Source organism: Psittacula echo (assembly GCF_963264785.1).
Source record: "Psittacula echo genome assembly, chromosome: Z".
Lineage (NCBI taxonomy): Eukaryota > Metazoa > Chordata > Aves > Psittaciformes > Psittacidae > Psittacula > Psittacula echo.
In genome coordinates, this window is record NC_137742.1 from 844,953 (window position 1) to 899,761 (window position 54,809).

General features: G+C 51.1%; 1 protein-coding gene across 13 annotated transcripts; it reads right to left on the reverse strand.

Annotated features, from left to right (window-relative positions):
• Positions 1–3,796: 3,796 nt before the first annotated feature.
• NEDD4L (NEDD4 like E3 ubiquitin protein ligase) lies at positions 3,797–46,654 on the reverse strand. 13 transcript variants are annotated; one of them, XM_080636892.1, is made up of 34 exons: positions 42,546–42,583; positions 41,430–41,509; positions 39,752–39,833; positions 38,623–38,661; positions 38,078–38,131; positions 35,080–37,566; positions 30,991–31,041; positions 30,336–30,397; positions 30,128–30,230; positions 29,765–29,931; positions 28,909–29,041; positions 28,103–28,279; positions 26,115–26,189; positions 24,999–25,058; positions 23,594–23,725; positions 23,343–23,462; positions 22,440–22,637; positions 21,770–21,847; positions 20,726–20,780; positions 20,580–20,636; positions 18,099–18,157; positions 16,125–16,190; positions 15,316–15,545; positions 14,520–14,641; positions 14,347–14,417; positions 13,745–13,840; positions 13,133–13,206; positions 7,231–7,291; positions 7,067–7,126; positions 6,531–6,638; positions 6,343–6,439; positions 5,971–6,043; positions 4,467–4,839; positions 3,797–4,347 (listed from the first exon to the last, which is right to left on the reverse strand). In XM_080636892.1, exons 6-33 carry the CDS (start codon positions 36,139–36,141, stop codon positions 4,737–4,739), a joined length of 3,750 nt encoding a protein of 1,249 aa, XP_080493018.1. In that variant the 5' UTR covers positions 36,142–37,566; positions 38,078–38,131; positions 38,623–38,661; positions 39,752–39,833; positions 41,430–41,509; positions 42,546–42,583; the 3' UTR covers positions 3,797–4,347; positions 4,467–4,736. The 13 variants fall into 13 exon arrangements, with proteins under 13 accessions (XP_080493018.1, XP_080493029.1, XP_080493028.1 ...); XM_080636903.1 differs by lacking the exon at positions 35,080–37,566 and having other exon boundaries at positions 41,435–41,509; positions 42,546–42,675; XM_080636902.1 differs by lacking the exon at positions 35,080–37,566.
• Positions 46,655–54,809: the final 8,155 nt, after the last annotated feature.

Below are 54,809 nucleotides of genomic sequence, written 5' to 3' on the forward strand. Positions count from 1 at the left end.
ACCAAGTCTGAGATTAGGACTAGATCCAGCCTCACCTGGGCTCCACCAGGAGTTGAGAGCAGGATGGGGTCTAGTCTGAAACTTTGACTCAAAGGGAGGGTCTCCCTTTCCCCTTTGCTTCTTCAGCCTTGTTCTGAATCAGTTCTAACTCTATTTTCCTTGGTGTGCTTCACCGATGCACTCAGTACCAGAGTGAACCATTGAACTTTAAAGTCACACTTTTATACATTCATATTAAAACTACTTTTGCTACTAATTTTGGTGAGCCCTTGATCCTAAACCACTCCTTTGACAGGTAACTTGCTGTGTATTTGTGCAAGTCACATCAATGCTGTGTGTAGGCTGTGCTTGGTTTGAAGCTTAGAAGCCAGGATATGATTTATTACGTATTGATCCTATGGTTAAGGCTAACAGATCATGTATTCCACCTGCAACTCTCTTAAGCCCTGATATTAGCTGAAGAGGAACCTACTGTATTCATGAAGTGAGCTGTTAAATCAGAAGTGACTTATGGTGTGTTTTGTCCGGTTTTGGTTAGGTTTGGGGACTTTTGTGGGGATTTGGTCACTGGTTTTTGGTTTGTGTGTGGTTTTAAGTTAGGCATTCACAGTGCATAACAGAAAAGCAATGTTAGTTCCATTGCTGTTACTAAGAAGTTGTTCATAATGTAGCAGCATCAGGATTGTACCACTGAGGATAAAACCAGCTTTACTATAATGCCTTGACTTGTACGGTTAAACTGAAACTTGGGTCTGTAGCAGCAAGAGGGGTATTTAGTTTGTGGTATGAATGTTATTGTGGGCTGCAGAGAACTCTGCTGTGACAGAAAATACACAAGAAAAAAGGATAGACAATTCACATGATTTCAGGAACGGCTTAAACAGGAGAAGGTGCTGCTGTGTGGTCACTGTGGGGTTGGAGAACTTGAGAGAGCTTTTCGTGGGAGCCTGATGGAGTACTGCACTGAAATGATGGTGGAACAGAGGTGATGCCAGTCGGAAGCTGGGAGAGATGTGGGATTTGTGTTCTACCTGCTCATAGCTTCTTTGAGAACACTACATAGCCACTAACCTCACTTTAGTGGTGCCAGTTCTGGCAGAGAAGAGCTACCTTGAATATGAAGGAGGCTGTGCACAATGGCCCTTGTGATCTGCAAGTTCTTACACGGCTGGTAAGGTCATAGGTGTTATTGTGCCATGAGGATCACAGGGAAGCATTTGGGAACCACTTGACAGAAGCTGAGCATGTGGAGGGGGTGTTTAATTATATAACAATGAATCTGGTGCATATGTGGTAGACCAGGGGCTCCCCAGCCACATCCAGCTGTGATCTTCAGGCAGCTGCTGTTTTAACAAAGCCAAAGAAATAGAGTTTAAGCATAAAATGCTGTGGCTTCCATAGTTCTTTATTAAGAATTTGATGAAGTTGCATCATTTCATTACAAGTTGGTTTTATTACATTGAGTTTTTGCTGTCAAGAACCCAAACTGCAGCTTCTTTCATTGCTCCTCAGAAAAAAAATGGAGGATTTTGTCCATAAATCTGTTCCCCAGAGTGTATCAAGTCCAAGCAGCGGGCTAAAGTCTGAAACTGCAGCAGGGATGCTGTTGTGTGTGGATGCAGGCTGCAGTTTACAGCTACACATGAAACAACACTGAGGAAACCAGAAAAGTCCCTGTGGAAATAGGCCAGGAAAGCCTAAGAGCCTGGCATGGAAATGTGGAGCAGTGTGGGCAGCCAAGGTGTTAGCAGTGAGTGCTGATGGACACGTGCCCAAGTGTGGTTTGCACTGATGGTCCCTGGTGGGCGTGCAGTGCACTGTGATAGTGACAGATATGTGACAGTCACATGCTTGGATTCCGGGTCTAGAAGCTTCCCATGTGTTCCACATATGTGTTATTCCTAGTGTAACATCACAACAGATGGGTGAAGGTTGGTTTCTTCTTGTTGTAATGCTACATAGAAAAGGGAAAGCTTTTATTGAGGTGAGGAAATGAATGTGCACCTTAAGATGTCCAATCTGGTATTGTACCTGTTTTCTACTACACAAATTGGTAACCAGCCCTTGCAGCCATATCGGTATGGGCACTTGTAAGAGTGTTATGTTAACACAGGCACAGGGGCTGAGATATGAATCCCACTGGAGTGTTTGCTGCTATGTGGTTTGGATGTTTTAAGTAAATGACATTTTGCTCCCAGAAAGATGCCTTCAAATGTAGATTTCAGGTGGAAAGGCTGGAATTCAGGTTAAATACATTAAACAAATAGCAAAGATCCTCTGAGCTGCCCCTTTGCACAGCCAGGCACTGTGTGTAGCCTCATATGGTTTAGTGCAAACTGAAAGGCACTTCCTAGGTTGTGTCACAGCACAGAGAACCCCAGCTCTGGCTGGTGAGAAGGAGTTTAGCCGTTGATGTAGCCACCAGGAATGGAATCTGAGTTGGGAGATACACTGTGCATCAGCAGGGGCTTGTGTCCCTGTAAGGGCAGTGGCAGGTGGGTTTCTCATAGCCACAAATCCAGCTTTACACAGGATTGGGGCTGGGCTGAGCAGTTCCCCTCAGCTTATCTCACAAGTGGTCTTGGGAACACCACATCTGGTTTACTGCTGGACACCATAGCAAAGGGAGCTGTAGCACATCTGTACAGGTGAGCCCAAAGCTGCCACTTCAGTGGCACACCTTGAGAAGTCAAGGGCTTCTTCACTTGATGTTAAGCTTGGTATCTTAGTATCAAGCTGCTTCCTAAGAATTAAACCCCTTCTCTCCAGTAAAACACAGCAGTCCAACAGCATGTTATCTACAGTTCATGGGGTGGACTTTGTCTCACCATTTTGGTACCTGGGAAACGCTTTTGGGGTGTCAGTTTGTGAGGGGAGTGGCTCATAAAGATGTTCTATTTTCTTTAAAATACAAACAGTAACAATTTCCCTTCCAGTCTGATGTCACTGTAATTCCAGACAGCTGGAAGGGCCCTGATGTATGTAAGCGTTAGTAAACCCGTTACGAAGGGTCACAGCCTTGAGCCATAAAAGAGATTACATTTCAGTTCATAACCAAGAGTTCATAAGGTTCCACCTGATGACACTGGACAGGAAGGGAACCTCCAATCACCCCAAAATCCCATGTACCTATTTGGATAGTCTAATTTTTCATGTAACAGCTCGGAAAGGAATGGCAGGAAATGTTTAATAGGAAATTAATGTTAACCTGTGTTCAAATAACATGATTTATCAGCTCTTTGAACATGTTGTGAGCACACACATGTGTGCTGTCACAGCATGAAGGTTTCTTTCCAGTTCTCAGCCATGGGTTGTACTGCAGCAGTGCAGGGGATGGTGAGGACAGGGTTCAGAGTTGGTGGCAGTGTGGTGACATTGTATCTGACATGTGTTGTCCTTCATAGGCAGTAATGGGTTCCTGGAGTAAACCCCTGTGTGCAGGTAAGTGAGGGCAAAGCTCAGGCCTGCCCCTGCAGCGCGGCAACCACTGAACTTGAGCGCATCAAGTAGGAATTGTCACTTTTAATCTGTCACAAAAGAGATGCAACTCAGACAGTATCGTTCAGGCATGCAACATGGCAGAGGTAACAAAATGGAGAGAGAGAGCAGAGTATAGGAAATAAATCTTTGTGATTAAGTAAAAAAGAAATCACAAAACCATGTCTGCAGGCTCAGCTCTACAGCTGGGGGTTTCCTTTATACAGCAGCAGCAGCCAAGTTCACAAGTGATAGATATTGCACCAGAGAGACATGTGCAGTGAGGAACAGAATCACATTAATGTGCTGATAAAGCCAGATATGACTTTCCATGGGTTACATAAAGTGCCTTTAGAGTCGGTGCAGTTCCAAACAAACCCAGCCCCGGTGATGTTTAGCTGTTGGGAGCAAACACGTACAGAGCTAAGCCAAACAGGTTGGTTCTCCATAGTGCCAAATCCCACGGTGCCAGGATCCATTCAATGCCTCCAAAGAGGGAAGGGAGATACAAAACCACTGTACAAAGGTAAGGCCAGGGTTCAGCATGTGAAACGTTCGATGCCAACTCTGCCTCACATAGTAGTTATAGTACATGTATTACCAGTGGTGCAGCAGTTTGGTTACTGGACATGAGATTTGGCATGCTATGGGGTGTGTGGTGCTCCCCTGCCTGGAACCAGCCCCATATTTATACACAATGCAACGTCCAGTCCGTGCTTCTGGAGCCAGGAAAACACTGCTGTGCTCAGTGAGGAGTTGCTCTCGCCACGCAGCCACGTCGAGGAGCTTCCCAGCCTCTTCCTACCTCCTTCATGGTTGGGGAACACGAGGCTCAAAGTGTGCTTTGAGAGAGTGCCACTGGCCTCCAGTCTGGTATGAAATTAAGAAAAATGCTCAGTTGTCCAAGTAGATGATATTTAATTGTAAGGAAATAAAATCTGAAACTGGCTAAATCAATGGAAAAGTAAACATGAGCTGGAATACTATACCTGGAAAAGGATTAATCCCATTCATTGCCATTAGAAATTATGTAAAATATTTATTAAGGGCTTTGCCTACAGAGGCACAACATAAATAGAGCAAGTCCTGCTGGACCGGCCTCAGTCCATGGCACGGGGCCAGCACCCCCAGGGCACAGTTCAACTCCTGGAGTGGGACCCCGTGGGGTTTGCTCCGTGAGGCAGTGCCGGGCATGGCTGTGCCAGAGTCACCACAGGCCCTTGGGCCAAGCAGAGTGTGTGCAGGGAGAGCTGGGATAGCTAATCCACTCCTTCAAAGCCTTGCGCATTCTCCACTGCCATCAGGAGCTTCTCCCGTAGGTCTTCGAAGGATTCATAGAGAGGTAAGTCGAGGCGATTAAAGCTGGAGGTGAGAAGGGAAAGAATCCCTCAGTAATCCATGGAAAACTACACATCGTGTTAAAGAACTAGGAAAGGTCACAGAGAACATCTCATTGTCCTAATGGTGGCATCTCCACTGTGTCCTTCACACACCTAACACTTGTGTTCTTGCAGGTACCCCCGAGACCAGACCTGCCTCGTGCCTGCTGCTTTCCAGAGCTGGACATGGCAATCCTTGAGGAAAGGAACCACCTGACGGGAAACATTCCCTCATCGCTGAAAGGTGGTTTCCTAAGACTCAGAAAGATGCTCTGAATTTGCAGGCCACATTCTCTAACCTCAAGAGAAAAGAACCATCCAAAAGGAGGTCTTGAAAAGGTCCTGTAAGATCTAAGAGGTAACTGAGGAGTGAATGATGAGTTGGCTTTGGAATGTTGTCGGGTTGTGTTTGCTTTTAAATAAAACATTATTCTCTAGCCTGATGATGCTCATGGCAGGACCACCATTCCATAACTCATGTGCTAAAAGCTGGTTTTCCTCCACAGCACTAGTTAAGTTACTCAGCTCTACATCAACAACATGGATTTAAGGTAAGACAAGGCTGGTATTGAATGCTTTAACCACTTACAAACTCTCTACATTAGGATCCAATGAGGACGGTTCATAACCTCTCATTTTTAGTGAGCTGTCCCAGGATTTAGGGCCTTTACAGCTTCCTTACAAAGCCCAGAACAGAGCTGATGTTTTCACATTCATCTTACACTAACTAAAACATAAAATGCAATTCCTTTTGCTGGTTTTGCCAATCCCAGGAACCATGCAACAGCTGTAAAATAAAGCCTGTTCTATCTAACACCTGTTTTAACACACAGAAGTCCTGAGGTGTGAGGACTTTCAGTTGTGACTTTTTAATAGCAGTAAAAAGTCCTCATCAGAAGGGCCTACACCTACTCTTACTCTGTTGACTTGGCCTTTCATGTGTCCATGTCTTTGCCTTTTAAATACAGCCATGGACACACACAGTCACACGTGTGTGTAGGTTTCGGAGTATCCCATTTGCTAAATGCTGTATGATCTAGAGGTAAACCTTTCCCCTTTCCTGGCAGCAAAACAGCACAGCAAAGGTATTTCATGTTCTGGTTTTATGACTTACCATGTGTGAGCTCTGGGCAGCTTATCAGGACTTCCCCATTGCTCTATTGTAAACAGCTGAGGACCATTTGAACCTGGGTGAAAATGAAACATCACATGGAGTATGAGTAGTTGGACACCACAGGGATCTCCTCACCACTGTTTGTAACATTGAAGGTTTATATTGCTACAAATTGTACCAGGTATTTTGCATCAGTTCTATCGAACTCTTAGTTACAATTCCATTAAAGCAAATAGGAGTGTGGTTGGTTCTTTCTAAGCTCAATTAGCCTGTGAAGATTATCTGCCTTTGTGTAGAGGATGTGTAATGCAGCAGTAGTAACTAGATACTGCCCTTGAACCATGAAAGCCCCCAGTTAACAGGTCTACTCACCATAGAGTTCAGCAAATCCATTCATAGGCACACGTGAGGTCCCCGTGACGAACTGGAGCAGCCGGATGCGTTTCTCAGCATCCATCAGCAGAACAGCCTGTTGGAAACACACGACACGCACAGCTCTACACCCTGGTGGTACTCAGCTTCACTTGGGGTGTGTAAGTGATGTGGCCTCCTAGCTTTACCTTCCAGAACCACTGGATGACGGGGTGGTTGGGGCAGTAGCCATTCTTGTAGATGGTGTGTTGTCTCCAGTCGTTGACATCCACGTCACCAAGGCCACACATCAGCAACTACAGGGGGAAGTAAATGGTTATGGTGTTACTTTGTGTAACCTGTGTTGTCTTTAAACAGCACAAATGCAAATGTAAATGTAAAGGGGAGTTTGAGCTTTTCCTTAGGAGAGTCTCAAGGGAGAATTTCAAGCTCCTGGAGCAATACTGTGCTGTGTGCCAGTGTTCTGCTCAAAACATACAGGTAAGGGCATAATGGCATCAATTATGCACATATTATGGCATAAATTATGCACATGTTCAACCCTCACTAATTCCACATTGCTGTGTTTTTATGTGTCAATACATTCATTAATAGGGAGACAAACCCCTCTGTAAGCAAAGGATCTTGTGTGCAAATTCCCTTACAAAGAGGAAGGGACAGATAAGGTGCTGGATCTAACCCAGCCCTTTGGGATGAGCATTCCTGCCCTGTTCCTTGAACTCACCTCTAGCTCGTTTTCATCAAAAATCTTAATCAGATCAATAGGCAGCAGCTCTGTGAATCCCTGGGAACAAGCAAAGGCCAGGTCAAATCCCGTGTAATTCCCGGGTGTAGCTAACAGGATCCTCGGCTTCAGGGGCGGAGAGGGGACACAGAAAGGGTGTTTACCTCCAGGAAAGCGTTCATCTGCTTCTGCACCCTGTTCACAAACCTCCACTGGATCACCAGGCTGCAGGAGAAAGGTACATGCACAGGCAGAGACACAGAGACGCGCACACACACAGATGCACACATAGACACATGCACACACAGCACACGCACACAGACATATGCACGCACAGACGCACACACAGCACACAGACACGCACACACAAAGACATGCACACACAGATGCACACACAGACACGCACGCACAGACGCATATACACAGGCGTACACATGCAGACAGATGCACACATAGACATATGCACATACAGACACATGCACACACAGCACACAGACATGCACACACAGATGCACACATACACACGTACAGACACACACAGCACATGCACACAGACACGCACGCAAAGACACACAGATGCAAGCACACACAGACATGCACACAGCACACACACAGACACACAGAGAACGCACACACAGATGCACACATGCAGACATGCACGCAGACACGCACACACAGATGCACACATAAGCACGCACAGACACGCACACACAGATGCACACATACGCACGTACAGATGCGCACACACAGACGCACATACACACAGCACATGCACGCAGACAGCACACGCACACACAGATGCACACATACGCACGTACAGACACACACACAGATGCACAGACACATGCACACACAGCACACGCATACAGACATATGCACACATACGCACGCAGACGCACACACAGCACACAGACACGCACAGCACACAAAGACATGCACACACAGATGCACACACAGACACAGCACACGCATAGACGCACATACAGATGCACACATACACACGTACAGACACGCACACAGACATGCATACACACAGCACACACAGACACACACACAGATGCACACATATGCACGTACAGACGCGCACACACAGACGCACACACACAGACATGCACGCACAGATGCACACATATGCACATACAGACACGCACACAAGCACGCACGCACAGACATGCACACAGACACGCACACAAACACGCACGCACAGACATGCACACGCAGACGCACGTGCACACAGACACATGCACACACAGACATACACACAGACACGCACACAGACACAGCACGCAGACACACAAACACACAGACGCACACACGCACGTACAGACACACACGCACACAGACGCGCATACACACAGATGCACACATACGCACGTACAGACATGCACACACAGACACGCACGCACAGATGCACACATACACATGTACAGACGCGCACAGACGCACACACATTCACACATATGCACGTACATACATGCACACAGACACGCACACAAACACGCACACACAGCACACGCACGCATGCAGACACGCGCACACATGCACACAGATGCACACATACAGACACGCACACAGACATGCACGCAGACACACGCACACACAGATGCACACATACGCATGTACAGACACGCACGCGCGTACAGACACACATGCACGCAGACACGCACACACAGACGCGCATACACACAGACACAGCACACGCAGACACGCACACACAGATGCGCATGCACACAAACACGCACACACAGATGCGCATGCACACAAACATGCACACAGACACAGCACACGCAGACGCACACATATGCATGTACAGACACACATGCACACAGACGCACGCACACACAGACACAGCACACACACAAACACACGCACACACAGACACACGTACGCGCAGACACGCACACATACACAGACACAGAGAGCACACGCACAGCATGTGCACACAGACACACAGATGCACACACAGCACATGCAAACAGACATGCACACACAGACAGATGGGCAAGGAGACCAAGAGACAGACACGGGGACGGACACACGGACATACAGACGGACAAAAGGACGGACACGGGGACAGACAAAGGGACAGAAAGACGGACACAGACAGACAGACAAAGGGACAGAGAGACAAGGGGATGGACAGACAAAAGGACAGACGGACGGACAGACAAGGGGACAGACGGACACGGGGACAGACGGACATGGGGACCGACAGACGGACAAAGAGACAGACGGACAAAGGGACAGACACAAGGGGACAGATAGACGGACATGGGGACAGACAGACAGATGGACAAGGGGACAGACAGACACAGGGACAGACGGACAAAGGGACAGACGGACACAGGGACAGACGGACACAGGGACAGACGGACAAGGGGACAGACAGACACAGGGACAGACGGACACAGGGACAGACGGACACAGGGACAGACGGACAAGGGGACAGACAAAAGGACAGACAGGCACGGGGATGGACAGATGGACACGGGGACGGACAGACACAGACAGATGGACAAAGGGACAGACGGACGGACAAAGGGACAGACAGACATCGGGATGGACAGGCAGACACGGGGACAGACGGACAAGGGGAGAGACAGAGGGACAAGGGGACAGACAAAAGGACAGACAGACACGGGGATGGACAGATGGACACGGGGACGGACAGACACAGACAGATGGATATGGGGATGGACGGACACAGACGGACAAAGGGACAGATAGACGGACAAGGAGACAGACGGACACAGGGACGGACAGACGGACAAGGGGATGGAGGGACACAGACAGATGGACACAGGGACGGACAGACGGACAAGGGGACAGATGAACAAGGGGACAGTCAGACAGACACACGGACACAGGGATGGATGGACACAGACAGATGGACAAAGGGACAGACAGACGGACAAAAGGACAGACAGACACAGGGACGGACAGATGGACAAAGGGACAGACAGACACAGGGACGGACAGATGGACAAAGGGACAGACAGACGGACACAGGGACGGACAGACGGACAAAAGGACAGATGGACAACGGGACAGACGGACAAGGAGGCAGACAGACAAAAGGACAGACGGACATGGGGACAGACAGACGGACACGGGGATGGATGGACACAGAAAGATGGACAAAGGGACAGACAGACACGGGGACAGACGGACAAGGGGACAGACGGACACGGGGATGGACAGATGGACACGGGGACGGACAGACACAGACAGATGGACAAAGGGACAGACAGACAGATGGGTATGGGGATGGACGGACACAGACGGACAAAGGGACAGATAGACGGACAAGGAGACAGACGGACACAGGGACGGACAGACGGACAAGGGGATGGAGGGACACAGACAGATGGACAAAAGGCCAGACGGACAAAGGGACGGACAGATGGACAAAGGGACAGACGGACAAGGGAACAGACAGATGGACACAGGGAAGGACAGATGGACACAGGGATGGACAGACGGACAAGGGGACAGTCAGACAGACACACGGACACAGGGATGGATGGACACAGACAGATGGACAAAGGGACAGACAGACGGACAAAAGGACAGACAGACACAGGGACGGACAGATGGACAAAGGGACAGACGGACACAGGGAAGGACAGATGGACAAAGGGACAGACGGACACAGGGAAGGACAGACGGACAGAAGGACAGATGGACAACGGGACAGACGGACAAGGAGGCAGACAGACAAAAGGACAGATGGACATGGGGACAGACAGACGGACACGGGGATGGATGGACACAGAAAGATGGACAAAGGGACAGACAGACGGACAAAGGGACAGACAGACACGGGGACAGACGGACAAGGGGACAGACGGACACGGGGATGGACAGATGGACACGGGGACGGACAGACACAGACAGATGGACAAAGGGACAGACAGACAGATGGATATGGGGATGGACGGACACGGACAAAGGGACAGATAGACGGACAAGGAGACAGACGGACACGGGGACGGACAGACGGACAAGGGGATGGAGGGACACAGACAGATGGACAAAGGGACGGACAGATGGACAAAGGGACAGACGGACAAGGGAACAGACAGACAAAAGGACAGACAGATGGACAAAGGGACGGACAGACGGACAAGGGGACAGTCAGACAGACACACGGACACAGGGATGGATGGACACAGACAGATGGACAAAGGGACAGACAGACGGACAAAAGGACAGACAGACACAGGGACGGACAGATGGACAAAGGGACAGACAGACACAGGGACGGACAGATGGACAAAGGGACAGACAGACGGACACAGGGACGGACAGACGGACAAAAGGACAGATGGACAACGGGACAGACGGACAAGGAGGCAGACAGACAAAAGGACAGACGGACATGGGGACAGACAGACGGACACGGGGATGGATGGACACAGAAAGATGGACAAAGGGACAGACAGACACGGGGACAGACGGACAAGGGGACAGACGGACACGGGGATGGACAGATGGACACGGGGACGGACAGACACAGACAGATGGACAAAGGGACAGACAGACAGATGGGTATGGGGATGGACGGACACAGACGGACAAAGGGACAGATAGACGGACAAGGAGACAGACGGACACAGGGACGGACAGACGGACAAGGGGATGGAGGGACACAGACAGATGGGCAAAAGGCCAGACGGACAAAGGGACGGACAGATGGACAAAGGGACGGATGGACAAGGGGACAGTCAGACGGACACATGGACACAGGGATGGATGGACACAGATGGACAAAGGGACAGACAGACGGACAAAAGGACAGACGGACACAGGGACGGACAGATGGACAAAAGGACAGACGGACAATGGGACAGACGGACATGGGGATGGATGGACACAGAAAGATGGACAAAGGGACAGACAGACATGGGGACAGACGGACACGGGGACAGACGGACACGGGGACAGATAGATGGACACAGGGACGGACACGGGGCAGACGGACACGGGGACAGACAGACACGGGGACAGATAGATGGACACAGGGACGGACACGGGGACAGACAAAAGGACAGACAGACACAGGGATGGACAGATGGACACGGGGACAGACACACACAGACAGATGGACAAAGGGAACAGACAGACGGACAAGGGGACAGACAGACGGACAAAGGGACGGACGGACAAGGGGACAGACAGGCGGACAAAGGGACAGACAGGCGGACAAAGGGACAGACGGACAAAGTGACAGACGGACAAAGGGACAGACGGACGGACACAGGGACAGACAGGCGGATATGGGGATGGACAGACAAGGGGACAGACGGATACGGGGACAGAGGGACACAGGGATAGACGGACAAAGGGACAGACAGATGGACACGGGGATAGACAGACAGACATGGGGACAGATGAACACAGGGACAGACAGACAAAGGGACAGACGGACACGGGGACAGACAGATGGGCATGGGGACAGACGGACACGGGGACAGACAGATGGGCATGGGGACAGACAGACGGACACGGGGACAGACGGATACGGGGACAGACAGATAGGCATGGGGACAGACAGACGGACAACGGGACGGACAGACGGACACGGGGACAGACAGATAGGCATGGGGACAGACAGACGGACAACGGGACAGACAGACGGACACGGGGACGGACAAACAGACACGGGGACAGACAGACGCACGGCAAAACAGATGGACACACAGGCAGACAGACAAAAGACAGGGACAGAGAAATGGGCACAAGGACAGAGAGACAGACACATGGAAAAATGGACAAAGGGTCAGAGAGACAAGGGACAGACAAAGGGACAGAGAGACAGACACATGGAAAGACAGACGGACACAGAGAAAAACAGGTGGACATACGGACAGACAGACACAGGGGCAGACAGACGGACACAGGGACAGATGCATGGAAAGACAGACGGAAAAAGGGACAGACAGGGACAGAGATAATCATTAGAGTGAGTCTTACCCATCCTCACGGCTCCAGTTCCTCCCTCAGGGCTTCAGCCCCCCCCCCAGGTGCTTACACTGAGTGTAACCCCCCCGTGTTCGTACGTACTCGATGTACTCCCGCTTGTTCTCATTCGTCACCATGATCTCGGAGCCGTTGGGTTTCAGGTCCACTTGATATGTCTGGAATTCCAATGGGAAACAAGCCAAGCACAACTTGATGTTACTCCTCACAGGATCCACCCTCCCCAAGCAGCGTCTTACAGCAGCAGCAGGGATCTGTTGCACTCTCACAGTTAACGAGGCATCCCAAAATTCCACAGGTAAGGATGGCATCAGCAAGTACAAGCTGACCATTCCATTAAGGAAAAGGGAAGCCTCCACCCCTCTGAAACAAGTTTATTCCTCCATAAAGACCAGCCAAGACAGTGCAGAGCTAACGAGGACAAGGTTAAATCCCAACAGGGCCCAGGCTGAGACCATTCCCTGTGTAACACCTTCACTGCTCCTCACTGCAAGGGTTTTACTCAGCTGCAAGCACCGCTCCTCCCAAAGCTGCTCGCTGGCATCAATCCCTCCTCTGGGACCCCCAGTTTGGGGTCAGGAAGGGCCTGCACCAACCATTAACACTCGGTGGTCCTGGTGAGGTTCAGAGCCATGATATTCCTCAGTATTTAACTGCTTTCTGGCAATCACCAGCTATGGGATGGCCTCTCCGTACCTGGCCAAAGTTCTCCTCGTCGATACAGAACATGAGATCCAGCTCCGTGGGGTCGTTTTCCAGGATCCACTTCAAGGAGTTGTAGTATTCACTGTCCTACGGATTAAACAGGAGGATTCAATGCACAGTAACCTTGAAGCAGTAAAACCGTACGGAACTGTAACAAGGGGCTGGGAGGAGGAGAACACCTGCATTCACACATGGGTACTGTGAAGCGGGGTTTATCCTTACATTGTCTACTCAGAGTCTACTTTGAATAGGACCAAAGGCAGCTATGGCAGAGCTAAGAGTACAAGGAAAAGGTTTCCCAACTTCTTGTAGGAATACAAGGGCCTGAACCTCCTTTAAAGGTCTTTCTGGTCATGTACCCCATGGACAGACCCTGAAAGGTTAAAAGAGAGACCCCAGCATCCCCCTACTCACTCGATGGAAACCCTTTGTATTGCCCTAGTAGGGGACATGTGTGATGAACCAAGTACATCCAGATCTTCCTGAGGCTGCTGCAGCCCTCACCTTGCAACTTAGGGAACCTGGAGCTCTCCTGCCCTTGGCCAGAGCAATAAAACGTGTTAATGGGGATGGGTTCCACATCATCAGCTTACCACTGACTCCATGTCCTTCAGAGTTATTGGCTTCCCCAGCATCATCTTGTAGAAAGGTCTGATGAAGAAACCTGGAAGAGAGAGGTGCAGCTGAGCTCAGCCTGGCCTTGAGCACCTGAAATACCCTGCTCTAAAGCATAGGAGCTACTGCTCATCGTGCTTCCTGTACTCACCATCCAGGAGCTTGCCATGGTACACGGCCAGCCCGGCCACACGGCCGATGAAGGTGAAGTAGGACAAGTGGTCTTCGTTACAGAGACCTGAATTAGGATTAATCTGAAGTGTGTAGTTGTCCCTTGGTTGGGGAGAGAAAAGAAAGAGCTCAATAACCACGTCTTTCAGTAGCCACACACATCTTAGTAACTGCTTGCAGCTTTGGGCCATTATTGGTCTATCAAAACCACCTGGTGATGACCACGGTGACACCTGGGGGAGCAGGGTCCACCCATGGGCACTGCAAGGGACACAGGCCTAGTGATGGCTGACAACAACCACACTGGGAATTCCAGCTACATTATCCCTTCTCCTGGGATTACTCCCTCTTCCCAGCCCACCTTCAGGGCTTCACATCTTAGGAGTCTCTTTTGCAGTAGTTGCTTTAAGTAACAGGAGTTTATAGGCCCATGGCCTACCCAACCCCGGGTAAAGAACACTCCCTTACTAACAGCTTAAGCTGTGTGTGCTTGGCATGGACATAAATCATCACAACTCCTCCCCGGGGCTGTGGAATTCCAGCCAGCAGAGTAAACCTGGCTGCGAGCAAGGCACCGCTGAGTAGTGTCCTAGTAACCAAGATACTTTAGGAGGTTTCAGTGCCCATGTGACAGGTTCTCTGAGAAGCAAGTAAGAAATGAGAGACCTGATGGAGGAGAACATGCCCTGATGATGCCCTGTGGAGAGCAACTTTGCCTCCTGTGCAAAACCTGACACGTATCCCTTGTAAATGGAAGTATCTTAATGGCCACTTACGTTGCTGAATACTCAAAGAGACCGTAATAAGGGTTAAACATCTCCTTGGACAAGAGGAAAAACCACTCTCTGGCCACCCCTCCATAGTCAAGTCCTTTCTCGGACTCAAACTCAATCCAGAGCCTGGCTTTGAGCACATCAGGTCTCTTCACAGACATGATTCTTCTGTAGGACTCCTCAAAGATGTTGTTTCTGTGGAGTTTCATCTCAAAGCGGTTCGGGATATCAGCCTATGGGACAGAGGATGGGGTTACACCGTTAGCAGTGATACCCAAGGCTCTAGGTAAGGTGCTGACCAACTAAGTGATAGAATGAGACCTCCGATGCGTGAAGTTTCCCCTTCGCGGTGTTCTCCCAGTGCTCTCGGAGCCTACAGGTTGACGGCAAGTGGTGAACTAGAGCAGGGTGGAAAAGGCCTTCAACCTCACCCAGTTCAAGGCCACCACTAACCCATGGCACTGAGGGCCTGGTCTATGTGGCCAAGGGTGGTGACTCCAGCACTGTGGGCTCTGCTCTGCCCTTCAAAGTCCTCTGTGGGAGGTGACACCTCAACCCTCAGCCTATTTAAACCCCAGGGCTTGTAAGTAACACAGCAACTGGTCCCAGTTGCAATGGGGATGTCAACCACTGCCGCCTCATCCCTGCCGCGCTCCAACTTTGCCTTGTGTTTTGGTCCCTACGCAACCCCTTTGGGAGCAGGAGGAAGGGGAAGCGTGTTCTAGCAAGTTCCACCAGCGCTGCCTGGCTCTGCTGTGGTTCCTCCCAGTCTCCGTGCCACCGATCCCAGCACAAAGCCCATTTCCACTCACTGGTTTCTTCAACTTCTTCCGGAAGTAGTCATACTTCTGCTTGAACTCCCTGGAGTAGGGAACTGCCTGTTGGAGAGAACCACAACTCCCATCATTCCAGCTCTCCAGCACCCGGATATATGGATATATCCATATCTAAGCACCACAGAGATAAAGAGGTGCTGCCTACACGTGTGTTCATCCAAACCCCACCAGCCAAATATGCCCATAGGTATGAGAGCCTTCAACCCACATCCGTTCATCACCTACTTACCCTCTTCTTCCTTCTTTTAGGAACAGAGGAGAGCAAACCCAACCTTTCACACAGACAATAAGTATCTGGTGGCCATTGCTGCCCTCCCTGTGTCTCACTAGGAGAGGAACATGGGTGTGACAGTGGATTTGAATATAATATCCATGGCATACGGATCTGCAGGGCTGGAAAGCAGTTTGAAGCTACGAACAAGTTACAAGCTCATGAGGTATGTGTGTATCTGGAAAGACCTTAAGAGGAGGTTCAGGCCCTTGTTTTCCCAAGTAGTTGGGAGTTACAAGGCTCCGGTAAAGCCACAGCAGCACCAAACACGATTTGGCCTCCAAGTAGTGCAGGACACAACATGCAGCTCTACCTACAGCTACTCATTGAGGAATAGCCATGGGTAGACATCACCTTTTCAGCTCAGTGTGAGTGAATCTAATACTAAACAGTCACCAAACCAGATCCAAACTCTGTTTTAAATGACTTAGAATCAAAATCCACCTTTTTATGTCTTTAATCCAGAACTAAACCCCTTCATTCACAAACAACAATCACCTGAAACAGGGTTTGGAAAGAGCCTTGAAAACAGAACTAAAGAGAAGGCTTCCTGGCCTTGATCCTAGTTCCAACTACATCCTTACTCCCTGTTCAAGATGAGGAGCAGACTTAGGAATCAAGTCACTCAACAAGTTAACTGTGATTTTGGGGAGGAAAAGACTGATTTTGGGTTGCAAACAGCAGTTCCATCCTGTCCCCCAAAGCTGCAAAGCTTCAAGGGCAGTTTCTACAGGAGTTTTGGGGATGCTGAGCCAGAAGTAATAAAATATATATATACAATTACTCTAAATCACCTCACTCTGATGACAGCACAACTTTACAACAGCCATTAAATAACCTCACAGCATGTTTGCACTGTTTAAATGCAATGTGAAAGGCAATTCAAGTATTGTCACTGCACCCAACGTACTATTAAAAGCATTGAGTCCTGAACGTTTCAGTGGCTGCAAAATGGGTCTGGATCTTGTTTTTGGCTTTAAAACCCTCCTAAACCACACACAAAGAAGTGTTATTTCTCATTACCCAGATGGACTTACTCATTTCAGCTTAACATTTCTGGGAATCCAAAGGATTTGTACCTAGGGTAGAGCAGCACCTCAAGCCTTAAGTGTGTGGTACATCACTCCAAAGCAGTTCTGCTCCAGCAAGTCACTGTTTCTCATCCCAGAGCAATTGGAATTACACCCTTGTCCTTCAAATTCCTGAGGAGCCACCCCAAATGGAAAGGGAACAGCAGAACATGGCCTGAAGCAGCTTAAGAAGGTCACTCACTCCATGTCTTTGATGCCTGAACATGGATATTCCAGCACTGACATTCCCTAAGGCTGCTCCTCTGCAGTCTCATGGTTTACCTGCACTAAGTAGTGTGGTTCCCAAACCTGAGAGCCCCCATTTTGTCTCTGTTACACTCTGGATCCACACTCCCCCATAGTGGAAAGAGCTCTCTATGATGAAGACACCCAAAGGTGAGCTCCATGTCTCAGCTCTGTTGTCACTCACAACCAAGGGGATGGGTAAATAGGACCACTTCTCCTGTATTCATCCCAAATCCCTGCTTCCTGGCCTGTTCTTGACCTGATGTGGGAAGAGGCACAACCTGCTGCTCCACAGGGCCTCCTGCCTGCACGCAGCACCCAGGAGTCCCAGTGTGTAATGGACCACCCCACAGCTGTACTTACTGGACCAGTAATGGCTGGGTTCTGCAGCCTGGGGTCTTCCCACTGGGTGATCTTGTTATCTGTAGTAAGAAAAGCAATAGCATCATTACTCCTCTGCGGCCACACTGCGAATTGATGCTGTTCTTTCCCCCTACAACTGGTTCCCTGCCATTCCCACCACTCTGTCCTCCAGGGCTGGAGAAGGTGCAGTCACCACCTCCAAAGCCCCACCACACTCTTGGGTTGGAAACACTCCTTGGAAACCACCGAACTACAACTGGATCCAGTGGCTTTCCACTGCTTTGATCTCAACATCTGGAGAGGAACCACGTTCTACTTGGACATGGCCTTGGATTCAACTCCTGCAAGGTGTAGGAACCCAAAAACTTGGGTAAATGATGGATTCAGGTTACTCTTTGCATGAAGAGAGCCAAATGTCATGCTTGGAGAAGACAATCTCTGGTCGAATTTGGAGGGAATAGCAGCTCTTTAGGAACAGAAAGCCCTCGAGCCTGCTTGAGGCCCCTAAGGGAGGTGAGAGGTTGTGCAGACCCATGGTGGGCCGTGGGCCAAGTGCTCCTCACCAGATTCTGAACACCACAGAATCACAACAACACGATGGGGTTGCAACAAGAAGACAATGCTCCAAAAACCAAAGGAGGTGCCACCTGCAAGGGCAAGTTCAGCTCATCCATCTCCTGCTCTGCGAGGGGGATAGGAGGAGTAACACTACATCTACTTGTTGGACACACTGCTCTGGTTAAGCTTTTAAGTCCTATAGTTGCTGGGGTTGGGATTGACCACACTTGTTTTATGTATTTACGGGTACTGTAGGTACAAGCAAAGAACAAACCCCTTTGTATTTAACCACCATGTTACTACAGTTGGAAAAGACCCCTAAGTTTGGAGTATCCCAGGTTGGTTTTAAAATGGGCTGGGATTTGAGGCGGGATTCCTAAATGTTAACTGAAGGAAACCCATAAAGATCACAAGGAACTGGAGCTATCAGTTAAGTCACTATTCAAATACTACTTTCTTTCCCTTTACACATGAAGTCTGCTTAGTGCTGATGGAAATCCTGGAGGAAGGCCACTGGAATGGCAGCTCCAAACCCCCATGAGATCCACAGAGGAATCACAGATTCCTCCTCTGGCCTCTTCTCACTTCAACCTGTTCAGCTTCCTTCTACAGAGTGCTCTGGTCTATAGCAACTCATTTCTTACCCCTGCTTGAACCTGAGGGGTGGATTCTATGTAGGTAGGAAACTGCAAGTCAGTTCTTCCTTGCCTTACAGTCCTCAGTGTGTATGATGCTATGGACACATCTTGGTCCAAGTTCCTTCTCCCGTGGTCCCTTCCCGCCAGTTCTTGCAGTGTGGGACCCTGTGCTATGTAAGTACCAGGGCTGATGACATTAAGGTTACTACAGCTCTTACTACACCACAGGCTGAGTTAACTCATTCCAGGTGCTATTTTCCATGCCCTTTTCAACCAAAGTGCTGCTTATTGTTCCCATTCTGAGCAACACTTTGCAACTCCTCTTGCTCCCCACTCCAGCAGCCATTTGCCAGGCTCATAATCCCCCTTAAACCACTAGTGAATACACTGAGGCATGGTGGAGCCAAGAAGGGCGCTGAGGGGAAGCCATGTAACACATCCATCCCTCTGGCAGTCACTGAGAACTGTTGTGGATCTGCTTGGAAAACCTTGTTTTCCTTCATGACACCTTCCAACAGGTAGGTCATGTTTTCCTATAAGGCTCCTGGCAAATGCAGGAGTGTACACATCCTGCAAGGAACAGGGAATACTGTTCTAGTCAGGGATGGTGAATGATGTTACCTACAGGCTGAGGATGAAGTAGAGACTACGGGTCCCACAGAGGTTAGATCTGGCTCTGGTCAAAGCCTAAAGACACTAACTACATGCTGTGAAGACGAGGCCATCAGCAGAGACCTCTTGCTACCAAATCCAGCTGAAGCCTAAATCAAAACTGAGTAAAGCAACAGGAACAACCCAAACTCTCTGGGCTGCTCTGCTTCCAAACAGCAACGAAAACTCACACAGTAGTTGTGAGATGCTGGAGTAAGACAGGGCTACAATGAAACATCACTTACACTAGAACTCCACTAACAGAACTGAAGAATATCAATGGGCTGGGTGCAGTTTGACATGCTATAAATAGGAAATAAGATCAGAACCAGCACTGCCACAAGACCTTCTTCAAGGAGAGGTCCAAGTACTTCGGAGTGCTCATTTCTCCACTGCCTGCACGTGGAGATGTGGCTCTGGGAGCTCTTCTCATCTTATTTTCTATTCCTAGAATAAGGTATCATTTATTAAGTGCAAAATAAGCCATGGGATCATCAACAACACCAACAACGAATCCAAAATATCAACGAGAACAAAAGAAACCACAGAGAAGGGATGTTAATGCTTCACAAGTCAGAGAGGGACAAAGCTTGATGAGCCAATTAAAAGCAAGCTTCCAGGTAGGATACAGTACCGTACGAGGGCACTAAGTCTCTGGTATCAATGTCTCCACAAATCAACACCTGGCTTCCTAAATGAAGAGTAAAATTACAAAGCTTTCACTTCAAGCTTTAGTAGCTCCCTTGGTCTATTTGCTGTAGGACCCGAGGGCTTACTTACTATGGTCTATATAGAAGGTTCTTCCATCCAGGTGTATTCTTTCCTCCCAACCAGGCTGGAAGTGGGAAACAGAGAGAGAAAGCAAGTGAAACACTCCTACAGCTTGGAGCATTATCCACACTGACATAAATCAGCTCACAGGTGCTTGTGAGGTACAAACCACAAATGATCACAGAGGCTTTGTGCTGAGGCCAAACACCTTGGAAGATTCAAACCCAATACAGTGTAATTTAAAGCTTGGAAACTTCTTGCTTTGGGGATTATACTCATTGCCTACTACAAGGAAATGATGACAAATATTGTCCATCACTGTTTAGGATTGAGAGTTTCTGCTTCTACTTCTGAATCGCATGTGGATACAATAGGTACGGACACCGGGACCCCAATACAGTGGGACAACAGTCCCAGTCCTCAATTCCTTCCTTTTATCCATTCCCTTTCCTCATCTTCCAGACGACTGTAGTGGAGCAAGGAGACTAAATGGCACGCTGTTAGTATATGCAGTGCTCTCTAGCCTCATGGGTCTGGACTCATTCCACCTCTGTGGTGTCCATGAGCTTCAGGTCTCTCTAAAATATAGATGAGGAATGATTTCATTTCAATCTGTTGTGAGAAACTCACAGTCACTCTTCCCTCACTCGTAAATGGAGTGTGTAACTGAGCTGAGACCTGTTACTCTATCCCCAGTGACATGTGCCAGGCTCTCCTCATTCCACTGGTGAGACTTTAGGATGCTCTAGAGGAGGTTCTCACCCCATTCCAAAGGCTCTGCTTTGTCCTAAAGCAACAGCACACAGAAATAAACCCAAGCTGAGATTCTTCCAAGCTCAAAGCCTCAGATAAGCACAGAAACATGCAGTCACTTCAGAAAGGAGCCTGATGCCTGCATCACCATAAAGCTTTAGGTGCTGTCTCTAGACACAGCTTTAGTGTTGTCAGACAGGGGATGACAGCAATGTGTGAGCCCACATACAACGTGTGACCGCAGCGCTGGATCAGATGATGTAGAGCACGCATAGAAAACACACAGACAACAGCACTTACAGGAAGAGGGCCCAAATCATTTGGGTTCAAAGATGCTTTTGATCTCAAGTGCACTGGGAACTTCAGCCTTGGGTCCTCCTGGAATAGAAACATGGAAGTGTAAATCCAACAGTTCAGTCTGGATCTAACGCACAGAGTCAGCGAGAATTATCTGGAAGTCTTCCTACATTACAGTTATTCTTTTATTTGTTGGGAATGAAGCAAAACATATACAGTAGATAGAACATGTGGTATTTGGAGCTTAGGCAGAAGGTCTTCACCATGAGGGTGGTGGGACACTGGAATGGGCTGAATGGAGAGGCTGGGGCCGCCCCATCCCTGGCAGTGTTCAAGGGCAGGTTGGAGCAAGCTGCTCTAGTGGAAGGTGTCCCTATTGGAACAGGATGAGCTTTAAGGTTCCTTCAACCCAAAGCAGTCTGCGGGTCTATATACAAGCCTCCCTTCTCCATGAGCAGCAATGGCAGCACTATAGCCAGGAAATGAGCTGCTCCAGCTTGTTGCTACTGCACGGAACCATGTAGGAGATTGACTGAGATCCCTACACCAGATTTAGGACAAGCTGGGCTGCCACATCCCCTTTAAAGGCAAATCCCACAGTAAACTGAGGGTACACAGACACAGTGAATAGATGCCAACGGGTTGATAGTTGATGGTGCAGAGCTGCTCTTACCCACGTGGTGGTTTTGGTGTTGTGGTCGATGAAGAAGGGCCGGCCGTTGGGCGCTATCCGCATCTCCCAGCCAGGAGGGAGGAAGCTTTGAGCAACTTTATGTTGTGGTTTAGGGGAGTTGTAAGGGGAGGGCTGTGGAGACTGGGGGTTGGAGAGGGTGTCCTTCACTGCCCTGCGCACCGGGGAGTCCTTCATACCCTGCAGGGAAAGAGGGAGTCACATCCATCACGTGGCACGCAGCACTGTGACATGAGTCAAACCTGGGTTCTCAGCAAGGAGCTCTGCATCCCACATGGAATTGATACCAGAACTAAAGGAATTAATACTAGAATTAAGGAATTAATACTAGGATTAAGTGCTGGGCCTGGCTTCCTAGGACTTCCCTAGCTCAATTCTGCTCCTATTGTGGCAATTCTCTAACTGAGCCCACGTTCAGTTACTAGGGTTTGAGTATTCTATTGGAGAATAGATAATAGTATCTAACTGTCTAGATACTTAGAACTTAATTCAAGCCTTATCTGCACCTTGGTTTGAGCCTCATTTGGATGGAAGCTGCACTTCCATTACAGCACTTGAACTTGCATTAAAGCTTTCCATGGAGACATGTCAGCTGAGCAAACCAAATCATCGCATGGATGCAGCACTCCATGACATGAAAGTGAAGTAATACCATGCTCCAGTAGTTCAAAGGTGGCTACAAAGAAGATGGAGACTCCCTTTGTACAAGGAATCCCATGGGAAAGACAGGGGGTGATGGGCACAAGTTACTCCTGGGGAGATCCCAACTCAATGATCTTCATGTGTTTTCCAACCCAACCCATCCCATTCCGTGATCCTAAGTTGCAAGGACAAAGAAGGATGAGCCCGACAGAGGTGATACTACTTGGCCTGGGTGTTCCTCACCTCCAGGGGAGCAGAGAGGGTCACGGTGGGCGAGCTGAGGCTGCGAGGCCGCCTGATCTGGGGCTCGCTGAGGTGGTTGCTACTGTTGGCTCCTGACCCCACCATCCCATCTTCTGCCAGCTGCACCAGAAGCAAAACCCGTTAGTAAAGTGTGAGGAACACAGTTAGAACACTCAAAATGATGGGATTATTCATTATGATATACATGAGCTTTAAGATCCCTTCAACCCAACCCATTTCATGGTTCCTACCTGCATGATGGGCCGTGTCCACGTGGTGGTTCGGTTGTTGTGGTTGACGTAGTAGGTCCTGCCCTTGGCATCCTTGCGCTCTTCCCAGCCCGATGGGAGGCCTGGAGTGGTGTGGATGTAGGCCACGGAGGGCTGTGTAAGCAAGAAGTGACTGCATTGGTACCTTAGAACAGCTTAAACCATCTTTCATACGGGTGTTGTTTAGTAACTCACAACCTTAAGTATGGTTTCCTATTTCTTTTAGTATCAGCTCTTCGTGTGTCTTTTTTTCCCATAGAGCTTGTGATTCAGGTTTCTTCCTCAGCAAACAGCTACCTTCACATCCCCCAAACCTTTCCATTTGCAGATTAAACACAGAACTTTGTGTTTTCACGATTCTTCCTTGAAAAGGAGGATGCTTTTTCCTATCATTGGTATGGATAACTCCGTATGAAGTCAAGATCTCCCAAGTTCTCCTTTCTTTACCACAGCGTGTCCTTGAAGCAGCTGCAAGTGGGTGTAAAACCTGGAGCTGAGCCATTCTGTCATAGTCACAAGCGCTGCACTCAAGGTTTGGTGTCCTGAAGACACAAACTGGAGCCCCAGCTCCAGCATGGAAAGATTCTGTTCCTACTCTTTTAGAGGGGAGGATGCTCAGGGAGTTGCACTCCAAATAAACCCACACATAGATGAATTTCAGTCTCTTTCTGGTTTGAGACTACTCTTAAGACACCACTTGCTTTGCTAAGATGTGTCCTGGCTGCCAGGGAAGCAACCAGAGTGCTCAGGGCAGGTGTTCTACACTAGGAAGTGATGGAAGCACAAAGAGCTCCAGGAATTTCTCCTTCCCAGCAGCTGGAAGCAAAGGGCTAAACTCTGCCCATGTATTAATGATGGCATCAAAGACTTGGAATGTGGTGAATTAAAGAACTGCACACGAGCGTGAATCCCTTTAGGGATCCTTTAGGAATAGGAGAGGGAATCTGTAGTGCTCAGAACATGAACCAAACCACCTCTATCTGTCTGTCTGCCTTTACCACGGCTGCCCTGAAGAGGCTGTAGGAATGCACAGGGCATTTTCCTTATGGATGCAACATGGGAATCTACTGCTCCTTGAAGAATTCCAGGGTTAAATGCTCACATGTGGAACTGAGCTGCTCCTTCTACCCCAACTATCTGCTGCTTCCAAGAAGATCCCTGAGCTTTCTGGAGCCTGCTTGGAAAAGAGGAGAGGTTTTTAACCTGAAAGGAGCAGGATGCTGCGCTTAAATGAGATGGTTTTGATGAAGCCCCTCATAAATTAAACCCCTTTTCCTTGCATTACACGTTCAGAAAAGCACTCCCACACCCTTAAAACATGCCAGGATTTGAGTGAATCCCAGTCCCTCCCATGTGATTCCAAGCACTTGATAAAGAGGCTGGTTACCGTTGGCTCCTCACCCCCTGAGACCGTTGAAGAACGAGCTCTCCTTGCTGGACCACTCTCCTGGTAAATGACAAGGCAGGGCACAGTAAGTACACTGAGTGATGGAGAGTAATGTGCTGGCAGTGAGGAAGCAGGCACTCAGATGGAAATCATGTTTAAGATCATAGCAAAGCCTCCTGAGTCATCAATCACTGATCAGCAAGCCAGGATCTCACATAAAACCCACCAAGAGATTTGATTTCGAGAGTGCTTGCACTCAGTTCTCCAAGTTCATTATTCTAATGATGATAATAAGAGAATTTAGTCTAAATGAAACATGATTCCCCCCCAAAATACTCAAAATTTGCATGCTCTGCCCAGAATGATGGTATTTTGCACCAAAACGGTACATTCTGGTTATCAGTGTGTGCACAGAAGTCAGATGGAAAAGGCTGAATGGATACAGTGGATTTTCAGGAAGGATTAAGAGTCAAGAGCAGCACTGCATGCAGAATGCAAGTATGTATTTAGTGCTGGAAGAGAACTTGTCATGAGCTTAGTAAGGATGAAATGTGGTGCAGATCTGGGAACATCCTTGTTTTAGAGCAGTTCTGCCAGGGAAAGCGGTGTTCTCCAAGAAGGAAGTGAAAGACATCACCAAACCCAGCCTGACCCCAGCTGCAGAATCCCAGATCCACAAAGTGTAAGGAGCCCATAAAGTGATAGCCAATGAAGGAGAACACCTCTAGAACAGGCTGCACTGGGAGTAAGCTTGGTGTAGAAGAGCAAGAAGACAGCTAAGGTGTATTTGTGCTGGAAACCACACCAGGAGAGCAGGTAGAGACAGACACCACTTCAGGAGCACCAGCTATTAAACTCAACCAAGAGACAACCACTGTGGTTGCTGTAACCACCCAGTACTGGGTTGTAGGCCAAACCATGTGGAACCTTCCATCATTTACACCAAAGATGTGCATGGTTATGATGTGAGAGGGAGTCTTTCTTTAAGAAGTACCTATAGATCTTGCCTGGATCTATAGATCTTTCCTAGGCCTGTAGAACTGGCCTAGGAAAAGGTGTTATTCAGCAGCAGAGATTACTCAACCATAAGGAAGGAAGAAGTTAGCTTTGCTTTACCAAGGAGAGCTGAGACTGTTCAGCAACCGCATCCGTTACGCTGCAGGATCTTAATCTCGAAGTAGGATCCCTTTGCTGGAAGGAAAGGAGAGGAAAAGATGGATTTAAGTTAAGGTGCCTTAAACCATGAGACTTACTCACTAATTTCACTGTCATTTAATCCAAACCCCTTAAAACTCATATGGATGTTGCAGTGTCTTTAGCTTTAGTCCTTCTACAGCAAGGTAAACTCAGCATTCCCTCCTGGAGTGGTTCAGGTTAACAGAGAAAAGCACTGGGATTAGGATACACATCTTGCACTCATCTTTAGTACCCAAGTTACAACCTGTTCTATGTGTTAGAGGCCACCCCATGTGGGAAAACAGGGAAACCAAGTTGTGGAATGAATAGGAAAGGGGAGGATTAACTGAAGACATAACGGGATGTTACAATGCCATGGAGACTTGAATTCCAACTGACTGCTAGAGGTAGAACTCCATGTTGTAACAATCAATAGGGCACCTATGAACAGAATACAAATAATACAAAAGGGAGAAAACAGGGCATGGAAAAATACCCAGTAACGACCCAGATTCTTAACTTTTACAGGTACAAACCTCTTTGTAACAAGATCTTTTGTAAACTATTAGTATCCACTTCTATTGTACCAGGTAGTGGTACACACAATTCCTTTACTAACAGTGACCCTTCATATTTGTCATTGAAAACAGGGCTCATTTATCTTCCTAAGGCAGAAATGGCAACACATGAACTCATGCTGATAGAAAAGATGTGATTTCTTCTTCCTACTATCCTAAAGCAGTGGCTAATGTTCTGCCTGCATCAGTTAGCAACCTGCAGAATGAATACCTACTACAAGGTGTAGTCCAACGTAAGAAATACGTCAGTATCACAGTCCTAAATAACCCCAGAGCTTGTTCTGAAGTGTTTTATGTTGCGTAAGTGATAGCTCCTCTTGAATCAGAGCCTTTTCTGGCTACTCATGGGAGGAGTGTCAATGCACAGATAAACAGGGAAATGACCCAGCCTATTTATACCCCTCATATGGGTGCTCTTATCTACTGCAAGATAACAAAGCGACACCATGAGGAGTGTCAAACTCCACCTCCTAGGTGAGGACATCAGTGCCAGGAGCACGTTCTGTTAGAGATCAGTGCTTCAAACAAGGAGATACAAACGAGAGGCAACTACCCCTTGCTTCTGCCCTGCTAAAGACTAATGGGAAAGGGGTTGGCTGACAAACATACTGACCAGCAAGTCTGAAGTGTTGTCTGGTGTTACATAGATACATGAGGAGAGTGACAAAACACTTCCACACACATACAATCACCCCTCTGCTACCTGCTGGCAATTTGGCGGGGAGGGGGGGTCAGATTTACCATGGATGGATGGAGAGCCACTGGAGGGGAAAGCCAACTGAGGGGCTTCAAGTGTCAGCTCACTGTGTAAAGCCAGTTTAGAGCTGGTGGGCTTGGGAAGAACCCTGGATCCATGTTTCCTCCATGCTTAGCCATGGAGTTGACCTCATGAGCCTTCGGGATGCTGTTACTTCATGGCTTCTTTCACCTAGGGCTTGCTTCCAACTCTAATCCCTTGTTACTCTTATATAAGAGGAGTTGAAGATCCTGCTATAAGTACATGCTTCAATACAGACATGTACAGTTAAACACTGAACTCAGAGATGATCAGGTATGAGATGGAGAAGGGCAGTAGCAGATTTTCCTCTTTCCTTTGGGAATTCTAAGCTCGATACTCTCTATTAACACACTTTGCTTTACTAAAGGTGTAACAGTAGCAGCGTCTGAGGTTAAACTCACACAGAACACATTAACCTGAACCCCTTCTGTTGCTCTATGGTGCTAGAGCATTTTAAGTGTGCACTCAGGTTTTCCTGAGAGGAGGAATTCCCACCCCCGTCTGTGTGCTTCCCATGCTTCACACTAACAGCAGGTGAGAAGTTTAGATAGAAAGAGCAGCGTGGCACGTACAATCAAAGAACTGAGTTGTTCCCCATTGGAATCAGGAGTGACCTGCAGTCTTCTGCTCAGTTCCTCAGATAGCTCCTGAGGACTGGGACGGGACACTGGAGATGCAGGAGGAGGTGGCAATGACAAGCTTAGGGAATCTCCACTTGCACTTGCCTCCTCTGAAATGGTTTCCCAAGGCTACCAAAAGAGAAGAAACTCCGTTAAGGCTTTATCATGACATGAGTCTCCTTCCCCTTTGCCTCTAGGTGAGCACCTTGTCGTGCCAGAGCTGCGACACTTAACCTCAGCAGTAACACACTAACCCATCCCTACAACACACAAACAAACACTCTACTCAGTGAGAAGCAGCCACAGGGAGCAATGGGGTTTGTGCTGACTCCAAACAAGTCTTCACGTTGAGGACACAACGCTGTACGATTCCAAACAGAGAACGATGGGGATGGAGGGATGCAAGAAAAAGGGCTCTCGTTACATCAATCCCATTGGGAATGCTGCTCAATGTGTCACTGATTCTGACTGAAAACTTGGAAGGAACAAGTGTCAATTTTCAGTTGGGATAAACCCAACAGCTTCTCCCTCCTCTAGATCAAGGCACTGAAGAGAACTGGCTCCAGCCAGTGTGGCCCCCTTCTTTATACAACTTACTCCACTCTTACTCCAAGCAGAACATTGGAAGTGTTACCACAGGGAACTCCTACATATATTACTACATGTAACTCTTACGTATATTATTACCGTAGTAATTCGCTTACAAATGTGAAACAGCAGCTCGAAGTTTAGGGCTTAAACCCAAGACCATTCCATACCTCAGGAATGTCTCCACTCTCCATAGGTTCTGGTTCCAGGTCCTCACTGATGTGCCTCCGAGAGCGGAACCGCCGATGGGCAGCTTCCTGGTTGATCTGCCTGATGTTGTTGTCTGACTCGGAGCTCACATCACTGGATGGGGGACATGGAGGCATGGGAAGGAGGAAAGGAGAAGGAAACAATGAAGGTTCAACCAAACCATCTACTTTGTTCCTTTCCAAACCTCGGTGATGATAAAAACCAGGGAATCATGGAATGGTTTGGGTTGGAAGGGACCTTAAGGTCATCTAGTTCCAACCAGGGCCACCTTCCACTAGAGCAGGTTGCTCCAAGCCCCATCCAACCATGCCAGGCTTCATACAGGACATAGTTTAATCCCTCAATCCGAAGTCAACAGAACTGGGAACACCTCACAAATGTCATGGAATCCCAGAATCCCAGGCTGGAAAGACCTCAAGGATCACCTGGTCCAAACTTTCTAAGGCAAGGCATTACTTAGACTAGACGTCCCAATACTGGGGAGTCACTGCTTCCCTGGGGAGATGATTCCAATGGCTGGTTGTTCCCCTGGTGAAAAAGTTCTCTCTTGCACTGAATTCCCTCCCACCCCTTCAGATTCCCTGGAATTTCCCAGAATATCCATGTGTACATGGGGCTGGGGAAGCCACATTCATTCTTCACTGAAGCTATCCAGGCTTTGGCCCTCAAGAACTAGCACATCTGTGGAAGTTCTTCCATGAAGGAAGTCTACCTTCAGATCCATGGCATGGCACCAAACCCAGGATCCATCTGTTCCCGAATAGCGTATCTTTAAAAGTGCTCCACAGAATTCCAAGGCAGGCTTTTCCCACTTACATCAAGCTTGGTCGATGCCACTGCGTAGTCCTGTTGTTGTGGTTGACGTAGTAAGTCCTGCCCAGGTTGTCCACCTTCTCTTCCCAGCCCGGAGGCAGCGGCGGAGGTGGTAACTCCTCCTGGCGTTGAGATGCCGAGTCACTGGAATCAACCACATCCCATCCGTGCTTGGGAATGAAGGAAAAGCAGTTAAATGAGGTCTCTGTTGCTCCCATGAGTGGAGAGATGCAGGTTCTGAACGCTCTCCAAGGAGAAGTTCACAAGTACTTCAATATAAACCCCAGAGAAACAGGACAAACTCTTCTGCTACAACTCTCCTTCAACCTCTAGGAAGGGGGATGCTTCCCCAAGGCTAAACCTTACCTCAGAGTCATCCCTTTGATCGCTGTTGTCATCCTCTTGGCCACCATTTTTAGGCATGTAAGCCATCTTCAGCCTCAAGAAGCCCTTTACACGAGACTTGTGGCTAGGAGGCAAGGGGACACAGCTCAGGCACCAGCCCTTCCATGGTGGCAAAGAGCAAACCTTAAGTAAGACAAGGTTTAAAACCCAGAGTTCTCCCCTTCCTCACCTTCTTGGTCTGAGCAGGAAGTCCTTGAAGGTGTATGGCCTTTCCATGGTGGGATCTTCAGTCTGCAAGCAGGTAAGAGAATGGGATTAAAGGATGGAGACGCCTGAAGAATGTTCACACCACAGATGTGGCAGGAATGCTGGAGACATTCAAACAACAGTGTTACAATGGGCAGAGCTCCACCAGTGCCACCAGCCAGCTATGGAAGCAGCCCATGATGTCCCTGCAGGAACCAACCCTCTCTTGAACAGCACTAAAGGAGAACCCCATCCCAATGAATCCAGGCTGTCACTGTGCTTCTGGGGTGAAGCCCAGGCCCAATTCCAGCTGCCAGGAAAACTGGACAAGTGGAGCTTTAGAGAGCTACAGGACAAGCTTCCCTCTTGGAATCTCTCCATTGCTTAAGACACAAAAGGAAAGAGAGGAAACATCTCCCCCCTCAAATGAACCAACCATCCTTCCTGCTAAAGGAATCACATCTCTCTCAATCCCTGTTCATGGCAGGACTTTGCTGTCCGTGATGTTTCTCCTTAAGCTCTAATGCAATGCTGGGAATGCTTTGGGAATATGTTCTTATGGACTTCTTATGGGAAAAACTGGATATAACAGGAGGAGATGAGCAGAAGGAGCAGACGGAGCCAAGGGCAGCGCTTACCGGGAGGTGACTGAGGGGCACATCCACCTGACCCAGGAAGTCGTCTCTGGTCTGTCAAACAAGGCAGAAAGCAGTCATGAGACAGCGCTCCAGCCCCAAGGAAGCAGAGGATGGGAGAGCACCGGTAGCTCAGCACCACCCAAACCCACGTCCCTGTGGAAGTGCCGAACACCGCTTTTCCTCATGTTCTTCCCCATCGCCTTGGTCATCGCCTTCTCTTGGAGGGAACCACCTCCCATGGTGGTAACCACTGAGAAGGTGACAGCAGGAGCTGGTCCATCCATAACTACATCCATGTCCATTGTACAGCCACGAAGGTGGTAGGATAAAGAGAGCCCTGAAGGTCTCAAAGATCTATGTGAGCTTGAAGGTGCATGTGGTGGCCTCATCACCCATGCATTCCTACCACCTTGAAGAGCATAAGGATCTACACATGATACCTTCTGGCCATCACTTAGAGAAGAAAAGGAACATGAGAGGTGAGCAGAGGTGGACAGCCCATGGATGAAGCTTGCCAGGAACAGGAGCACTGTCACCATTCACTTGGCAGCCTACAAAGCCTACAAAGAAACAGGTCCCATCCGTCTTCTCCCCAGCTGATGCCTGCTCACTTCCACTATGGAGTTAACTCCACAAGAGACATGGATACGGTCACATGGGAACAGGCCATGGAGGACACAGTCCATGTCCTCATCCATGGCACCAGCTGCACACCAGGGGAGGAACCACCACCCAGTATGTTAACCTATGGGATCAACGTGTATGGGGTGGTTCTGCCCCTGCAGCTACTCACCCCACATGATGCTACAGTACCTATCCTACACTTACCTCACCTAAACATGATGGACTCTGTGATTTACCCGGATTGGGAATGCATTGGGAAGCCAAGGGAATGCCATTTTGGCAGTAGATGAGGTATGAAGGACTCAAGAGCAGCGATGGCTTTGCTCAGTGTGTACCTGGTGAGCAATGTCCTAAAGCAGCCCAAAGCCAAGTGTGTGTCAGGGAGAAGAGTTTGGGGATGACACCAGAGAGGAGCCCAGTGATTCCCAAAGAACCTGCTGCCTATTTATAGCCCTGCCATGCATGGCATGCCAGGAAGTGCATCCTGCTGCTCCCAGGCCAAGTTTACATGTTCCTCACAGCACAGCATGAAGTTTAACATTAAAAATCAGCTTTTCTAGGATTATGACATCCTAACAATCCTGTTTCCCATACAAAGGCCATGAAGTGATTCCCAAAGCACAGCCACGTGCATCCCCATGGAGCAACAGAGTGTATCTGCACTGAGGAGCCTGATGCAAGCACTGAGCCTGAGGGACCTGATGTATCCTGTGAGGAGAGATACTGTGAGTACACCACAGGCTTATTATACAGCCAGGAATCTTGTAGCCAAGCAGGAATACTGCAGGAATCCCTTCAGTGCTCCCAACACCTCAGGGACTCTGTTACATCCCCAGCATCCCATCCACCTTGAACTGCTTCTGCCTAACCTTAACTATCAGGGAGCCACCATAGATGTGGTCCTGCTCCTCATGGCCCCTCCCTGCTCGCATTCCCAGGAGGAAAGCCACACTGATAGCTGCATCCTACCCCTGTAGCACTTGACGAGAGGAGTAAATGCTTAGTTGGCAAGTTTCATCCTTCTCTTACGAACTGCAGCAACCCTCACTGCCTTACCCATGTTAGAATATCAGCACCTTGTATCCCAAAGAATCCCATTCTGTGCTCTCTTCATCTCTAGAAGCTCCAAACCAGTTTGGTTTCAGGCCACACTGGGAGAAGGCGCAAGTGTAAATGGGCAGCATCACCTCCAAGCAACACTGAAGTGGATGAAATCATTCCCAGGACAGTGGGATGGGTTGAATGGAGAAGCTGGGGCTGCCCCATCCCCGGTTCAAGGCCAGGTTAGAGCAACCTGCTCTAGTGGAAGGTGTCCCTATGGATCTGGATGAGCTTTAAGGTCCTTTCCAACCCAATCCACGGTTCTACAGACTACTTACATGGATTAAGCAAGGCCCAATCCATCAGGATAAATCATTAAGTTCTAAAGCACTTCTGCTTGGCCCCTGGTTATTTAAACACCCACTGGGCACCTCTGCCAAGCTGTGACGTGTTCCTGAAACATGGATAACATCCAAAAGGCCTCGGGACAATGCCAGGGAAGAGGCTTGAGGCCATTCATTGGGAGAAAATGGCTCCTATTAAGATCCCAGTGGAACTCAATGGGTGACACACAGGAGCCTGGCTCTGACCTGCACACAGCTACAACAGGCTCTATGGGTGACGTGCAGGGAGTGTTGAGTACCTACTCTTATTAGTAGTCCAGCTTTAGAACAGCCTTTGAGAAGGGAGAACCCACTTTTCCTTGGATATTCAACAGAACAAGGGGAATAAGGGATGGAGCAGTCTGGGCAGGAGGAAGTTCCTCCCTCTGGAAGGTGGCCCTGCAAGGAGCTTTGAGGTCAGAACATGTGCTAAAGGACAGGGAAGTCACTCTTCCCTTTGATAGCAACACTGGAATCTGACTTAGCAACCCCATAATGAAGCGTAATCCAACTCAGGCTCATTCCCAAGGATGTGCACCTGATCCCAAAGAGAAAAGGATGGGAAAGATGGGAATCTCCATTGCTGTGGGTGCAACCTAGAGGTGATTTGGGATGCAGCCCATCACCTCCACCTGCAGGGGACAGAGCCTTCCCCACAGCCTCCTTGTGCACACACAACTCCCAGCACTGGTCAGGTTGGACTTGGATGGGGCTTGGAGCATCCTGGAATAGTGGCAGGTGTCCCTGTTGGAACTGGATGAGCTTTAAGGTCCTTTCCAACTCAAACTAGCCTGGGACACTCCGAGTTCCACGTGAACCCCACTTATCCCAGTGTGCTCCTTTGCTTTCCATCCCAGCTGATCTCTTGGAGCTGATCTCTTCCAGGACAGCATTCTGAAGGAAGGGAATGAAAAGCTGAGCTGGGAGAGCCCCAAGCTGAGAGTTGCCTGTTCCCTAAACACAAACACATCAGTTTGTTAGGGCCCTTTGTATCCCCCTGAGCACAACGGGGCCTTTGTCAGCTCTCTCCAACACTTGTGTGATACACGAGAGTTTGGAAGTGGTTCCCAACACTCCAGCTCCCAGCTTCCTAACAATGGGAGTGTTTGTTCTGGGCCACAGCACACACACACTCTGTGGCCTATGGCGTTCCGTGCTCTAGTAGCCAAAAGCATTTGGAATGAGGCTCCCAAATAAAATCCTTCCCTATTGGACATGAGCTTGGGCTTCCCGGTGGATTTTATCCTGCTCTGTAATGGAATACATCCTGCTCGCCCCAAACTGCTCCTGTGGAAGAGAGGAGCTATGTGAAAGCTCATAAACACTTGGGAGCAGGGGGAGGATGCAGCGGGTTCCACTGCACGTAAGGCAGGCTGAAGCCAGTGAATGCCGATATTCCTGCTTTTCCTGCTGGCAGGAAAGGCACTACCCACTCCTTCCAACACAGCCACCGACCTCAAACCTAGGGAGGGATTTACTGCTTATTTCACCTCTCAAACCCAAATCCTTAGGGATCTGTTGTGCTTTTCTACTCACGACATCCACTGCGGAGCTAAACTGAAGGATACGCTGGAATAACACGGAGCCAAACAGCTTTTCCCTGGGAAAGCTGCAGAGTCACGGCAGGGCCTCACTGCAGCAGGCACACAGCTCTCCCTGCCCCGTGGTGCAGGCACGCAAGGAGCACACACACATCCAAGGGAGCCTCTGTTCCCAGCTGGAGACTGCAGCAGCTCCCAGCCAATTCCATGCCCGTTCCCACCACCTCCATTCCCACCGACTCCGTTACTACCACCGCTCTGTTTGCCATCTGAGGTTCCAGAGTCTTTCCAGCTGATGTAAGCCTGAATCCAGCCCCGGGGCTGACATGAGGATCTCGAAATACTCCACTGGACGTAAGCAGGAGCGAGAGCGACGTTATGGGACGCTGGAACTGGAGAGGATTCCAGCCTTGCTCCAGGGCAACGGAGAACATTCCAGCACTGCCCATGGAGCACCCGCAGCCCCTCTCTACTCACACACTACTCAGCCTCGTACTTACTGCGGTGCTGGTTGGGGCAGGACCTTCCTGGCCAAGGCCCTGCGCCTGATCCTCAGGACCCCGGGTGACAAGAATGCGGAAGTGCTTCTGCTCTGGCCTGATTTTGAAGAGGCATCCCTGAGGAAGGCGCTCCTTTGTGCTGGGAGAGGTGTCAGGGCCATTCCTGTGCGCTTCCGAACTCGTGCCCTCATCCATAGGCTTCCCCTCTGCAGGCGGGATGGGGTGGGAAGTGCTCCTTTCCAGCCGGATCCGTGGGTACCGCACCAGCCTGTCCCCTTTAGTGCCAGTAAAGCCAAAGTTGTACTCCCCTCCTGTGCCACTTGTGTGGGGCTGCTGTAACTGGAGCACAAAGAGCTTCTTCCCTGCAGTCGCTCCCATATCAGGCACATGCTGCAGGGACCAGCGCCGGGGCTCGGGAATGTTATTTCCAGCCTCAGGACCAAAGGGGAGTAGAGTGAGCTGAGGCACGTCCGTGCTTGAAGCCCGATGCTGGATCCTCACACCACTGATGTTTAAAGCTGAAGCTGCCTCATCTCCTGGGGAAGCTGCAGAAGCATCCTCGCTCTGCTGCTTGGGAGGAAGAGGATGGAATACCCTGTGATGACAGCAAACTGTTCCATTAATCCCTTGTCCCACGGCTTCCAGCAGCCGGGGAGGGGAATTTTCCGGAGTGCCCTCTGGAGAAGAAGGGTGGCTTCCCACACGGGGTTTCCAAGGAAGCGTCTCCTCAGGAGATTCCTGAGCAGATTCCATGCAGCCGTTGGCAGCCGAGCGCTGGAGGGAGATCTGCATGGAGGAGCTCCTGGTTGGACGCGCGTCCCCAGCGCTCAGCAGCTGGGGGATGAACATGGACGTGCTCCTTTTGAGGGAGCCCGCTTCCTGCCCGTCCCTCCCACCGCCATCACCTGCTGCGCGGCGGGACGAGGCGTGCGGGCTGCTCCTCCTTGGCAAAGTGTGCGATGCCAGGAAGAAATCCTCTTCTCTGTCCGGGGCCAGCACCTCCGACTCGGGGGCCGTGTTGCTTCGCGCCGAGCCAAAGTGAAAGCGGAGGCGATGAGCCATGCTTGGCCAGCGAGCAGGCGAGGAGACCAGCAGTGCCACAAGCTAAAAGCCAAGGAGAGAAGCAAGGGGCCCATCTGCCAAGCTGCTTGCCCCGTTAGCACTGCAGCCCTGCGAGCGCCAGATAGCACAAATAGCCCGAGTGGCCAGCGGCATTCCAGGCATGATTGGGTGAGAGCGCCCATGCAGCCCGGCCCACGGGGTAGGATGGGGGCTGTCACGTGGGCTGCCTGCCCCGCTCCCGGCTAAGCTGCTGGGGGGTTTGTTTTTCCTGCTTCGCTTGGGATGAGGCCAGCACCTTCCCAGCTGCTGCTTTTCCATCAGGGAAGCAGCTGCCGGCGGCGGCAGCGCGCTCGGCACCGCTCGAAACCCAAGCCCCCCGGTGCTCAGCGACACCCAAAGCCCTTCAGTTCCACGCTAAACTTGAGCCTTTGCAGGCAGCTCCGCAGGCAGATGAGGAGAAGTCCCTCCGAGCTCCATGTTTCGGGATTAGGAGAGCAGGAATAAATAGAGCAGGGCTCTGCTTTCAATTTGCACTGCGCTTCCAACGTGATTAAGCCGCGAGCTTCTTGCCTTTAAACAGCCACAGCTCCTCCACGACCTCCAGCAGCCTTGAATCCTGCAGAATTCCAGCAACGAGCACGCTGGGATGCCCGGCAAAGCCTCCTCGCTCCGGCAGCCCAGCAGGACCAGCTGGATGGCAGGAGGAGAAGGGTCTTTTCCAGGCTTCCCAGGGAAATGCAGAGATGGGTGCTGCACGCTGGGCTGCTCTTGTTTGGCTTTAACACCGGGCAGGAACTCTGCCCGCTCCTGGCCTGGCTCCAGTGGGGAATTCAGGGAGGGAAGCAGGGCTGCGACGGCCGGCCTGGAGCAGACAGCAGCCTCCCCCAGCTCTGTCCTGCCACACCAACTCCGTGCTCCGCGGGTGGCTTCATTTCAGTCATGCTCCCCAACAGCTCTGAGGGTTTAAGCTCACCCTCCGTGTCCACATTCCAGGCTCCCTTTGGAAGCAGCCAGTTTTCCAAGGCCAGCAGAGAAATAGGAGCCCAAAGGTCCATGGAGCTGCCAAGAGCCAGCACAATTCCCTATTGTGTGAGGTGGATTATGGGCCAGCAAGAAGAGAAGCATGACTGGTTTCCCCACAGCAACAGCACTGGGGTATTCCCTTCCAGAAGCACAGGTGCTGGGAGTAGTTTCTCCTATTTCCCAGACAAATCCAAGGACACACATCCTCTGGCATCATATATTCTCTATCTGACCATGTAGATGGATTGCAAAGGCTGCGAGTGCCTTGGTTCTTTGGGAATGGGAAGAAGAACCAAAGTTCTTGTGCTGAAAACCACACCAAGTATTGGCAGGGAGTATTCCAGAGCCAGCCACCAGTATGAGGTATATATAACCTGCCAGTGCTACTTACTCCACGTGTACCTGTGTGTAAACCTTATGTAGTTAATCACAGCACAAGCAAGAAGCAGGAAGCTGTTGGCAGACTTCCCCACAAGAGCTCCTACATCATCCGACAAAGTTCAAGGCTAAAACCACCAGCAATGTGCATGGCAGAGAGCTGAAACCATTAACAGAGAGCGTTGTCATCACCTGAAACCTTCCTCCACGAGTCCAAGGGGCAGCTCTGGCAAGCACATCCCAACAAAGGGATGCAGAAGGATGAGAAGGGACCAGGAGACACTGAAGGGATGAGGGAGCTGCTTCCTAAGTGACTAAAAGTTGGGACTTGGTTGGAGTGGAGAAGTCCCAGGACAAACATGATGAGGTTTCCACCTCAGAACAGTTGGGTTAATGTTGGTTAACGTCTATCAGGCCCCAAACAGATGCTTTTCATGCCTCCACTTACTCAACCCACAGCCCCAAATCCACTTTTAGACGTGCTGCTCTCACCAGAGCCACGGGATGAGCAAAACCCATCAGGACAAGCACTCACCAGCCTGTTTTCATCAAACACCTCGAACAGGAGCCGATGGTTGGTTGGATTCACCTGGGAGGACACAGAAACAGGGTCAGGATGTTCAACCGCTCAGATTCAGCTCCAACAGCGGTTTCACTTTAATCAAGAGTAAAATGAAGCTCCAAAAAGACCTATTTTGACCTTTTGAGCAAGTAAAAGGCCAAGAAAATGGCTTTTCCCATCCTCCCTCTCTCCATTTGTGTTTTATTAGTTCCTGCCATGCTAATTCCACACAGCTCTTGGAACTAACTCTCATTATTTGCCATGGCATTAACATTTCCAAGGCCCAGCAAACATGCTCTGCTAAAAACACATTGCCCAGCGAAAGGAATGTGGCATTTAGCAGATGAATTAACCCTAAATAAGAGGAACAGCCCATTTCTGTTTAACCTGAAGCTGATTTCTGCTTCCCTACAGGAACAGGAGAGCAATGGCATCAGGACGAGCATCTTTAATGTAAGTAATGAGTAATTGGATTAATGATTGCTGTATTAATGATGGTAAAGGAAAAGGTAACTTACTCGGAAGTAAAATTCTTCATTCCATTTTGGATTCAGTGTCTGCAAAGAGAAATCAACACATTTATATACTCTGATGCCTTCAGATTAGCTCCAAGTGATAATTCCTTAGGGAAAAAAGGGAGAGAAAAGCATGACATAAAGAATTAGGGGGGGAAATTGCTATTAAGTTAGTGAGAAACTCTCTACTGAGTAAACCAAATGTAGGAGGCCACTTGAGTCAGCGGAGCCCAAAATAGCTGCTCAGCATAAATAGGATTCTATGAGTAAAAGGCACATCCCTGAGAAGTGACACAAAGCAAACCTGAAGACTTTGCATTCTCAAGGGTCATTTAAAGCCACATGAAGGGGGAAAAACCCCAGGACAAGGTTAGGACGAGAAGGACGTATTTATAGTGTAAACAGAACAGGAAAGAGAAGGAAAGGAAAGGTTATTTCCTCTTCCTTATCTCCTATGGAAGGTATTAATAACCTGACTAAAACCTGCAGCTTGATTGCAATCTGCAGGGAGCTGAGGCATGAAATGATACCTTGATAAAACAAGGAGATTACAACTCCAAAGAGTAATGGGGCAATTCAAACCTGGGGCACTTTAAACCCAGCTCTGCCATGTCCTATCTGGTTCCCTGCCAAACCCTTCCCTCATCCTCTGGCATTGCTGACAGCACACATCGGCTCTGTGGTGTCAGAGCAGCAAGGGAGAGCCTTGGCTGTTAGCTGAGCATCCCGACGTGGCCACAAGGGATTCCTTGTGCCCAGGATGCTGCTTTAAAGTGAATCTCAGCCCAACCTATTGACACGTTGTTACCCAAGACTGCAATTCAATCCCTTTGGCTGCAAGGAAGTGCTCCATATGGATGGACAGCAGGATACCCGTTGGAGAGCTGTGCTAGTGATGGAAAAGGAGAGGAAAAGGGGGAACTGCAGCTCCTCCTGCCTTCTGGAAGGCACTTCTGTGAGGCCTGAACCCATTCCTCTCTGCCAGTACATTAAAATGTAGCAGAACAATGTAAGGCCTCTTTATAAACCTCTTGGAGCCCTGATACTGACAGTAAGTGTGGTGTTATGTTACAGGATGCTGTTTACCCCTCCTATTCCCAAAGCAAGGGGATAAAAAGAGTTCTACACCTACCTTCTTGATAGTTTTAGTCTGCACAAGAGCGAGTTCTCTGTTCTCATCTGCTACATACAGGGAAAGCTTCACATACGGGTCACTGCAAGAGACAACGTGGTGGTTAATGGGGTATCACTTCCCAGCCATGTGTAATGACACTGAACTGGACACAACAGCAGCTCAAACACCGCAGTGCTGCAGTGGGGAGGCATGGAATGAACCACCAGAGGAAAGGGAACAGCAACTGTCCTGGAGAAGCACTTCCAATTGCATTGAATAAGACCAAGCTGTGTGGTCTCAGCTCCTCTCTCTGCTGTGGCTGACACTTAACCCACAGCCACCTCCCAGCAGGCAGTGTCTCACACACACAGGGGACAGCCCAGTTACGCCATGAGTAACCCAAGAGCTTACACCCAGGAGGAAACAAGCTGCAAAGTGAACGGAGGGAGCCTGAGGCTTCCTGCATGGGTGACAGAGAAGCCACCCAGTGTGAGTAAGGTCACTGGGGCCAAGAGGCTGGCCACTGAAAGGGATGGAGGGACTAAACCTCCCTGTAGTGGCACAAGGAGTCATTTTACAACACTCCACAAGGGTCTCAGCTTTCCTGGGGCACTGACAGAAGTGAGCCCCAAAAGCCAGCCTGAATTGGACTCATAAAATGCACCAACATCGTAACCACAAGTGAACACAAAGAGAGTTTGGGCCATGACATCCTGAGGTCTGAAGAACTCCTTTTCCCTCTGGAATCTGGTGGAGGACACCAGAAAGCACTGCCTTAACCCCTGAAAATCAAAAAGAACAGGGATTTCAACAGAAAACACTCTTTAAACCCACTTCATTTCAGTGCTGGGGCCCTCCCCTGCTCTATTTTTACCTTCAGAGCTGAAGCCACCCCCCCAGTATGATGTTTGCTGGCACTCGCTATGCAGAAGCGTGCTGAGCTTGTCACAGCAAGGCACACGTCACCCTCCAGGGAGCCTTGTTTCATAGGAAACCCATCCCGCACGAGCTGGGGACGCTGTTTCTGTGCCATTCCCTTTGTGTTATCCCTTTCCTGCTGCTCCACATCCATGGAGGGACTCAGCAGCAGCTCTGCCTCCAGCAATCCTAAGCCCAAACCTGAAGGCAGAGGCGGCTTCTCCCAAAGCCAGTTCTTTCCATGGCCTTGATGGAACCTTACTTGGATACCAGTCACTGTTTCCCCCCCAAACCTCCCCGTGCTCTACTCAGTGCCCCATGATGGGGGACAGAAGCCCCCAAGGCACCCGCCTCCCTCTATTCCTGAGTTATAGGAAGCTGAATCATGGAATCCCAGCCTGGTTTGGCTGGGAAGGGACTTAAAAGTTCCTCCAGCTCCAGCCCCCAGGACTAATGAATCCCAGTGATTCATGGATCCAAAGAGATGATGGAAACAAAGCCCCAAATCTCACTGAATAAGGTCAGAATGGGGTACTTGGAAACAGCTGCATGGAGAGTAAGTAACATGCTGGTATAAAGAGTCACTATCACTTAAAGCCCAACAGGCACTTTCCCTGGTGGAATTCCCTATTCCTGCTGCTGCAAGAGGGGAGAACAGGGAAAAGAGACAGGAATCAGCCTCAAGGAATGCTTCGTGTCCTCTCTGGGGTTATCCCAGCACGAGCCTCCCAGGCTCCATCTGTACCCCACCTATGGCTACAGAACAACACCACCTTACCTTACCCTTCACTCGCAGTCCATTGTCCCAGTGTGCTCCTTCCAAACGCTTTTCCCGGCGGCTGCTGTGTAAGGAATGCCCTGACAGAGGATCCCCGCACATCACTCCCTAGATCCCAGTTCTTCCTGCGCTGTTTCCCACTCCCCAAATGCCTTAAGCTCTAAAAGGCAGCAGGAAGCCAACCCAACGTAGCTGTTCCAAAACCCGAGTTTGGGAACGGAGCAGCTCCATGCAGGAATTCCAGCAGCATCCCTACCACGCACACAGCTCCCACCAAAGGGATCGGACAAAGGGAAAAGGCAGAAAGCAAAGGAAACCTGTCATTAGTCTGCGGCATTCCCTATGGTGAGGGAATTAACCAGGTGTAAAAGCGCTTAATGAGAGCAATCAGCTAATTGCATTCCAGGGCTGGAAGCCTCCGGCCTGCACTCTGCTGTTAAGCCTTGAGCTCCCACCTGGCACCCGTTTCCAGGGGGGAAAGGCTGGATCTTCCCTACTGCAGTGGGACCCAGCCCCAGACACCTCCTTCTGCCTCGGGATCCAGGGGAATTCCTACCCAGGGATGTGTGCTTCGGCTCCAGAGAGCGACGCCTGCTCCCAGCCGAGCCCTGACAGCCTGCACAGGAGCAAGGCAAGGCAAAGCAGGGGTGGGAAGAAGGGAATCGAAGCCATTGAGAGCTGCCACCCTCCCCTCAGCACCCTGGGGCCCGAGGGGTACGGCTCTGACAGGCCTGGCCCTGCTCCCCTCAGGGTCTGAGCTGCTGCCCAAGGCCGGACGCCATCAGGGTCACTGCGGGTCAGCCCTTCCCTCCCTGCCCTTGGCTGAGAGGTGAATGTCTAACCCTCATTTCTCCTTTAAACACCTCATTTCATCCGTTTCCTCCCGATCCCTTCCCTTTTGTTACACAGAAACGCATCAAAGCCACGTTCTTTCGCTCACAAAGCAGCCCAAGCAGGCCTGCAGAGCCCACGCGCACGGGGCCGGGTCTCACCACAGCAGCACCCCCCCACGAGCCATCCCCGTTCAGCACATCCTGAGCCCTCCAGGACCTTCCGAACCCCATCCCCATGCTCGCGGTGCTCGCAGGCTGATTCCTGCCATGATTGCCCTCACACCTCCTCCTCCTGCTTCCCCTCAGGTGCCTCCACAGCGCTGGGCCCCGCAATGGCGGCTGGAGCCGGCCCTCAGCGACCCCAACATGGCGCCGCCCTGACGGGCGCCTGTGCTCCCGGCACCTTACGGCCGTGCTCGCGTCCCCTCTGCAGGGAGGCGGGGCCTGGGCTGGGCTCTAAGCACACACGGACACGTCGGGGCAGCTCTGGCACTGTCGGACAACAGCAAGAGCCGAAGGAACCCCATGAAATCGGCGCTTTCCCCCCACTCCGCACCATTCCAGGCAGCGAACGGCCTCCCGCTGCATCCCACCTGCCCTGCGTCCCTTTAAAGCCATCCCCTTCGTCCCATCCCCGCATAAACCAGCTTCACACCTGGAGCAGCAACCCACAGCAGACCTCCCGTCCTTTGCTGTTGCTCTTCCCAGCAGCAGCACCAGCACCCTGGCTTTCTGTGGCCTGGAACACAGCACCTGAGGGAGCAGCACCCACCGCAGCACCCACCGCAGCACCCACCGCAGCACCCACAGCCAACCTGGGCTGGCTTCACGCGAGGCAGGGCACAGGGCAGGAAGCGGTGGCTTTTCCCCCTTCCTCAGCCCCTCCTCAGGGACCCCTGCACCCCGGTAGCTGCGGGCGGGCGCCTGTCCCCAGCTCACCCCATGGCGAGTGCCTTGCAAGGCCAAGGAATCCCCCAGGACTGGGTGCTCCCTGGCCAGGCCCCCGGCTCCCAGCTCGAGGCCCAGCACAGAGCCCACGGCTTCCCTGCCCGCAGCACAGCACCACGGAATGGAGCACGGTGCCTCAGGCGAACGGAATCCGGATCCACAGCCTCATTCCTGCAGGCGGGAGCAGGTCTGGTGCTGGCCGGCACCCAGAGGAACAAACCTGCTCCTCGGTGGGGCTCGTACCTCTATGAGCTAGGGCACTATGGTCAGCACGCTCTGCCCTCAGCACCCGAATCCCCTCCATGCGCAGAGGGCAAGCTGAGGGCTGGTTTCTGCACCCCAACACCACAGGAACCTACTACCTCACTCCTTAGCCCCACTTACAGCTGCTGAAACCCATGCCCAGAGCATCCCCGGCAACATCAGCTGTACAAAAGGGTAAAACCCTGCTGATTTGGGTCGAAGCCACAAAAGGTCCATTTCCAGCCCGGGCGAAGCCCTGGCAGGAGGCTGGGGTGGGAGCCGAGGACATCCTCTGGTGCCCTCTGCTGCCAGTCCCGGCAGGACTGCTCCGGACAGAGCCGGTATCCAAGCTGGATACCTGCCTTAGGGGCAGCAGTGCCTGAGCTCATCCCAAGGCCGCTCCCATCATTGCCTTGGAGTCTGCATTTGAGCACGGATTTACCGGTGACGCACAAGCCGTGTGTGCGACCTAAAGAGAGCGCTTCTTCAGGGCATCCTCACCACGCACTCCCTTAATGTCGGCCCCTGAGCTTCTCCTTCCTGTCCAGAGAACAGCCTGGGCTCGAGCTAATGAAGCTCCCTCCCAGCTGCGCTCCTTCCCTTCCCCCAGCCCATTTCTAGGCTACCAGAAAGCCCCTCGGTTCTTCGCTGCACATGGAGCTGATGTTCACCATCCACCACCAGCAACCTCCCCTCTCCACTGCAACCCCGTGCTGAAGCACTCACCGGCCAACAGAGGACACGACAGGGGCGATGCGAACCCACTGGGGTTGCAGCCCAAAGCCTATGGCAGCGCCCACCCGAGCTCCCAGCAATAAAGGCCCATTTTCCTCTAACACATCCCGGGTTTGCAGGGAAAGTCACCTTGGGGCTCACTCAAAGTATCTCAAGCACATGGGATGCGAGGGAACGAAGGAGCTGCAACGCGGCGGCATGGAGCAGGCACGGCACTGATCAATGGCACTGCAGAACACTCCGTGCCCGGGTTGTATTGCCTTCACTATCCCATTTCCACCTTTTTGTTCCCAACGAGAGAAAGCAGCACAGCAGGGACTTGAACTCTCTCCTACTTGAGCCACCGCCATCCCGTCCCGTGGCTCTGTGGGATACAGGCACTGGAGGGGTCTCCAGCTCTGCTCCACCCCCAGGGACACACGGACACTGCCAGGGATGTCAACCCATTCCATCGCATGCGCTCCTCCTTCCCCTGCCAGGATCAGAATCCACCTGGACGACAGCACCCAGCCCCGTTTCCAGCAGCCTCGCTCTCCAATGAGCCCAGTGTGACTGGGAACACCCCGAGCAGCCTGGCGCCTGCGTGAGCCAGCACTGCTGCTGCATCACCAGCCTTGGATGCAGGGAAGGGGAACAGAGAGGATTTGTGCCTTGCAGGCTCCATGGGAAAGAGCAGGTAAAAGCAATAACCCTGGAGGCAACCCAGAATATGCTTTGATGTCATTACAAGAGCAGCTTCCTGCTAATGCGACTTGAACTGAAAGGCACTTTGCCTTGTTCACCTCCCGGCCACAACAGCCATTCACTCCATGGGCTGGAAGGTGAAGGCAGCAGAGCAGAAGCTCCATCAGTGCCACACAATCCAAGAGCCATCGCAGTGCCCCCAGCAGATGAGCTGCACTTCACTTGTTCATCTTGGTCTGAAGTGGGAATAAAGCAAATCAAAGGCCAAGTCATGGAATCATGGAATGATTTGGGTTGGAAGCACCTTAAAGCCCATCCAGTTCCAACAGGGACACCTTCCACTAGAGCAGCTTGCTCCAAGGCCCGTCCAACCTGGCCTTGAGCACTGCCAGGGATGGGGCATCATGGACCTCATGGGAGAGGGACACAACAGAGCATCAGGGTCTGCATCCACACCAAGGGGAGAAAACACACACAGGAGTAGTTACTGCTGCTTGTTAGGGATGCTGAACGCACACTGCATGTAGGGTTTAACACCCATCAATCTGCCTCATGCTCTTAGGTCCCACAGAACCCATCTCTCCACCACCACCCCAAGTGAGGCTTCAACAGCTCCTCCACCCTGATCCTCACCAGAGCTACTACGGGATAGCTCCACACCACACGCTCCACAGCTGCATCAGAAGGATTCCAGTGGCTCCTTCAGCAAATCAAGTGAACCCTCAGCAGATTCCTTCAATCTCTCCTCTAGGATTTGCTCCTCCTCCTTTTCTTTGACCCTGCAGCATCCGAACCCAGCTACAGGAGCTGCTAACTGTGAGCAAGCAGCAGTGTGATCCAGCAACACTACTCGCAGTGGTACCACCTGCATTCCTACATGCCCAGCTCCATCTCCATCCAAGCCGCTTCCTCTCCTGCTCAGGGTCAGCATCAAAAGCTGCTCTTCAGAGCAGCAACTGTGGGGAGCGAAACTCAGAGGCTTTGTGTTCCCATACTCTGCACGTGGTTTTGTTGCCAAATTCACCGCTTTGGTGCCAATTCTTCCCCCCCAATTAAAGCTGATTAAAGTTTTAATTGCGGCTTTGAGCTAATGACCAGTTGGGAAACAGCACGAAGGGAAGATCCACAGGGAGCTCATTCCAGCATGAAGAAATGAGTGCTTTCAGTAACAGCTAAATTGGATACCACAGGTTGCAAGCTGATAGGAACCACTTAGGAAGGTTGGAGCATCTCCTCCCCCTTGACACAGGGCAGGAATGGCAAACCCGAGAACAACCAAAGGGACTGCATCTTCCATCGGACCATTAAAAGCAGTTCCCTTGCTCATGGCAAGGCCTCAGCAGGAGAAAACACTCTCCTTGCCCTGCTCTCCTAAAGCTACCATCCTTTGGATGCAGCACTGGGATGTGTCCAGGATCAAGAGAGCTCCCAGCCTGGCACTGCTGGTGCTTGGTCCTGCATGGAGGGGGCATGTGGGGAGGCGGTGGGGTCATCTTCAGCACCGCCAAGGCTTGAGCTGCTCCTCACTCACTTGTAGAACCAAGGCATTTGGTGAAGGGCTCCCTGTGCAGGGTCAGGGCACGCCTGAAGCCCACACACTGCCCACAGCTGCTTGTAAGCAAGTCCAGGACCTCTCATGGCGTTTATGAATGGTCCATTACAGAGCATCCTTGCTCTGTTTCTGTACATGAAGGAGTGCATGGACAACACCTACCTGGCTCCAAAGATGTCCTTTTTGGCCAGGTCAATGCCAGACACCACCTTCACCCTGAGGATACGAGACTCCTCCTGTTAATGACAAGGAAAAGGGGGTTAATATTCATTCTCCCATTCACTGTGGACACCAGAAGAATGAATCACAGCCTTTAGACAGCAGGAGTCTTGCCTGAAGGAAAACCTCTTGGAAGGAGATGTTCACTTCAGCTGCTAAAGTACAGCCTGAATCCAACCATGAAGAGCACCCAACTCCCCTCAGAGTGAACTAAACCAGAGTAAGAGCAAGTAATGGTACTAACACCCCAGTAACGAGAATGGGACAGTAACAGAAGAAGGGACATCAACCTGACCCACAGGTTATAACACCATAAATACTGGTTTCACCCCATTTTTCCCCTCCACCCTCTTCCTTTCTGCTCCACAAAGCAGCCCCTAAAGCCCAGGCTCCTCCAGGAACAGGTTCTGCAGTCACTCGCACCAGTTCCACCCCGATAAGCCCTCCTCAAGTGCAAGAGGTGAGATTGAGTTACAGTAACCTGAGCCTGCTCCTTGGAGCTGTGTCAGGGAACAACTCCCTTTCCCCACAGCTTTCTCCTCCATCCCTTTGCTCCAGGTAGCAAGAACAAGACATGGGTTTGGTGCCTGGATCTGAGGGGTTTGAGATGGGGAAGGTCAGAAACGACACAGAAATCCTCTCTGGAATAGCTGCTATTCCTCCCAGCAGCACTTAACGGGGTCCAAAGGAGTTTCCAGTGAAGAAATGTGGGATTCCTTCCCAAAGAGCCTAAAGCGGATCTGAGAGGTGACAAAGAACAGGTACCATACAATCATGGAATGGTTTGGGATGAAGGGACCTTAAAGCTCATCCAGATCCAACAGGGACACCTTCCACTAGAGCAGCTTGCTCCGAGCCCCTTGAACACTGCCAGGGATGGGGCATCTCCCACCTCTCTGAACAGCCCATTCCAGTGTCCCACCACCCTCCCAGGGAAGAACTTCTTCCCAATATCCCATCTCAATCTCCCCTCTGGAGATTAAAGCCATTCCCCCTTGCCCTATCCCTCTCCTTGTCAGCCTCCCTTAAACCTAATAGCTGCAGCTTCCTCCACACCACCTAACCCACAACACATGTGCTACAAAACCCACTTCCAGCTTTGGAACTCACATCTCCGTGTTCTAACAACACATTCCTAAAGGGAATTCCGCACTCCGGAGCGCGGGAAGCTGCGGCCACCAGGACAGAACCCCTCTGGCAGGTTTAGGCAGCACAAAGAGGACAGCACTGCAGGGGTACAGCACCAACTGACAGGGGTACAGCACCCACACTGCGGTGGTCACACCAGCACCAGACTTACCCCCCGCTGCCTGGAGGACCGCACACGAATGTGGAGCCACAGCTTTGGGTGCATCCACAGGAGCCTGGGATGCGGAAGCTGCTGTGGCGGAGGCGATCACCGCCCATGGCCAGGGGCCGGGGTGAAAGGGCAGCTCCAGGGTTACCCCATGGCCCGGGCCCTGCCGCTGCTCTGTGCAGCGGAGGCAGCTCTGATCCCAGCCCCAGATAGGCCCCGCAGGTAACTTTCCACTGCCTGCAAGGGGAGGACCCAGCAGGGTGGAAAGTTCCCAGAGCCCGCGGGGCTGTGGGAATGCAGGCATGGAACACCTCATCCTGCTTTATGGCACCTCTGCGTTTGCAAAACACAGCCCAGGAGCCGGGAGAACACACCTGAAAGTCAGTGCTTTGGGTGCAAACAGCCTGGAATGCAAGAGACAACAGAGCTTTGACCCGCGTCTGAACCGTGAACGAGGAAGTCACGGAGAACCATGGATTACAACCACAGAGCTCCCAGTGCGCTGGACACGAGCTGGGATGGAGCAGCCCCGAGGAGCAGGACTTGGGGTGCTGGGTGAGGAGAAGCTCAAGGGGAGACTTTAGAGCAGCTCCAGTGCCTAAAGGAGCTACAGGAAACCTGGACAAGGGATGTAGGGACAAGCCAAGGGGACTGGCTTTAACCTGCCCGAGGGGAGATGGGATAGACGGAAGCAGCTCTCCCCTGTGAGGGTGCTGAGGCGCTGGCACAGGGTGCCCACATCTCGAAGCGTGGCAGCAGCAGCTTTGCCAACAGCCTCCGATACAATCTCAGCTCTGCAATGAAAACAAAGCTCAGAGGGGACAGCCCACGTCTCCCTCGGTGACGCTCCCCACAGGCAAGCAAAGCATGAGGAAAGGTCACCAGGGCCCAACCACCTTCACCCAAAGCTCTCACTGCAGCACCAGCACCATGGGAAGCCGGCTCAGCACCTCCTCCTACCCCAACCAGGCTGGGACCCTATAGGAGATGCTCTTTCTGAAGGCAAACTCCATCCCTCTCTCTGGACAAGCCAAGGGAAGGGTTTAATCCTGCCTGGTAGCACAGAAGCAGGAAAAGCATCTTCTGTGTTGCTACTGAAAACAGGAACGAAGCTTTGGTGAGGAGATCCTGGTGCATGTGCCCAAGGCTGTGACCATAAAATGACTCTTACATGGACAGAACCAAATCCCAAAACCCACAGGCCCCTGGCCAAAGCCCCTCTCCAGGTCTCCTGGAGCCCCTTTAGACACTGCAGCTGCTCTAAGGGCTCCCTTTAAGGAGCTTCCTCTTCCCCAGGCTGCCAATTGGGTGTCAACCGATGCCAGGAGCATCTTTATGTAACCGCAATCTATCCCCTGTTAGAGCTGCAGTGATTTGGGACCATGAGCACTCAGTGCCTGCACTGATTCATGAGCATACACTCAATAACCCACCATCCACAACACCCTGGGATGGGAGCATCATTCCTAAGGCACCTTCAGTGCCCCAGCCCTGCTTTCCTCTGCTTTCCATGGATCCCCATGGAGATGCACCAGCAAAACACCCCACCATGAAGCGTGATGTGTGTCTTCTGCTCCGAGCAGAGTCAGCTCCATCTTCTCCATGTTCTGGTGCATGAATCACCCCGTTACCCAACCAGGAGTGAAGCGAGAGCTGCCAGCTCCCAGGGACAGTTAATAATTGATGTTCCTGTCCCAGTTCCAGCCTTCCCGGTGTGGAAACGCTTCCCAACACATCCACACTTCAGAGCGCTGCTCGGTCACTGCGGCAGCTTCCTCCCCTTGGCCTCTTGTCTTCATCAGGTGTGGTTCTGGATGAGCAGCATCAAGAGGTCCTCAGCAGCACCTCCGGAGGCAATCCTGACCCTAAGCTCCAACTCCAAAGGATTCTAGCCTAGGGGATGAACCATCCCCATTATACAAAGGGAGGGAAAAGCAAAGTGATGGGGAGGGATCCCTTCCCACCATAGACCTCAGGGGGTTGTATCCTCACTGTGCTCTCAGCACACTCACACTCCATGTTCCACCTCCTCTCCCCTCCTCAATCCAGTCCTTTGACAAAGGAATCGTGGAATGGTTTGGGACGAAGGGAGCTTAAAGCTCATCCATTCCCTGCCATGGCAGGGCCACCTTCCACTAGGCCAGGTTGCTCCAAGCCCTTTTAGTAACATATGAGCAAGAACACGACCAATGCAGGAGACTAAACCTGTAATAACTCAGCTACAGGAGTTACTCCCTGTGCATACACGCATTTAAGATGCTTTGCAGGGGAAGAACAGTAGTTTCCATCCTTCTTTTAATGAAAAGCCACGGAATCACTGCTCAAAACTGCCCAAGGCCCATTTGAGCTAACAGATACGCTCCAGATAATTAATTTGTGCCCGTTCCTCACTAGAAAATCAATGGGATTGGGCAAAACCCCATGTTACTTGTGGATTACAACTCCTTGTACAACACCCAATGCATTGCTCACTGTGCTTTCAGCCACATGCCCTTTACTCCGGGGTAGCAGCATCGGCTCCCCCCTTCCCAGAGCAGTGGCAATGTGCTGTATCCCGTAAGGACATGGATTAGCTCAGTCACTTGTGCCCAACGTGGCACTTGACAGTGAGGAGAGCAAGAGATCCTCACCCCTGCCCCCAAACAAAGGCTGCCTGTTGTGTCCTGCCCTTACAACGGCCCCATTCAGAGCCTGCGGGCTACAATCAGGTCACCCATTCACCATCCCTTGTCCCACACACACACTATGGGTGTCCCTGGAAGAGGCACTAAAGGAGGGAGCAGAGGGCACGGCAATGCCCGTTCCTTGGCGAAGGTCAAGGCAAGTGCCCCTCATGTGTGGGGTGAGCAGTGGGATATGGGGTGACAGAATGAAGCATAGGGCAGCAACTCCCCCTGCAAGCCCAAGGAGCATGAGGAAGTGCTGAGTATTCACTGGCCACAAGCTCTTTGCTGCCAGGGGCATCTGGAAGCGCCAAGTAACAGCTCCAAGCAGCAGGGACCACCCCATTCTCTATTCCCAAGCATTTTAGGGAAGGAACAGGACTAGAATCCCACAAACTGGGCAACCGATCCTGTAGGGAATGCCACAACAAACAGGATACGTCCAAGTTCCCACCACGTAATGCCAAGGGGTGGGAAGATGACTAAAGAGAAAGCCGCAGTGCAACAGGTAGGCTCAAAGATGGAGTAAAGGGTGAGGAATGAACGTTAACCACGAAAGCTTCCCACCTTTGGGAATGACTTTGCCTTGTTCCACTTTGCTCACCCCCAAGGAAGCAGCTTTACCTCCCAGCAGCAGAAGCAGCAGTAAAGGCTGAGCTGAAGCACACGGAAACCTCTCCCAAGCAGTATTCCCACGTCATTCCTTGAATGCCAAAAGGTAATTGTACTTCATGGTGTCTCCATCAGAGCTCCCCTGGCACGCAGACCTCCTGCTCCCGATGGCAATGCTTAAATACCTCAGTGCTGATGGATGCAATCTCCTCCCAGCATCACGGCCATCCTGGTCCTCCCTCCTAAAACCCGTAAGTGAGGGCAGAAAACTCTTCCCTGCTTCCATTCACTGAAGCCCACGTCATTCCAGAGGACTGGAAGACTCCTGAGTGCTCGGAAAAAAGAATCCCTTTAGGGCCAGTAACAAGCAGCAGCCCCATCCCTGCTCCCGGCTGAGCAAGCCAGGAGAACACATCAGCCTCTGAGGGCTTGGAGCTGCTCACTGATGGGTGGGAAGGACCTGGAGCTGCGCCACCTTCCCACAGGGACTCATCCAATTCCAACGGGAACACTTCCCCTAGAGCCGGTTGCTCCCGCCTGGCTTTGAACGCCAGTCCCTGCCCCACACTAAGGTACAGAGCACAGCCCACTCAGGGAGCAACTCCTCCCATCCTGCTGCAGAGACTTCCTTTGAGAACACAAGGTCCCCAATTCCTAGAAATGGGAAAGGTGACAAACAGCTACCTCCTGCCAGCACACAGGGATGAAGGGTAAGGAATGGAGGGGGGAAACTGTGTGCAAGCACAAATACACCTGGAGGCACAGCCACCAGCTGGGATGTGGCTTGGAGCAACCTGGGCCAGTGGATCTGGATGAGGTCCCTTCAACCGAAAGGATTCCAGGATTTCGGAACTCTGCAGCCATGAGCAGGAAAATGCCTCTGAGGGGATGGATACTCCATCCCTCCTGCTATTCAAAGCCCAGAGGATTCCAGCTCTATTTCTGTGCCACTGGGTTTAATTAAACAAGCGATTCCAACCCCAGCTAATCCTCTGGGATCAGAGGCTGTGGATCTCAATCTCCACTTTAGCAGGTTAAAGCCATTCTCTTTGTCCTGGCCCTGCACCCCTTGTGAGCAGCCCTTCTCCAGCATTCCCAGGTGAGCTCATTTGGCATTCCCATCACGCCTGCTCCTGTTTGCAAAACAAAGCACAAGCATCCCTATCAGGGATCTGCTGTACGTAATTCCCAGGGGAAGCCGGGATGGAGGCGACTGCAGCAGCACAAGGGCTTTGCTCAGCAGATGTGGGGCTCACTCCATGCCTCCTTCCCAGGAAAATGGTATCCCTGCAGAAACAGGATAACCTAGAGCTTACATTTACCATCACACAGTGCCCTCCAACGGCCAGCCCATAACATGGATCTTGGGAATGCTAAAAGCAGGATTCACTGAGTGTCAGGAACAGCGGCCAAAATGCTGTAGGATCATGGAACTGGGCTGAAGGGACCTTAAAGCTCATCCAGTTCCAATAGGGCCACCTTTTGACCTTCATTCCCAGTTTCCCGTGCTATCCCTGGAAGCCAACGCACTTCAAATCCATGACTCCAATGTGGACAGTATTGGGTTTCCATCCCTCACTTATTCCATGCAGAAGTGCCTGGATCTGACCTTCAGTGTGATGCCAACCATGCAGAGCACAGCCACGGCCTCCCTCAATTCCCATCTTCCTGCTTCCCAGCTACCAGTGCTTGGATGCAGACCAGCGCTGGCCCTGCTTGTCCCTGAGTCACATGGGGAGGAGGAGCTCCCGGAGCCCGAATCCCAGTTAATCAGTAAGCAGAGGGATAACTCCGCTCATGAAGCCCTGGATGCACCCAAACGCACGCAGGAGAGCGCAGTAATGTGACAGCCAGGTCCTGAGGAGGAGACAATGCCCAAGGAGATCATTCCAGAGCAAGGAATCCAGCGGGAACATGGAACACAACAGGCAGCTTCCACCAGAGCAGGTTGCTCCAAGCCCTTAATCACTGCCAGCGATGGGAAGCCCCAGCTTCAACCCATTCCATGTCCCATCACCCTCATGGGGAAGAACTTGTTCCTTATATCCCATGTGGCAGGTTAAAGCCGTTCCCCCTTGTCCTGTTGGTGCCCCAAAGCTGGACACAGAGGGATGGAATGCCCCAGGATTCACTTCCCATCTCCCATGCACACAGAAGCGAGGCTGGAAAAGGAGGTTAAGCTGCAGGGAGCGACTGCAGAGCTCTCTTTGAAGGCATGTGCAATCCTCTCTCCTGCTCCTTCCTGTCACATCAGCTCCTTTGGGATAGCTCCCGCTGCATGACTGAACGGCACCTCAGGAGGAAGCTGGGAATTCCAGTGTATCCAAGTGCGAGGCCTGGAAGGTGAATAGAGCTTGGAACTGGGGAGAGCTCCTCCCCAGCCAGAGCTCTGCTCCAGCTTCCAGGCTGGAAAGCATCTTTCTTCCAAAGGCACAGGATTTATTGAAGCAAAGGAAACACGGAAAGGGAATCCTTGTGGAAACTTCCATGTTGGACGGGCCACAGTGATTCCCAAGAATCCCAAACTGATATCAATGAGAGGTGCATCCCAGGTTCAAAGTGCCCTCAGGATCTGCTCCAGCCACATCCCACACATCCAACACTATCCATCCTCAAGGATGGAGACTCCAGCACCACGTGAAGGCTCTGTAGGACCTGACGTGGATTGACAACCCGTTGTAACTGACAGCAGGCAATGCACGGGTGGCTCAAGAAGCCCCACAACGCCCATCACCCAACATCAGGGCACACATCCACACTGAAGGTGTCCATTGGGAATACCGAGCTAGTCCCAGACTCCTGTGGGCACGAGCCCTGCAAACACACCAGCTCAGGCTCCATGTGAGACATGAAGAAGGCCTGGAGACAGGGACACCCACCCTTACCAGCCAGCTCATGTGGGCCCACGTGGGACCTACTCAAACCCCACAGCACAACTACAGGGTGTGTTTGGGGTTACTATGGGGTGCAATGGACCTGCCTTTCTCTCCATGTCCACCTTTAACACCTTCCCGAGGGATTCTCCTCCTTCGCTACACCTTTACTACGGACTCCACAGCAGTTTCAGGGTGGTGCTGTATTGAAACAACAGCGTTGATGCCACCTCTGTGTCTCTCCACACCCCTCCTCACCCTGCCCTCTTTTCCCCTCCCTTCCACCCTTTTCCTGCTGTGTTTGTAGCTGGGCTCCTCTCCAGGATGTATCCAGCACCACTGTGAGCAATAGGGAGAACAAAGAAGCCCCCTATTGCTCCTTAGGCTGTATCCATGCCATAAGACCACCAAGCCCTCCGAGCAGCACCGCTGAGCTCCCTGCTCTCCAGCCCCGCGCGCTCCATGGCCCTCTTTAACATTCCACGCAGGCAGCAGCAGATGCCGAGGAAGGAGGCAGGGACAAAAGATACCCGGGAGCACACTCGGAGCCAGCAGCCACCCCCTCGGGACACCCACAGCTCCCAGTGTGGGTTCCCAGCGCTGGCCATGGCACAGGACCTGCTGCTCCTTCAGCCCTGCGGGAGCCCTGGGCAGCATTCCCAGGCTACCTGCAGCATTCCTGCACATGGAAGCTGGCCAGAGCGAGCTGCCAGGCAGGGAA

Bases quoted from the DNA above. Each gene is read 5' to 3' on its own strand.
- NEDD4L (XM_080636892.1), bottom strand. From the start codon at position 36,141: ATGGCTCATCGCCTCCGCTTTCACTTTGGCTCGGCGCGAAGCAACACG. The intron at 22,638-23,342 runs GTGAGGAACACC...CTTTCCCTGCAG, and splicing joins CCCTCTCTGCTCCCCTGGAG to GGTATGAAGGACTCCCCGGT. The intron at 15,546-16,124 runs GTGAGTGGAAAT...TCTGTCCCATAG, and splicing joins GGAAGAAGTTGAAGAAACCA to GCTGATATCCCGAACCGCTT.